General features: G+C 39.9%; 1 protein-coding gene across 4 annotated transcripts; it reads left to right on the top strand.

Annotated features, from left to right (window-relative positions):
- Positions 1-39,768: 39,768 nt before the first annotated feature.
- Positions 39,769-65,567, top strand: LOC148024481 (poor homologous synapsis 1). Of its 4 annotated transcripts, none has more exons than XM_087694125.1 (8): positions 39,769-40,166; positions 40,520-40,648; positions 63,595-63,660; positions 63,740-63,906; positions 64,017-64,192; positions 64,293-64,357; positions 64,449-64,526; positions 64,783-65,567. In XM_087694125.1, exons 1-7 carry the CDS (start codon positions 39,900-39,902, stop codon positions 64,518-64,520), a joined length of 942 nt encoding a protein of 313 aa, XP_087550251.1. In that variant the 5' UTR covers positions 39,769-39,899; the 3' UTR covers positions 64,521-64,526; positions 64,783-65,567. The 4 variants fall into 4 exon arrangements, with proteins under 4 accessions (XP_087550251.1, XP_087550250.1, XP_087550249.1 ...); XM_087694124.1 differs by having other exon boundaries at positions 64,449-64,511; positions 64,783-65,565; XM_087694123.1 differs by having other exon boundaries at positions 64,449-64,476; positions 64,783-65,558.
- The last annotated feature ends 6,522 nt before the right edge of the window (positions 65,568-72,089 follow it).

Raw genomic sequence — 72,089 nt, 5'->3', positions numbered from 1 at the left:
TGCATGAATGGACAGCATGTAGTCTTGGCAGTTTTAAGAATGTTTCAGCCATGTGCAAGGCTGAAAAGAAATATGTAGGATGGGCTAAGAAAGAGCTGAAGACATATGGTTTGATGGCTGCAAATGAAGGTATTTTAGGGCTGTTTTCAAGGCTAATTGATGTTGATACACTTGCTAAAATTTTTGCAACAATTAATGCTAAAAGCATGAAAGAAAAAGAGGTTATTTATGTTGACACTTTAGAAATGTATGAAGTCATTCAAGAGTTTGCTAAGCATGAATGTTATGGGCTGCAAAGATACAAAGTACAAAACAATTGCAAAGAAGGTTAAGCTAGTGGCTTTGCCTTTACCACCTGAAAGTGATGAGTTGGCTCATAAAGTGACTCAACAGTCTAGTTTACGGGATCCACATGGAGTGGGACATAAAATTACAGCTGAAACTTTACAAAAGCTGAAAATTGGTGATACAAGCTTTCTTTTACCTTCAGAATGAGCTTGTTTCTTGCAGATGTTGGCAAGGCATGGGAAAGCCTTTGCATTTCAATCAGATGAAATTGGATGTATTGATCCGACCATAGTTGCACCGATGGTGATCTTTACAGTACCTGATGTGCCATGGAATTTAAAGCCTATTCTAGTACCTCGGGCATATTTGCCTAAGTTGCTGAAGCTTTTGAATGAGAAAATCAGGATGTGGATTTTGGAGCCCTCTTCAACTCCATATTCGAATCGGTGGTTTACTATTCCAAAGAAGAATGGTTCTTTGAGGTTTACATAAGATTTGCAACCAATTAATAAAGTCACCATAAGGAATGTTGGATTAGGCTCGATAGTGGATGAATTTGCAGAAGCATTTGCAAGCAAGGCAATTTACTCTTTAGGAGATTTATATTTAGGATATGATCAATTCCAGCTTGCATTAGAAAGCTGGGATATCACTACCATGAAGACGCCACTTGGATTGGTTAGGATGTGTACGCTTCCATAGGGGGCAACCAATTCAGTGGCGCATATAATGAATGCTATGCATAAAGTTTTGAGGGAGTATATTCCTCAGTTGACCTTACCCTTTCTTGATGATGTGTCGATAAAAAGGTGCGATATCAATGAGAAGAATGAAGAGCTAAATTATTAGGGATGTAGAAGATTTGTGACTGATCATATTGATGATTGTGACAAGATTTTGAGCCGTCTTGAAGAAGTGCATTTGACTCTGTCAGGAGAAAAATCAGTTTTTGGAGTAGAGGAAGTATTGGTTGTTGGGCACATGTGTGGACCATATGGAAGAAAGCCCTCACTAGTAAAGATTGATGCCGTAATTAGGATGCAGGAGACATGTTCAAATGTATCTGAGGTAAGAAGATTTTTGGGTGCATGTGTCTTTTACTTGATATGGATTCCGCATTTTGCTCATGTGGCTGAAAGTTTATATCAGCTCTTGAGAAAAGGGCAAAAGTTTTGATGGGAAAAACAACATACGAAGGTAGTTTAGAAGTTAAAGAGCTTATTGATTTCAGCCCCAACACTAAAGAGAGCAAATTACGAGAATGGGCAACATATTATTCTCACTGTGGATACAAGCCCAATTGACATTGGTTGGACAGTGGGTCAGGATGATGCTGATGGGAATAGATATGCCATTCAGTTTGGAGCAAAGGTCCTCAATGAACGCCAACGATGGTATTCTCAAGTCAAAAGAGAGCTTTGGGATGTAGTGACAGCCCTTAAGTGTGATAGGGAGTATTTTATGGGAGCTCATGTAGTGGTAGAGACTGATTGTCTACCTCTATTGGGCATGATAGCAAATTGCTCAACTCCTGATATTGCCATGTTACGATGGATTGCATATATAAAGTCACTTAACCCTAATTTTCAGCATATTGCAGGTAGAGAAAACCCCGTGGCTGACATGCTTTCACGAGCGAGGTTTGAAGATGAAGAGGAGTTGATGGAAGATGAAGAGGATGATGTGATAGGTGCTGAAAATGACTTTATGACAATAGGGAATGAGTATACAGCTGTTGTTACTACAGGTACAACTATTGTAACAGGGATTTGAACAATAAGAAAAGAGCGTACAGCCATGGAGAAGAAATGGGCAGTAGAGAGAAAGCATCATCAGTGTTATGCTTCAGTGAGAACACAAATTTTGGAAGAGTTGTATGAGGATGATTGATTGAAAATAGGTCAATATCTCAGCCTCATGACAAAGAAGGTTGAATGGTCTGAAGCTCAATTCAAAAGGATTAAAAGAAAAGCTTATGGGTTTTTCTTAAAAGATGGATGTTTATGGAAGCATGCAAAGAAAAGAGAGGAGCTCCAGTACGTGTTTTGGGAGATAGGGCTTCTCAACAATAAGTGATGCAGAAGTTTCATGAAAGCTTATGGGCTGGATATAGAGGAGTTTGGGGCACATTTGCCAAGATCAAAGAGAAGTTTTGGTGGCAAAACATGTATAAAGATGTGGAGCATTTTGTGGAATCATGCAATGTCTGTCAGATGTATTCCATGGTAAAGCATAGAGATGGGTTGCAACCGACCTATCCATTGTCTATGCATTACAAATGGGTAGTTGATTTGGTTACCATGCCTACAGGTTTATGGAATATGAGATATCTTGTACTTGCACGAGAAGACTTGACAAATCAAGTGGAAGGTCGAGCTCTTAGTACAAAGACTACTCAAGCAGTTTGCAGGTTCTTATTGGAAGAAGTCTTTTGCATGTATGGTTGTGTTGGTAATGTGGTTGTTGATAGAGGAGAATTGGATGTGGATGAGGCTCGTGACTTCTTTTCACGATTGGGTATCAAGCTGGCTTTAACTTCAGCCTACAATCCTGAAGCAAATGGCAAAAGTGAAAGAGGTCATCAGCCTATCATTTAGGCATTAGCAAAGTCATGCAAGGGCAGGATGAAAGAATGGCCAAGAATGTTACGCTTTGCTTTGTGGGCCGATAGGACCACTCATAGTGCAGTTACAGGGTATATGCCTGTTGAATTAATGTATGGACAACAGCCAATTATGCCTATTGAGGAGACTATTGCTACTTGGAGTGTTCTACCATGGGAAGAGGGTTTGAATAGAAAAGAGTTGCTGAAGACTGCAAGGATCAAGAACAAGAAGAGGTTTGACAAGCAACACAGACTTCGACCACGAGCTATACAAGAAGGAGACTGGTTGCTAGTTTATGATAGTAGCTTAGAAAATCAACATAGTGCCAGCCGGAAGATGACAAAGCGGTGGTTTGGTTCATATGTGGTAAGGTTTGTTTTTGACAATGCTACCTATGCATTAAATGAGATGGATGTGACAACTCTAAGGATTCCAGTGGTGGCTGGAAAACGTATCAAACTCTTTAAACGTAGGGAGTCTTCGGCATATGAGTTGAAGGAGCTAGATACTCAGCATGAACATGAGAATATGGAAAAAGAAGAGGTAGAAAATGAATGCATTGACATGGCAGAGGATACTTCTTCTGACACTGCGGATCCATAAGTCTTTGGCACATGCTAGAGGATGTGCAGGTTAGGAGGGGGTGGATGTCATGCCGCTACGCACACACTATGTGAAAAACTCTAAAGTGCGGCTTTCTTATTGATCTCGCACATCATGTGAAAAACTCTAAAGTGAGGCTTTCTTATTGATCTAGAGAGCCAATGCCATTTTAGACATTAGTGTTAGTGTTCATGGTTCAAATATATTAGTTTTTTGGACAAGTGAAGCCAATTTATGATATTTTAGATATTATCTCTTGTAAAAATCCAAAAACTATACTCGTAAAAAAAGGAATTGAAAGACTCTCTCTCGCCGCCCCTCTTCATACCTCTCTTCCCCCTCTGCCATTCTCTTTCTATAATTTTATTCTCTCTAATTCTCTAGTTGTTTCCATTTTTCTCTCTTTCTCTCGCTCTCTATGTGTTGTTTTTCTATCTCTCTTTTTCTCCCTATTTTTGTCTCTTTTTCTCCAATTCTCTTTCTAGCTCTCTTTTTTTCTTTTCCCACTATCCTTCTTCTCTTTACTTCACCCTTTTATCCACCTCTCCCTTTACTCTTCATTTCGTGTTCTCTCCCCCCCTTTCTTTCTTTTTCTTTTTATCTTTCTTTGTTGCCCCTCTCTTTGTTTCTCTCCACCCCCTCCTTGTTTTCTCACTCATTCTCTTCTCTCCCTCCCTTTCTCTCTCTCTTTCTTTGTTATCTTTCATCTTCTCTCTCTCTCTCTCTCTCTCTCTCTCTCTCTCTCTCTCTCTCTCTCTCTCTCTCTCTCTCTCTCTCTCTCTCTCTCTCTCTCTCTCTCTCTCTCTCTCTCTCATTTCCTCTCTTTCTCTCTCAATGCATCTCATTCTCATAAAAAACCAACAAAAGAAAATAAGAAGCGCAAGAACAAACCAAGAGGAGGCATTGTACTTAACGCAAAGGCCCGAGGATGGATTCTTCGTCTCCTCTTCATGACGTCTCCTCTTTCTCCTTCGTGCACTTCTCCCGATGGCCGCGATGAGAAGCTTTTCTTCTCTCTCTTTCGCTCTTCCTCTCCCTCTCCCTCCCAAAGCCATGATCTCTTTCACTCTCTCTCAAACTATTTGCGGTAAAATGCCACGCTTGAGTTTTCACCGCTTTTTTTTTCTTAGTATTTTGCATCGAAAACCACCATCGCTATACCCCCATTCCCTTATAGTGAAGTAAAATTAGGAACACCATGGAATAAATAAACTCCTTACTGTCATAATTATTATAAAATGTAAGAAATTCTATAACATAATACAATAATTAAAGCCTCAAAATTTTTATAAAATTTATCTAATAGATACTTATATATTAAATGATAATAAATTAATATCAATTTTTTAAAGTCTAAATTACTTATTAGTAAATTATTATTTTTGGTAAAGTACTAATTAAAATTAAATTTATATTTTAATAAAATAATTTTAACTTAATAAATTGATATTATATTATTAAATTAAATTTACTTAATATTGTATTTTAAAATTTTTATTAAATAATTAAATAGAAATAAATTACTAAATTACTAAACCCTCGTTCACTTATCAAATTACTACTAAATTATTAAATTTTCAAATCACTAAATTATTAAACTACTTTTTAATTACTAAATTCTTAATATTTTTTATTTTTATATTGAAACACATACGTCCTAGAGTGTGAGAGACTATCTCACATAATAATTGGATATTGTAAATTTTTAATGAATTAATTGTGCAACTTGCTACCATAAGACAAATGTTCATGCTTTGGTATATCACCTCTAATTTTGCAAATATCGATGGAATTATGAATATTATAATCTAACTTTTCCATCAGAACATTCTCGATTGAAAAGCTTTCAATTGAAAAACTTTTTTATAAAAAATATTACATTCCAAATGTAAGCAATATTTGGTTGTTTCCTCAAATCTTAACATGTCACTAAATAATACACCCAAGCTTTTAGGGTTGATCTAAAATTTAGCCATTATTCATGTATTTTTTTTTCGAATAATGTAAAATGTAACCTAGGTCACATGTTGCTATTACATTATCAACATGGTCCAATCATATATAGATAAGGAGAGAAAGTACTTCATGACTAGCATGAACCCTGACTCTATGTAGCAATTGATGGTGACACTATAGAAGTCTTGTCAAGGTCTAGTTCATGTATAGAGTCAGAGCTGTCAACTCAAAATATCATATAGAGTTGATGCACTTATCATTAATGCTCCTTAGCCTCTCATATTATGCATGCATGTAATCCTTATGGAGGCAAAAATGTTGTCTCATCACCTTGGCAGTGTTTGGCCCATCACTTCCCCCTCCCCTTGACCACATAGGCCAAAAGGCATTTGAGTGACCATTTGTTGTAGGGGCATGGTTTTACAAGATTTAGTACTATTGAGTTGGTTCAAGGGTTTACCACCTACCACATTAGTATGAGATCTCCTTCTCCCATCCCTAATAACCAATCCCTTCACTAGACCCCAAATCACATCTATGTCTCCACCATGTCTAGCTTCTAGAGCAATCCTAATTTGGGGATCATTCTCCTTTTGTGAGCTAAAGTTGAGCTATTGATGGTGATTGCCACCTCCCCCCAATCAAATACTACCACACCTTGTAAGCTCAGCATCCCTAAGACCCCTCTCAGTATCTTATACATGGTTGTTGCACATACAAGTTAACTAGTCATGAATAATGAAGGAAACAAACTCATCACTAAGTTGCATGAGCTTGTCGTAGAAGTGTGCCACCATAGTGTCATTAACAACTAGAGAGATTGGCACCCATCTTACAAAGATTATATGATGTAGAAACTCCATGATAAGTTTTCACATAAGCTAACCACTAACCAGTTTTCAATGCTTACATATCCATGCATGTCTACCAACACCTAACCCATCTTGGCTCAAAGATACATTATGCCTATTGCAATGGATTAGAAAGGCTTTGATGGATTGATTGGGAAGAATGGAATAAGATAAAGGATGAGATAAAGGAAAGCATTGACAAGTAAAGATATCATACACTCTATAACAAACTCACATCTTGCGACGTTTTTGGCCCTCCTTCGAGGTGGACTTTGTAGGTTTTATGCTTCATATTATTTATATTATAGATTTGCATTCAATTTCAATCATTAGGGGAGATGTGGACTCAAGTTTGGGCCTTGTAAGAAATTCCACCTCGGCATAGAGAGAGGTAATTCAAAAATCAATAAAAATAGCTAAAATTTAAAAAAAAATAAAAAAAATAAAAAAATCTTTTTTCCAAAATACACAAATTAGCCCATAGCCTTTAAGTTATCAATTATTCTTAATTAAGAGTTTAGAGGTCAATTCTTGGAATTAAGTGCTAAGTGCTCAAAACTTGATGGCTTGTATTGGAATCGATTGGAATTTATGACATAGTCTCTTTTCATCAAAAGACAAGAAAAAAGACTATATGAAGCCCTGAGTTGTGCCCTCCATATTATGTTTGGAAGATTTCCATGTATTTTCTCTCATTTTTTTGAAATCAACTTCACAAACATCACAAATAAGGATGGATGAAGCTAAATCAACATCATAAACGAAGATGGCTAGGGTGGAATCAACATCACAAAGGGAGATGGCAATGTCTGAATCATCATCAAAGAGATACAAGAGATAGGCATATCACCTCCATGTCGAGCTTGATCACGAGTATGAGTCATTAAGTAAGAAAAACAAACCTTACCTCATATCTTCTACATCCAAATAACTTTATAGGTTGCAAGGAAAGAGATATATAGATCTATGGATTGATGGGAGATTGTATCCAAAAGATCCTTTGCATGGCTCCATGCCTCCATTTAGGGATATTATATCCTTGGTAAGCTTTGATGGAAACAGTTATAATGGCCTCTTAGGATACACTCAACATTTGGATGCCATTAGCAATGTATACATGTTAGAAAGAGATTTGTTAGAGAAGGAGAATGTCTCTTTAAGGCAAACATTAGAGCAATGTAAGCACAAATTATTGCAAAACAAGGAGATTATTTTAGAGCTGGAGAAATAGAGAGATCAATAGAGGTTTAAAGAAACAGTATTGGGGGTCCGCAAACGATGTAGGAAATTTCGAAATATTCAAGACATGAAGCTAGACATGAATCTATGAAGCAGTGGTATTAAGAAAAGAATACATGCAGTGAAGTAAGTAAGCTCTTTGTTACTTTTTTCACCATCTCATAAATTATTTGTAAAATAATTTTATGATAACGAAAAAAAAATTATGGTGAATACAAGGATATCCTACAACCCAATGAAGAAACAACCTCAAGCACGGAGGCATCGATTGAACATTTTAAAATGCTTCCAAATAAGGAAACTATCAAAGCAATCTTGAAGGATCCAAAGTATCAAAATCTTGCAAAAGAGGAGATTGAAATTTTCTTGAGAGGGAATCAACTTAGCTCAAGTGATATGAAAGCTTTGTTGGATGATATAGGTATATCTAGCAAGGGATACACAGTTATTTACAAATCTCTTTATAGGAAGATAAAGGAATCTAAGCTACAAGGATTGATATTTCCAAACTATAACTCCAAGGAGCTCCATTTCATATCGAAGCTACATATCATTTGGCACCAAGGGAGGTGATGGTTTACAACAAATACAACAATATATTTCACAACATGGAGGCCCTACATTCATACTTTGTTCAATTATTTGAGGTGACTCTAGATGAATGTAATGGTCTCCTGAAATTTGTACTCAAGCTCGATGAGTGCCAAATTGTGAAGGATCAAAAGCTAGAGTGGGTCACCATCACCCTAATAAATAGGGCGCTTGATCCAACAATTTCAAAGCACAATCCAAAATGGTTTAGTGTCCAATCTAAGAATAATATATTCTCTTTGGAGTCCTTTGAGGTAAGTAATATATTTTAAATTGGAAGTTTACTTATGCTAATACTATTGTTGTTTCACATGCTCATAATGTGTGTGTATTCCATGTTATATCCAAGAATTTTGAAACCTTGCATTGGATTTTCCATAAGAAAAATATACCCAAATCATTACTAAGAAAAGGAAAGGGAGAATCTTGGACATGGAAGGATTTGGGAGATTAAAAGTAGAGTGGCATATAGCAAGTGATTTGAAGACCCTAAAGTGCATGTACAATGTCTCAAAAGGGGCCAATTCAAAGAGCCCATGCATATATTGCATGCATGCTACAAAGGAACTTCACAAAAGAAATTGGAAAAAGGTACCCAATATAGGCACCTCAAAGATCCAAGTTTGAGAGCAGTTTTAGATATTCCCTTGTCTCGAGTCCATATCTGCACAATGCATGGTTTGTGCACGATCATTGAGAAATTACTTTTCTTGTATATATGTTTTATTTGGATAATGCGACCTAGGTCTACACAGGTCAAGGCAATTGTAGCACTTGAGAAGGCATTATCAGACATTGGTTTGCATGGTGGAAATCTGAAGATTGAAAGGGACGATAAAAGGTCATAGGATGGTCGAGACATGCCAAAGAAACTCTCCATTAGGGATGTGAAAGCATGGAGATTTTTATCTCTTCCACCCTTTGATAATCCTAATCAAGTAGAACATTCCACTCAAAGAATTCAAATCAACATGTGGAAGTGTATCCACAATGCAATTGTGGACCATGCTAATATTGGTGAAGCACAATCACACAAGGCCAACATTTGGAAGTTTTAGATACAATCTTTAAGTTTTGTGATATGGACGCATGGAACTCAGATGACTACTAGGCCTTTGAAATAGCATTGGATGAATTTAAAAAGTCAATGGTTAGTGCATGGATAGATCAACACATTACCCACTACATGGTACATGATTTTTATAATATCTAATAAAGTATAATTGCTTAATTGCAGGTTCATGAAGCACTAATCTAGCATCCTTTCTTATGATTTGATAGCACATTATATATAATAGCACCATATATATAGCCACACCCCTTGGTTTGCCAAGGAATATAGCAGTTTATCAGTGTGGTCAACTCAAGGTATGGAGAAAACCCATTATCAAACACATACTGGCTATTTCAACCATACAAGACATGGTGGAGGAGTAGAGAAAGCCAACAGTTTAGAAAAATTACACCAATGGATATACAGAAAGCTTGTCCATAGAGCTAATAGAAAAGAATCACTAAGAACATATGAAACCAATAAAGCAATGCAATAGTTGGAGAGACAAAGAAGAAAAGAATCATGGGACAATTTTGATGCATCAATCAAACATACTATGTGGTGAAAAACTAGACAAAGGCAAGGAAAAACTTGGATATCCATAACCAATAGTTCCTCATAAATACTTGAGATGTTTGTAGAAATTTTGACATAGCGGAACACTTATTAATTATCTATTTTTGGAAGAAACATTTTACATAGCAAATATACAACTCATTTTTTCCGAGAAAATGACTATTCTTGAGTATATAATAATGAAGCTCACTCCCCTACTCTTGGCCTCTTTGAAGATGGCCCAACTTCTTCTTGTAATTGTTGGTCTAGTTCATTTAAAGACTGTTGATCGATTTTTGGAGTTTGTCTACTTCTAAGCAAGTGCCATTTTCCATAATTTGCAAGCTTGTTGGGATTGTTGATCCCACTTATCACTCCGAATGATGCATGCACTAAGTGGTAATTGGCACCTAGTTTCTAGAAATTAGGGCCTTGACCAAAAATTCACATAGCTTCCTCTTTCTCCAAAAACATTATCTTGTATGCATTCCACCTAATCGGATACCCTCCAAGATATTTTGACAAGGTCTTTAATGCCAAAAGAGGGAACTCTACATTGTCCCTTGAGAACTTGTGGTGGAATGCAATGAACTTTTGAAAGGTGAGATCTTTGATGTAATGGCCCAAGGCAAAGTCCTTGCCTAAACCTCCCTTGCATTTGCCACTTGCTCAGCCAATGAAATCATCATTGTATACAAAAAGCTAAAAAATAGCAAACATACCTAGTGAGTCTTAGAAAAATTTTTATGGAAATCAACATGGTATCCAAATAAACATAGTTTGTGAAACAAACCTTCTGATTTTCATTTGAAACGAGTAACTCCTCACTCCATATTTGAATAGATGATTGGACAATTTTCAAGGACTTAGGAGTCAAGTCCTTGTTTGATCTACCCAAGTGAGAAACATTCCATTTTTTTTGTGTTGTCTCGAACTCTTTCTTTGAAGGAATGGATGACTCATATTGGAGTGCATCCTTATATATCATAGTCAAAGTCTTTGCTACAAAGATGCCATTTCCTTGACATTTGAATCCACAAGCAAAGACTTATCCCAATTTGGTACAATAAGATTATAATCTATTTCTAAATTCTATGCAACAATGGCTTAGGTAGTAGTCCTCCCTAATCTTAAAAAGGATTTGGATATCGCATAGGAGAATATACTACCTTTTGCCAATAAGGAAGGAGGGGAGCAGAGCTATGGGAACTTCACCAACATCCTCCTCAATCTCTTGCTCAGTAATAGAACCCACCACCTATGTGTTCTCCCTTCTCAAAGATTCAACATCAAGTTTAGCACTTTGCTCCCTCTCACTAGCCACATCTATTGGCTATGAAATCTCTTGCACTCCCTCTATCTCCACTTCACATGGTTGTTGTGTATTTTCTAGGTCTTGGACAACAAGCTCTTTCCCTTCATTCCCTAGCAATACATGCAGAAAGCATACAAACTTGTGAAAGTACTCGACGAAATGGCACTTGTGATGGTGTGTAGGGCACTATAGATCTGCCTTCTTCATGGACCTTAGCAACCCTTAGTACTACCCTATAAAACCTTTTCCTTTGGGGCATATCAACAAAGGCATCATTCATGTGAACATACTACAGGCCCTCAATAGGAACCTCTAAAGCAGATATCCACTCCAAAAAACTGAAAGGTGAGAAGGATCGAAGCTTGCACGCGAGCTATGGCAGGAGAGCAAGAGCAAGAAATAGAGAGACAAGAAATGGGAACTCCAGCAGTCACAATGTGTGACCGGGCCTTCCTTTATTTACTAGTCACTAAAATAAATGTAAAGAATAAAGTGACGTGACGGGCGCCCACCACCTGAAGTGTGCAATGGAGGGTACTGTCAGTGTAGTAATACACGGGGCGGCACGGCGGAAGCGCCTTTACCCCAACAACCTCCCACTTAAAGGCGAATCTGCCCCAATGAGAGAGAAAAGAAAAGAAAAAGACAGTACAACTGTACATAGGTACAAGGGATGAGGAAAGGTAACATCTCATCCAATGCCCATCAATCTCCTGAGGAAGGCAAAGGGCTCAGTAGTGAGGCTTTTCGTGAGCAGATCTGCAGGATTCTCGTCAATGGAGATCTTGACAAGGTCAACAGACTTGTCCTCCATGACACCACATATGAAGTGATACCTCACCTCAATGTGTTTTGTCTTCCCATGGAAGACCGGATTCTTAGCCAATTGAATGGCACTCATAGAATCCGAATGCAGTGTAGGTATAGCATCAATCCCAAGGTCAGCAACTAGATGGCCTAGCCATATGGCCTCCTTGCAAGCTTCAGTGGCTGCAACATACTCGGCCTCAATGGTAGACAAAGTCGTACACTTCTGAACCCTGGACATCTAAGAGACAGCACCTCCAGCATAGGTGAATACATAGCCAGAAGTGGACTTCCTACTATCTGCATGTCCTGCATAATCGGAGTCAGTGTACACCATGACCCCTGTATCCTGGCTGCCATAGCAAATACACATATCTGTTGTGCCCTTCAGGTACCTCATGATACCCTTCACGGCATCCCAATGTTTCCTGCCAGGTATAGCCATATAGCGTGCCACAACACCAACTACAAAGGCAATATCTGGATGAGTGGCTATCACGGCATATATCAAACTACCCACGACTGAAGCATAAGGGATCTGGGCCATCTCGGCCCTCTGTTCATCTATCTGCGGACAATTGGCCTGTGATACCTTCACATAAGAAGGCAATGGACAGCCAATAGGCTTTACGTCTTGCATGCGGAAGCGCTCAAGGACTTTATGAATATACTCCCTCTGTGACAAGTAGAGGAGTCCCTGATGCCTGTTACATCTAATGCGCATACTAAGTATGTGAGAGGCATGTCCCAAATCCTTCATCTCAAAGCTCTTCTTTAGCTGAGATTTAAGAGCATCTAGCTCATCATGAGCTTTCCATGCTCTCAGTATATCATCCACATAGAGTACCAAAATAAGCAATGAACCATCACGGGCTTTCTTTGTGTAAAGACACAGATCCATAGCACTCCTGTTGTAGCCCTATGACTGCATAAAGGCATCAAACTTATGATACCATTCCCTAGGTGCCTGCTTCAAGCCATAAAGACTTTTCTTCAACTTGCACACTAGGTGCTCCCTGCCAGGTTCTGCAAAGCCCTTAGGCTGCTCCATATAGATCTCATCATGCAAGTCCCCATGTAAGAAAGCCGTCGTGGCATCCATCTGATATAGATCTAAGTCAAGCTGAGCAACCAAAGCCAAGACCAAGCGCAGGTGATCATCTTAACCAAAGGAGAATAGACCTCATCAAAGTCTACACCATGCTCCTGCTTAAAACCCTTTGCTACCAATCTAGCCTTGTATGACGGCTTGGGATGTCCAGGGGTACTTTTCATCTTGTACACCCACTTGCATGGCAAAGCCTTCTTGCCCTTAGGCAAGGCAACCAAATCCCAAGTCTCATTTTTATGCAAGGAGACAATCTCAAACTGCATAGCCCTCTCCCAGGAGTGACTGTCACCCCTGCGCATAGCCTCATCATAAGTGAAAGGTTCTCCTGCATCTATAACCAAAACATAATGCATAGAGGGCTGAAATCTATCAGGTGGGCGTCTGTCTCTAGCAGACCGTCTCACTGCAGGCTCTGCTGCCTGCCCAGCTACCTGTCCAACACCCTGACCATGAGCATCTACTGCAGCTGTAGGCTGTCCAACTGGCTGTGCAGGAGCTAGCTCCTCCTAAAAGATCACTCTGCGGACCTCAACCACCTTCTCAGGCTGCCTGTGCATCTTGTCTTCATGGAAGACTACATCATGGCTGCATACTATTTTCCGCGCCTGCGGATCCCATAGGTGATAGCCCATCTCTCTTGAATCACCATAACCAAGAAAGATGCATTTAATGCTCTTTGGATCCAACTTACTCCTCTTGTCCTTGGGCACATGGTAGAATGCATCACATCCAAAGACACGAAGATGCGCATAAGAGGGTGGCTTACTAGCCCAAACTTCCTCTGCAACCTGGAAATCCAATCCACTAGAAGGCGATCGGTTTATGACATGCACTGCCGTACTAACTGCCTCAGCCCAAAAGCTCTGTGGTAGGCCTGCATGGCTAAGCATAGAGCGGACACGCTCCTGAATAGTCCTGTTCATGCGCTCAGCCAAACCATTCTGGGCGGGGGTGTAAGGGGCGGTCAACTGACGCTTAATATCCCTGTCATCACAAAACTGCTCAAAATCACGTGAGACATATTCTCCCCCATTATCAGTCCTAAGGCATTTCAACCTATACCCAGTTTGGTTCTCAACAAGAGCAAGCCAATGCTGAAAGATTGCCAAGACATCGGACTTTTGCTTTATGGGATAAGCCCACACTTTCCTAGAAAAATCATCAATGAAGGTAACAAAGTACTTCGCGCCACCCATAGACATACATGGCATGGGCCCACAAACATCTGAATGCACCAAAGCCAAGGGCTCACTCATGCATAGCCTACCCAATTTCTTATGCGTAGACCTATTCGGCTTACCATAAAGACAATGATCACACGAGTCAAAACGTGCATAGTCCAAAGGCGGAAGATACTGCAAACCAGATAACATTTTCATTCCCTTCAAAGACATATGCCCCAAACAGGCATGCCAAAGTGATACATGTGGGATAGAGCCCACTGCCAAAACATGGTCCAAATACAACAAGAGGATAGAGGCTGCTAGCCTTGGCGCCTCTAGCAAGCACAAGTCTACCTCTGGTAATCTTCCAGGCAGAATCCCCAAAACAGACATGAAACCCTGCATCATCCAACTGTCCTGCAGACATAAGACTACGCGTAAGCGCAGGTACATGACGTACATCCCTAAGAAAAAAGGAACTGTCAGTGGAAAACTGCAACTGAATATCTCCACAGCCCACAATATCAAGAGACCTGTCATCTCCAAGTCTGACTGATCCAGATACAGTACGGTAAGAGTGAAACCACTCACGGTAAGGCATCACATGGAAGGACGCACCTGAATCCAATAACCAGCACTGTGCATACATACTAGGTGTCTCAGTCAAGTGTGAGGCATCAGAAGAACTAGCTGCAAGTATGAACTCATCACTACCATCGGAATCCTCGGTCTGCGTGACATTAATTTCTTCAATCTTGATGCTGGAATTTGCAGGTACTATGCTACGATCAGAGGACTTCTCTTGCACTTTCTCTTTCCCCTTATCCTTGCGCTTCTCATTGCGCAACTCATGACACTGTGGTCTGATATGGCCCTTTTTCCCACAATGATGACAAGTGACATTAGCGTTGCGCCCACGCGACTTACTACGCGACTTTCCACGAGATTTAGACCGACCCTTCTGCGAGTCACGACCACGGCCATGACCACATTCATTCCTGTCATTCCTACCTCTAACTGTCAAAGCATGTGAAACACGAGAGGCATCCAAGTTTTTGCGATTAATCTCTTCGTGCAGAAGAGCACTCTCAACATCATTCAGTTTCAGAGTAGCACTAGAGGCACATAGGGCAGTGCGGAATACATCCCATGACTCATTCAGAGTCCCAAGCAAGAAAAGAGGAGTTACTTCCTCTCCAAAGGTGATATCCTGCGAAGTCAGGTTCTTCAGTATAGCATGGAAGTGGCTCAAGTGAGCAGACATAGTCGCATTATCCTTCATGCGCAGATCCATGAGCTGCTTCAACCAGTACATCTGACTCGCCGGACTTTTCTTATCATAAAGATTCTTGATCTTATTCTTTAGATCCCATGCACTCTGTGCTTCCTCAAATACATTATAATGTACCTGTTCAGTGAGAGACAATACAATCATGGACTTGCATAGCTCATCAAGTTCAAGCCAATCGTCATTGTCCATAGTTTCAGGCTGCTCCCCGCTCAACCGAAGTGGCTTAATCTGAGATTTCTACACCAAGACCTGCCAAATTTGACTCTTCCAATAAGAGTAGTTGGTACCATCCAACTTGGTGATGTTAAATATGGCATTATTAGTCGAAGAGGATGCCATAATGCAGGCTGGAAATGCACAGACAATGTAAAACTGCTGGCTGTTTTATTGCAGAAAATGCTCAAGATCTGCTGAAATTAGCTCCAAATGGTGAGAAAAGTGTGCCAAAAGATGCTGCCCACTTAGTACTAGGTGCGGTACACCAAATCAGGATATTTCAACATAAAAAATACTGGTCATTCCACCAATAAATGCTTGCTGTAATAAATTTCAGAATTGCAATAATGAGAGCAAACTGTCCCAAAACTGGATCTAATGTCAACTAAACAATGCTAGGTCCAAAGCCGGCATAAAAAGGACAAAGCAAAGCCAAATGACAGTGAAAATACATGAGCATAGCACCGAGAGATGTCAAATAGCATCTGCCAGTAAGAGGCACACCCCCAGACAATCCAGGCAAAATGTACCTACAACTGCCAAAACTTGACACAAATAGGTGTCTGCTCAAAGGAAAGCGGATCCAAAACTGAGACTCAGCTCATAAGCATCCTATGAACCAAGACTTATACTCAATGCAACATCCAATTGTCGGAGTATAATCCCAAAGTCTCAATACATCTGTAACTGCTCAATGACATAGACTGCTCCAATACATGTAACTGCTCCAATAGCATGTAATCCCTGCTCAAGGTCAAGTAAGCATGCAAGATGCTCCCACTAGCACAAAAGGCGTACAAACGAGCTCAAGGGCTCAAGCAACCCAAGACAAAGTACCAGTGACAAGTGACCAAGTCAATGCGTCATACGCATCCCAAGAGCATGACATACATGAAGCAACTGATGGAAGCAGCCAAGTAAATGATCAAACTGAGTCGGAAATGCTCAAATACATCCAAGGCAAAGCTCCCAATGTCGGTAGATCATAGACAAACCAAGCGGCATATATCACGAACCAAAGCATGTAATGTATGAAGCCTAACTGTCAAGCATAGACATGAGGCATAAGCAGTCCAAGAGCATGCCAAGTCGGTCCAAATGCCAGTGAATACCAACCAAGACGGAGCTTATGCATAGCTCAAATACATTCCATAGATTCAAACATGAGCTCAAAGTCGTCCCCAAATGTCAGATACATGATGGCAAATCCCAAAGCATACATCCAGTACCAATAGGTAACTGACAAAGCATCCAAAGTACCTTCAGCCCACTGTTATTACAGCCAAGTTTGATTGTCAAAACTGCAAAATTTCAGCCAATATTTCAGGCCAAAATCATGGCATAATCATGTGCATACATTCCCAAGGCACTAGGCATCATGTAGGCCGCATACGGGCATCAAACAAGGTAACCGGAGTAGAGTATAAGCATCAAATGCCAATGCCAAGTGTGGCTGCCCTATTTCCAACACTGTATAATAGTAAATGACAATCCCAAATCAGCCAATATTTCAAGCCAAAATCATGGCATAATCATGTGCATACATTCCCAAGGCATTCGGGCATCAAGTAGACCGCATATGGGCATCAAATAGCATAACCGGAATGAAGTGTAAGCAACAAATGCTAATGCCAATGGTGCTGCCCTGTTTTCAGCCTATTATGACAGTTTATGACAGTCCCAAATCTGAAGAAATCAGCCCCGAATGATCAAGACCAATGCCCAAAGCTTGAATGACATCAAACATGAAGTCTAATAGCCCTCTTGATGATCAAGGTAGAGAGCAAGAAGCAATGGCCAAGTGTGAAGCTGAAGTAGACGAGTGCTAACAGCCTGGAAAAAATGGTGCAATCTGCCCTGTTGGTGCTGAACTTGCTGCTGCTCCACATGGGCTGAAAGGGGGCAATGGGGGGCTCAAGAAGGGCCTATCAAAGGCCTATGACAAGCCTCTTTGAGCCTTGATAAGTGTAAGGTACAATATGATGGGAATAAGCTTCAAGGGTTTGAATCCATGACTACCCTTGCTGTTTGCAACCTATAGACTGAAATAAAACCCTTCAAACTCTGATGCAATACCTCAAGGGCAAGGCCCTGAAGAAGCCCAACAATGCCAGGAGGGAACTTGGGAAGCCGGGGAGTGTCGGAAGCTCGGGAGATCGGCTATGGCTGCCGGGATGGAGACCCAATGTGTGAAGGGAGTCGATGCGAAGGTAGAGAAGCACCGAGTCGAGCTCGAGCAAGAGGAAGCCAAGCTCTAATACCAGTTGAAAGGTGAGAAGGATCGAAGCTTGCACGCGAGCTATGACAGGAGAGCAAGAGCAAGAAAGAGAGAGACAAGAAATGGGAACTCCAACAATCATAATGTGTGACCGGGCCTTCCTTTATTTACTAGTCACTAAAATGAATGTAAAGAATAAAGTGACGTGACGGGCGCCCGCCACCTGCAGTGTGCAGTGGCAAGTACTGTCAGTGTAGTAATACACGGGGCGGCACGGCGGAGGCGCCTTTACCCCAACAAAAACTAGCCTCATGTTGCTTGAGGTAGACTCACGAGGGCCTTGATCGATTCCTCTGCAGAGGCAGCAATAGAAAATACCTTGGATACTTGTGGTAGCAAATGCTCTTGTGCCACTCCTCGACCAAGGAAATCTATAAGCATCTCCTCAAGAATGCATCCACTCCTCCTAGGATCTTGTGCCAAAGCGCTAGGAGTGCCTTCAATACTAGCAGACTCTTGTGCCAGAGCATTAGGACTAGCTTCACTCCTCGCATGCTCAGGAGTCCCCTCCATATGTTGCACATGTGTAGCATCCATAGCTGAAAACAAAACTATATGAGAAACACCAATCAGCAAAGCGGGACCCAGACAACATGCGAGGAGGGGCATTTCAAAACCTTGAAGTCCCCCCCTTGCATTCTAGAGGTCCTTAGTGGTTTGGGGCGTGGTGGACCCACACAATGCGAGGGGGATGGGGTCCAAAATCTCAAGTCCCCCCCTTGCATTGTGTGGGTCCTTGGTGGTTTGGGGTGGGGTGGACCAGCACAACATGGGGGGGGGGGGGGGGGGGGGGGGGCGGGGGGGGGGGGTTTCAAGATCTCAAGGCCCCCCCTTCATGTTGTGTGAGTCCTTAGTGGTTTGGGGTGGGCATAGGGAAAAACAACACAACGTGAGAGGAGGGATTCAAATCTGGAGGCCGTCCATCACATTATGTTGATCCTTGGTGGTTGTTTTAGAACGGGGGGACCACACAACATGGGGGGAGGGGGGTTCAAAATCTTGAGGCCCTCCTCTTGTGTTGTGTTGGTTCTTGGTGGTTGTTTTGGGAGGGAAAAGTGCACAACACGAGGGGGGGACTCAAGATTTTGAAATGCCCTCCTCATATTGTACGATTCTAACGCCCAGATGAGGGGGAGAGGGTGCAAGCTACTATACCAAAACAATAGAAGTCCAAAAAAGAGTGCAACGAGGTCGCAACTTAGGACAAAAAGCGAGAATGGACCGTTGATCAAGCAACACAAGCTAGGGGGAGGGTAGGAGAGAGAGAGAGAGTAGAGCGATAGAGAGGGAGTGAGTGAGTGAAAAAATAGGGGGAAAATCTACTCCTACCTCGGCTCTTTATTATAGCATTGGGTATTGCACACGTGGTGACTACGGGCACATTCACTATAGCATGCACGAGGAGCCTCACTAGTGGACACATGGCACCTCATTCATTTCTTCACATGAAAAGGGACCACTATGGTGGACATGTGGAATATGCTTTTAATTCTCACATGTGTGGGCACACGTTCTTGTTGACATGGCATCAAGTGATGTCAAAACATGTAAGCATCATATATAGCACAAAATTTGATACTTGATTGATTTTTCACTTTGCACATTGCAAGCCTCTTGAACCTCCATAGCTCTCAGCACTCATCTACGATGGTGAGTCTCTCCCTCTCTACAAAGCTGCACAACGCGATATAGCCATAACAAGTTGAAAGAGCACCCTCCCCTTGCATTGTGTTGGCCCAGGTCCTACACAACGCGAGGGGGGTGTGAAAAAATCTCAACCCACCCCCTTCGCATTGTGTCATTTTCCTCGGTGTGGGAGCTGCACAACGCAAGGGGGGACCTCCCAATCTTGCAATTCCCAGCCCTCACATTGTGCAATTCTTCCCCACCTCGTCAAGAGCTACACAATGTGAGGGGGATGCCTCCTATGTTGTGACCTTGCCCTCACGTTGTGTTGTTCTCATTAGGAAAATATGGACTCTCTTTTTTACCCCTTAAGGGGTTTCTCTCACCTCTCTCTCTCTAAAAAGAGATTCCAAAACAATATTAGAATTAGAGATCTTCTACAATCAAGCAAATCTCGTATTTGTATTTTCAATAGATTTCACATATTATTTTATTCTCAAACTGTAGGATAAGGTCACTTTTTCTCAAAATCCTCATAACTTTGAAAAAACAATTCTATTTTCTCAAAAAATGGAGCCAATCATTAATATACGACTCTTTAATGCCCTCATGACTTTTTAACATGAAAATATATTAGAACCATTCTCATTCTTGCTTCTTAAAAGGGTGGAGGTTAAAAAACAATATAAAATGATGTACACATCATATTTTAAGATTATTTTTTACCCAGAGACACCTTTTTGACTCAAGAGTTTCCTTGTAAATTTTTATCATTTTTGGACAAATATATGCTTATTTTTGGGCATTTTTTCATTCCCTCTCAAAGCTCTAGTTTTGTCCGAAATTTTGTATACTATTCTCCTTCCCTCCAAAATATGGTTTCTTGCTTACAAATGCTTCTGAAGTAACACTCGTTACTATCTATAACACTCTCTGCCCTGCTACAAGCGCATTTGCTGAAATCAAATAATCTCTACCTACAACACTCTCTACCTTGCTACAAGAAATCTCCCTCTTCAGTACTGTGCTATAAGATAACTTCCTCTTCAACACTCTATACTACAAGTAATCAAGTGATAATGGAGGTATCTTTATTTTTTAAATCTCTGTCATGTTATTATTCTTCATAGTTGTTGTTTAATCCTTAAGTGTCAATTCATAGAGAGAGAGAGAGAGGGGGGGGCGCGGGAAGAGAGAGGATTGTGTGAGATGAACTAAGAAAATAATTGATAGGGTGACATAGAGTAAATTTTTGCAACATCCTGACGCCTGACCTTGAAACTCCCTCGAGTACTTGGGTGCATCAAAATCCAATTCAACTTATAGTACTTATCACAAATCCAATTACCGTCACTATCTTTCTTCCATTGCAAGTATGTTACTGATTTTTTTCCTTTATGAAGACATCTATGATAACCAAATAGAAAAGTTACCTATCAACATGTGTACAATTTGCAAATTTTCTCTCCAAATGAAATGAAATTTAAATGGAGCAATTTTTAAAAAACAATGTACTTGTAATTCTTTTCAGAAAGAAGCCCAAAGATATTGAACAAGAAGTTGACTTATAACAAGACCATTGTTCCTTCACTTAGAAATTCCTAGAGTACAAAAACAAAAGAAATATGGAGTCAAAGCATACATATAACTTACATAGGCTTTGTCCAAATGAGTTGAAACTTAACCATGGAGCAACATAAAAAAGTGGCAATATACATGTGGCTCTCTTTGCAAAGAAGCCCAAAGAAGTTGAAGAACAAGACTCGGAGTAAAAAAAACAAAAGAAAACTTAGTATGCATATAGCTTGCATACATTTTGTCCAAACAATATAAAATTTAACTATGGAGCAACAAAAAAACAAGACAATATACCTGTAACTTTGTTTACAAAGAAACTGTAAGATGTTGAAGAAGAAGTTGAGTGTTCAAAAGATCATTGTTCTTGACTGTAAGAGACTCCTAGAGTACCAAAACAAAAGAAATTACATGTTAGAGAATGCACATAACTTGCACAGGTTTTGTCCAAATGAGATAAAACTTTACCAAAGAACATCCATGGAAGAGAATAATATATCTGTAAAGTTTTGTGAAGAAAATCTTAGGGCTTTGGTAGAACAAGCTCCACTCCTATAAAACATGTGAAACTCGCTCTGTGTTTGTGTAGAGGAAATGAAATTTCATAGGGTTACAGATAGGGCAAGCAACAATGAGGCTGTAAATTTTCATCGGGAAAGAAGAAGCGGGGAAAGAGATATGATAAATTTGAGTTCCACCTAAGAAAGAGGGGGAAATTTAAAAGGGGAGAAATGAAAAGTCAATCATAAAAAAATAAGAAAATTAAATTTCGAGTCACAAACTTCCAAGAAGTGACAGCATTGTATTCCCCACATTTCCCCTTATTTTATTGCTAAGGGAAGATTTGGGCCAAGATATGGCTAGAAGATTCATGTTACATGAATCTGGAATCCCAGCTCTCTCATTGGTTAGGCCTATATTTGTTTATTCACTCCTTAAGGGGGAAAAAAGACAGTCCACATTTCTCCTAATTCCCTGACTAGCTGGGAGAGCCACCCAATGTGAGGGTCAGGGCCTCCTAATGTAGTGGCCCCCCACCCTCACGTTGTGTGGTTTTCTCAAGCCCTACACAATGCAGAAGGGGGGAGGGGGCCTTCTAGTTTTGGGACCCCCCTTGCACTCTGTAGTCCTTGGGAGACTGCACAATGTGAGGGGGACCTCCTAATTTTGGGACCCCCCTCCCTCGCATTGTGTGGGTTCAGTCTCCTTTATCCCATTTCTCTAGTGTTTCACCCTTTCCTCATTGGGAGTTCTAATACTATGTTTGCACTCTTTCGTATAGACATGGCTAGAACAAAGCAGACCAAGAAGGTAATATCATCTCCAAAGATCCACACATTGCATAGCAAGAAGTATCCTCTAGGCACAATGTGCAGGATGATGTATCAGTCCCTGGCCCAAGCTCGCAAAGCAAGGATCTGATTCTGGGAAGATGATGACCCCCTTGCAAACCAAAGCTCAGCATAAGCAGTACCAGTAGCATGTCTCAATCCTTAAAGTGCTGAGGAGGATCATGAGCTTGCAATTGCAAAGATGCCATCTACCATGATTGGTAAAGATATATGTGAAACAAACAACCTCAACTTTCACTGGCATGCCTCAGCGCATTGGATTTCCTACATGAAGCCGCCAAGGAATTTATGGTAGAATTTTTTTTAGGACTCCTGCATTTTAGAAGTTCATGTCTATAGGGTGATAGTGATGCTTAGGGACTTCACATCCCTTAGGTTACTCAAGTTTAGATACAACAAGTTGTTGGTCTGACAAGGCATTATGGATAGGAAGATGAAAGGAATTTTAATGATTCCTCCCCTTAGAAAGAGCAAGGAGGTAAGGGTGACTGATGTCATGCCCTTGCATTCCCACAACACGAGGCTAAATGTCTAGAAGGTTACCTAGGAAGAAACAGAGGCTCATGAGATGGAGGCCGAGGAGACAGAGGCTAAGAGAGAGACCACGCAAAAAAGAGGGAGGCATCTTAGCATGCATGAGGACAATCATAAGGCACTTGAGATAGTGGGTCCATTTTTTGATGTTGTGCTCCCTCTAACAAGGCCACACTAACAACAGCTCAACGCCATCTGCTTTAGTGAGGATGGTATTCAGTCATCTCAAACCTTCAAAAGGAGGTCAACAATTGTGTAATGATCGCAATCTTAAGGCACTATGAAACTCTAAAAATTTTGTATATTTTCCTCGTATGCATATGTCCTAAACCTTATTATTTATTTTCTTCTTTTGTAGCTTAATTCTTGTAAACCTTCCCTTCGATGTTCAAGAGAAGGTTTTCATCATAGATTCTCTCCTATCAACAATTTTGACCCAGGACAGAACGTCATATCTGGACGTGTTCCCATATGGTACCGAGATTGCAATTTGGATCTCGTACAACATCAAGTTATGGCATACCATGAAGATAATGTCTTTTTTGTATTATTTTTTTTAACACCATATTAGAGAATTTGGAAATCTCCCAAGTCTCACTTTCAAAAAAGGGGTAAAGATTTGGCCATGTGGCTAAAGCTTAACCCATGCTTCAAAGTGGGACTTGGAAAGACAACCTATATAGTAATTAGGGTAGAATCCATTTTCAAGTAAGGGGGCAAGATTTGATGATGTGGCCAAATATTAACTATATTGGGAATTCCCAAATTCCCTAATATAGTGTTAAAAGTTATCTCACATTTTTTTTAATTGCCAAACTTTATTGTCCTCCTTGCCTTGTAGATCTCATTAGAGCTTGATTGTTTATGATATTCCCAAACGGAGATGCTTTCTAGCCAACTCAACTAAACGATACCATGATAATGTGAAGAAGTAAGTTTCATGAGAGGGAAAGGGAAAGGGAAAGAGAGAGGGAGAGGGAGAGAAAGAAAAGCACTAACTATGTTTTCCTTTACCAAAACAATTCTTTGGAAAAGCTAGCAAAGGTCTTTGAGTCAGTAGTTCAAGACCACGAAATGGTGGACAATAGAAGAATTATTATTTACAAAGTGCCAGAGCAAGGTGACAGCCATAGCTGCGAATAGAGAGTTTGCTAGAATGCAAAACTGCTCCTTGAATATCTACTTGGGCAACAAACCGGGCAACAGGTGAGCACTTAGCAACTTATACAGAAGATGACCTTCTTTGATTTAGAGAAAAGATTGTTGAAAATCTAATCAAACTAGGCAATAGGTGATGTAAGATTACTTTTTGCTAATTTAACCCTGCATAGCCTTAACAATTTTATACTTAGTCTCATTTCTATGATTTTATGTAGGGTGAGCACTTAGCAACTTATACAAAAGATGACCTTCTTCGATTTAGAGAAAAGATTGTTGAAAATCTAATCAACTGTGCTTCTCATCGAAATCTCTCAATACCACCTACATATGTCCCTCCAGCTCCATGCACAAAACCTCAAGTTGAAATGCCATATCCCCATTCCAATGCCATTGACTTAGATTATTTGCACTCAACTGATGACACCAATTATTTGGACACTTCTAATATAGAGAGGATGTAATGATTGTAAATATGCCAAAATTATAGTATTCAAATAAGAAATTTCCCTCTTGTATATAATCTAGAGCTTTTGTAATCAAATTACCATAATTGGAAATGGAATTCAAATAGTTTTTGTATCACTTTTCGTCCTTTTTACAATTTTGCATCTATATTTCCATTTGTACTATTGGATAGGTTTAGGCAAGAGGAAAAATTGTGTAGTATGAATGTTCTTACATAAAGTATTTCTCTCCTTTCTCTGGGACACTTGCACATAAGATTCACCATGATTCACATTATTTGCAAAACATGAAAAATGCATCTTAGACAATGTACTACACTTTTGGATTACATACTCTATTTACCTTGTAACCATTGCACTTGGACAAATAAGCATCAAGGATATTTAGGTCCTCATTTGTTAGGTCCATTCACACTTGACATAAAGAAACATTTGCCCCTATGATGAGCATTGTTATGAGCTCATCCTCTAACCAAACCTCCAACATGATCATAGGATTATCAACATCTTGTAAGTCTTGATCAATTGTTATGATCTTTCCATTCACATAATGCTATCTCGTGTAGTATAAAGTCAGAATAAAATTTTATGATGCAATCATATATTTGCAAACGATAGATTTCCTCTCCACTTTGGACATAATCCCACATACCTTTTTTATATTCCAGCTCTGACCTAGAAAGTCCATACATTTCTTCAATTTGCATATGAACATTGATGTTGTTTTTCAAACTTCCTCATCATTAAAAAATCCACAAAAACATGTAATGACATGAAGATTGTGATCTTCACTTTTCTACTAGCTATATTAGGTTGTAGATATCTTTGAATATCTACTTAGATATTTAATCTATAAGATTCACATGTTTTCGCTTTCAAGATTTGCCACTCTACACTACCCAAAGTTGGGAGTGGAAAAGGTCTAAGAGATCTAAATCCTATTACGCTTAATGGTGAATTGTAAAATTTATCATTTTAAAAAAATCCATCCTTGGACAATGACTTATGAGAGATCTCTTTGTACCACTACTCGCCAATAGAGCCGTGAATGGCATCAAAGATTCCAAGTATGCTTTTGATAGGTTGCTAATCTTCAAGGTTTGATGGATATATATCTACAACCCTAAACTGACTTCACTAAATTCCTAAAACATAAAAACTTGGTTTCAAGCCTATTGAAATTTTTTGAACTTACAGTTTGGTCTATGGCATGGCACGTCAGTAGACCAGTTCTGCAAATGTAGTTCTAAGTGTATATACGCATGTTGAATAAGCACCTCCTTGATTTTTTTCCATGATCCTTTGACCTTGAAATCCTTGACTCGCCCCTTGTAGGTGTCAATGAATTCATTTCCATCTCATCTTCTCTTCCTTGTCTCTGCAACATAACCCAACTACCAATAGAGATGATAGTAGTAGGAATCCACCTATTGTTGTCAAGATTAAGATTGTTATAGATTGCGATTGCTTTGATAGAAGAGGAAAGATGCTGAGGACGTGAGGCTTTCATTGACATAGAAGATGAAGTAGAAGAAGATATTGAGTGAAAAGAGAGAATAGAATAGAAAATATTATGCAAAAATGAAGGGATAACATAAAGTTTGCTAAAATGTTGGAGTTTTTTGAAAAAAACGGAGGGATACTATACTAGAGGGAAAACGTTTGAGTGTATTATTCAAGAATTTCAAGAAAATGACTAGGATAATGCAAGCTTGTGCAGGACTAACATGAAATGTCTCCATCTACTATCTTTAACTGCGCCAATACATCTTGTTTCTTGTGCCTCCATGAATTTATGCTCCAAAAATACCTAAAAATGCTTCTTTTTAAACATCTATAAAAACGAGATAAAAGACTTTAAAATGAGAAAAAACCTATTTTACTATAATGGTAACTCTCTAGCGCGCATAGAACGCTAGGCCGCTTCGTTGTCGCGAAGCGGCAAGCGAAGTTGCCGTGCTATCGCATGGCAACTTCACTCAACAATCCATTTCTCATCTCTCTCTCTCTCTCTCTCTCTCTCTCTCTCTCTCTCTCTCTCTCTCTCCCCCCCCTAAAATTCCCTATCTAATTCTCTCTCTCTCTCTCTCTCTCTCTCTCTCTCTCTCTCTCTTTGCCTTCTATTTTAGTTTATTTTTTCCTCTCCTGGTTCTCTCTCTCTCTCTCTCCTCGCTTTTCTTCTCTCTCTCTCTCTCCTTTTATTCTCCCCCCTCTCTCCTCTCTTTTCCTTCTCTCTCCCTCTCCTCTTTTTTCGTTTTTTTCTTCTTTTCTCCCTCTCCTCATTCTCTTTTTAATTTTTTTATTTTCTCTCTCTCTCTCTCTCTCTCCTTTTCTTCTCTCTCTCTCTCTCTCTCTCTCCTCTCTTTTTCTTCTCTCTTTCTCCTCTATTTTTTATTCTCTCTTTTTAAATTTTATCTTTTCTCTCTATAATTCTCTCTACATGTTCTCTCTCTCTTCTTCTTCTTCTTTCACTTTCTTCCCCCCTCTCAGTCTCTCTTAAAGTATGCAAATTTTATCTTTTCCTTATATATAATTCTCTCTTTATGTTTATATTCTCTCTCTTCTCCTCTCTCTCTCTCTCTCTCTCTCTCTCTCTCTCTCTCTCTCCCCCCTTTTCTTCTTCTTCCCTTTCTCCTAATTTTCCTTTTTTTCTTCTCTCCCTCTCTCTCTTTTAAATTTTATATTTTTCTTCTCTTCTCTCTTTTAAATTTTATATTCTCTCTCTCTCTCTCTCTTCCCTCCCTCTCCTTCTCTCTCCCTTTCTCTCTCACTCAAAAAATATTTAAAATTTAAAAATACTTTTCTCTTTTTTCTTTTTTCCCATCTCTCTTCCTCTTTTCCTCTCTCTTCTTCTTCTTCTTCTTCTTCTCTCTCTCTCTCTCTCCCCCTCTCCTCTCCTTTCCTTCTCTCTCTCTCTCTCTCCTCTTTTTTCTTTTTTTTCTTCTCTCTTTAATTTTTTTTCTTTTCTTTTTCTTTTAAATTTTATCTTCGTGTTCAAATTCTCTCTCTTCTTCTTCTTATTTTCTCTCTCATTTTCTTCTCTCTGTCTCTATCCCTCCTCTCTCCTCTTTTTTCATTTTTTCTTTTCCTCTCTCTCTCTCTCTCTCTTAAATTTTATATTTTCTCTCTCTATAATTCTCTTTCTCTCTGTTCTCTCCCTCTCCTTTTCTTTCTTTTTTTCTTTTTGTATCTCTCTCTCTCTCTCTCACTCTCTCTCTCTCTCTCTCCTTATTTTAATTAAACAAAAAGTTTACATTAAAAAGTTTAATTAGAGAGAGAGAGAGAGAGAGAGAGAGAAAGAAAACCTAGGCCCTACGCATGAGAGAGAGGGGGGAAGAAAAATGTTTAATTTAAAAAAGACTATTCTCTTTCCTCTTTCTCCCCCTTCTCTCTCCAGCTTCTTCTTATCATTTTTCTTCTTCTTCTCTCTCTCTCTTTTATTCTATTTCCTTCTCAAAGTGTGTGAAAAACTATATTCGAAAAATTTTAAATTAATTTTTTAAATATTTAATTAAAAAAGTTTAATCTAACTGAGAGAGAGAGAGAGAGAGAGAGAGGAAACCTAGGCCCTACACATGAGAGAGAGGGAGGGGAGGGGGGAGGAATTTAATTAAAAAGGAAAGGGGGTTTTAATTTTAAAAAGGGAGGTGAGGAAAGGAGGCTTTAATGAAAAAAGGGAAGAGGAAGAGAAAATGAGATATTACACGTGAGAAAGAGAGGAGGGGAGGGAGTTTTGATTAAAGAAAAGAGGTTTGGAAAAGGAGTAGATTCGGGAAGCCCTCTGGAGGTTCGAGGCTTTCCGAACCTATAGCTAAAATAATATAGTAGTTATTCTTCTTCTTCTCTCTCTCTCTCTCCCCCTCTCCTCTCCTTTCCTTCTCTCTCCTTTTTTTTCTTTTTTTCCTTCTCTCTTTAAATTCTTTTCTTTTCTTTTTCTTTTAAATTTTCTTTATGTTCAAATTCTCTCTCTTCTTCTTCTTCATATTTTCTCTCTCTCATTTTCTTCTCTCTGTCTTTGTCCCCCCTCTCTCCTCTTTTTTCCTTTTTTCTTTTCCTCTCTCTCTCTCTCTTAAATTTTATATTTTCTCTCTCTATAATTCTCTTTCTCTCTGTTCCCTCCCTCTCCTTTTCTTTCTTTTTTGCTTTTTGTATCTCTCTCTCTCTCTCTCTCCTTATTTTAATTAAACAAAAAGTTTATATTAAAAAGTTTAATCACAAAGAGAGAGAGAGAGAGAGAGAGAGAGAGAGAGAGAGAGCTCAATGCTCTTATTATCAAGTATATCCCTAATAAAATGATACTTCATCAGTATGTGTTTTTTCTTTGCATAAAATACAAGATTTTCTGCTAACATAATAGCACTCTAACTATCATAATGGAGGATAAGAACCTCTGTAATGCCAAGCTCTTCCACCAAATGTGAAAGCTTGGAGCTTGAGGATCAAACTTGCTTGAACTTGCACCTTGGATCGTGGAGCTTCTGGAGTACTTGAGGGAGGAGGCAACTTGATTGAGCATAAGGCAAGCTCGCTACACTTGTAGGTATGAGGGTGCGCACAACTATGTGAGAGGTAGCCATTACACTTGGCTTGAAACACTTGAAACAATAAGAAGTCCATGGGTCTTGGTAGTTGAGCATGAGCTCCCACATTTTGGTTCCATTGCCACCAAGATAATGGATTCAAGCTTTGAGTTCTTGCACACTCCAAATCAAGCATTGAAGTAGGGTTTGCCCCAAAAGTGGTGCTTGAGATAGGTAAGAAGCGAGGGAATTGAAGAGGTATTCGATCTCCTTTGCAAGTAAGTTTTTGGCTTTTTTTATTTAGGTAAGTAGGTTGAATTAGTATAAGTGGTTGCTTGTGATTTGGATGCATTTAGATAAGGAAAAAATAGAAATGCACAGTAGGGTTTAGGTTGTAATAACATGCCCAAAAAATGAAAAAAAGAGGGAAAAGAGAGCTTGATAATTTGCTTCACAATGCGCTCTTCTTTAGTGGACAAAACCCAAGGAGCATGAGGTAGCTGCAAGCGACCATCAGTACTCGACTGCAGCCAAAGCTCCTCCATCTTGCCTACCTCCTTCGAATCCATTCATGCCCCTGCAGTGTCTCTTTCATGTGATGTGGTCCCATAGTAAGCTGCCTACGTTCTTGAAAATATGAATGGTGATCCAACAAGTGGTTGATCTGTAAGTGGGTCCAATACATCAACTCGTAGAAAACTGAGAACCATCGCATTCCATTTGGATGTGACTCCGTGTGGACCATTTTCAGCTCGTACCAACTTTGGGCGTTCATACGTGCTGGAGGTCGTCTAAGAAAACCTTCCCTAAGTTCATGACCCTCTGGCAAGAAAGCAGCGTGTCCTTGATATACCATCTTCTTCATGGTTCGTGACCAATTTTGGCCCACACAATGGACATGCATGATAACCTGAGATAACCAGACATGTCCCAACACATCTATCCAGTGAATACAAACTTGAACGAGCTATGATAGATATTACCAACAAGAACGAAAGCCTACTTACCTAAGTACTCCCCAAATCCCAGAAAGTCATTCATGGTTCACATGAGAATGGCTCGAATATTGGCGGACCACCGACCATCGCGCTTGCTCATATCTTCCACGATGACCCCCTCCTCCCACAAAATCTTAAGCTCATCGACTAATGAACAAAGATACACGTCCATATTTTTGACTTTGTAGCGACCGGGAATGAGCAAGCTAAGGATGAGATGTTCTTTCTTCGTAGAAAGCCATGGAGGGATGTTGTAGTTGACAAGGACTATAAGCCACATACTGTAAGAAGTTGAGTGTAGTTCGAATGGATTCACGCCATCCATAGAAAGACAGAGCCGAAGATTCCTTGGCTCTCGGGCAAAGCCTGGAAAGGTAGAGTCAATGTGGCTCCATGTGCGTGAATCCGCTGATATTCGTTGAACTCCATCTGTGGATCTATTCTACTCATGCCACATTGTCAAGCTCGCTACACCGGACGTATGAAACATGTGGTTTATGTGGAGGATAAGCGAAAAGTGTCTAAGAACTTTTTGAGGGATGGTTTGCCCTTGCAAGTCTTGTCGATACATGTGAGCACCACACTTTGGATATGTCTCCATAGTCTTATATTCTCCTCGAAATAGTATGCAATCGTTGATACATGCATGGATATTGTTGTAGTCCATGCCAAGCTTTCGTAAAACATGTCGTGCATCATCACGAGACTCAAACATGGTATTTGCAAGTGGTAATATATGATACTTCAGTAACCTGAAAAAAAAAATCATAAAGCACCTTGAAAAAGCACAAATGTTTTTTATGATAGTGCCAAAAAGAAATCAACGAAGCATACGTACAAGGTACCTGAACAACTAGGTCACACTCACATCGCTCCATCCGTATTTTGCTTACACACTTAGGAGTGCAAGCCGTGTCTTCAGGCGAGATACTCGGCACCCATCATATAATGGTATGGATGCTTCCTCTCTAAGCGGATCAGATGTCTCAACATCCATGGGCATCAATGTATCGATCATTACCTCCATCTCAGGCTCCAAGATTGTAAGAAAGTCAGGAAGGCTGTCTGTCTCCTCTGGTATTGATGATATAGATTGGGTAGTACCTTCCAAGTGGTGGATTGGCTCAGGCACTCCATCCATCGCACGCCCACGAACTCTTCTAGCTAGCCGCAAAGGGTGCACTCCTCCTTGGGACGAGACGTCACCTTCCTGGATAGAAAATTTGTCGGCCACACCCAATGTTTTTGTATATGATACTCAATTAGTTTGCGAATACAACGCATGATTGATATACGCTTTTCTTACTGTTTGCTCAAAATCTAGGATCGCATGATCAATGATCTCTGATTGAAACTCGCCGAAGCGTCGTAGTATTCTATAGACAATTGACGTTTTCGTCTAATTTTCAGCTTACATTGAGAGCAAGGACATGGGACACGTTGATTAAGATACACCTCGCGATCTTGAACATCGCGACCTTCATCGTTTTTCATTTGGTCTAGGTTACGATAAATAATTTATTTTTGTTATCTTTTTTTTTTCTTTCTTAAATTGTTTGATAAGGGAATTCTTCTCTTGTAACTCAACAAAATTAATGTATGTAAAGTCTCCACCCACCCACAAATTAACGTATGTCGAAGTGTTTCCCGTCTCATGGTATTGCATCGGACCTCACCACCACCACCACCACTACTACTGCTACTACTACAAACAAGAAAAGAATAAGTTAAAGAATAATATCTTACCCTCTCTTTGTTTTTTATCCATTCATTCTTTTCTCTCCGTCCCTCCCTCTCTCTTTCTCTCTTTCTTTATTATGTTGTATGTTTATTTCCTCTCTCTCTCTCTCTCTCTCGTTCATTCTTTCTTTTTCTCTCTTCCTCTACCTCTCTCATTTCCTTTAACAAAACATCTCTCTCTCTCTCTCTCTCTCTCTTCTTCTTCTTCTTCTTATTCGTCTACCACTACCACTACCACTACCACTACCACTACCACTACCACTACCACTACCACTACCACTACCACTACTACTATTACTACTACAATAAACAAGAAAAGAATAAGAAGAATAAGAAGAAAAAAAAAAACAACTACTACTACTACAAACAAGAAAATAAGAAAAAACTACTACTACTACTACTACTACTACAAACAAGAAAACTAAACAACAACAAACAAGAAAGGAAAAAAAAACTACTACTACAACAATAACAACAAACAAGAAAAGAAAAGAAAAAAAACTGCTACTACTACAACAACAACAACAAAAAACAATAAAACTACTACTACTATGACTATAACGACGACTACAACCATGACCATGACCACGACTACGACTACGACTATGACTACGACTACGACTACCACAACAATAATAAACAAGAAAAAAGGAAATTAAAACAATGACTACCACAACAACAATAAACAAGAAAAGAAGAAATTAAACAACAACTACCACTACCACTACTACCACAACAACAACAAATAAGAAAAGAAAAAATTAAACAACTACTACCAAAAAAATAAATTAATAAATTAATAAATTAAAGAACTACTACTACTACCACTACTACTACTACAAACAAGAAAATAAGAAATTAAAGAACTACTACTATTACTACCACTACAAACAAGAAAAGAAGAAATTAAAGAACTACTACTACTACTACAAACAAGAAAATAGGAAATTAAAGAACGTGATCTTACCCTCTCTTTGTTTTTTATCCATTCATTCTCCTCTCTCTCTCTTTTTCTCTCTTTCTCTATTACGTTTAATGTTTTTTCCCCCTCTCTCTCTCTCGTTCCTTCTTTCTTTTTCTCTCTTCCTCTCCCTCTCTCATTTCCTCTATTTCTCTCTCAGTACACAGATTTTTAACAAAAACAAGCAAAAGAAAAGGAGAAAAAACAAAAACAAAGCAAGAGGGAACAATGCACTCACCGCAAAGGCCCGAGGATGGATTCGGTGACTCCTCTTCGCCCTCTATACACTTCCTCCTATTCTTTGCAAACAGCGGCGGTGGCGGTGAGAAGCTATCCTTCTCCCTCTTTCTCTCTTTCTCTCCCTCTCCCTTTCAAACGCAAGATGCAGTTCGCTCTCCCTTTCGCTCCCTCTTTCGTTCGTTCGCGCAAAATGCCATGCTCAGGTTTCGGCCTACTTTTTTTCACCTGAGTACCGCCGCTAGCGACGCCGCTAATTTGCATTGGAAATGGCCATTGCTACACTCCTGTATCCTTGTAGTACTAATCTAGACTACATATACAAATACAAAAATCCTTGCACACAAACTTAAAGGATGCCTAGTCCAAGCTTAAAGGCTTAGGCTAACATGCATGGGTTAATGTAACCTTAAGCTTAAAGGCTTCATGAACTCAAGGGCTTGGGCTAGCAATATTAAGATAGACTAAGCATTTCAACTCTCACTTAGATATGTTGATGCCTAGTTTGGATGGGGATCAAGCCAATATTTGGGACAAGATATTTAATAATTAAATAATATTTTGCCCATATAATTATTTTTGGTAGTTGTTAGATGATGATATTGCATCATCTTAGAGTATGCATGATGTTATGGGAGGTTTTATGCCTCCCATTTAGATCAACTTGTATCAAAATGAAACTTGTACTCCACTGTGTGACTCTAAAGTCTATCCATTGTACAAGTCTTTATTGAATGATTATAACTATATATATATATATATTCAAATGTGAGAAGGTGTAGCAATGGAGGTGGTGAGCCATTCGTAAATGCTCAAATATAGGAGGCACTATCTAATGAAGGGACTAAGCATTAGTCAATCGAGCCAATCTAGCTAGAGATGATTAAATGATAAAGAATCTCCTTAATTAGAATGACCTTTGTAATGATGCCAAGGCCTAGCTAAGACACTGCTCTATGAGGGGGAAATGATCTAAGCTAAAGGCATCTTTAACATTGTTGAACTTGCAATCTCTTTATGGATGGAGCAATATTAGTGTAATAGCCTTATTCACGTAGATAGTTCAAAATTCGTAGCATATGCCATAATGGTACATGGCTAAGGGCCATAACATTATTCCATTTATAGATTGTAAGTTAGTTTAAAAGCATATAATACCAACAACAAATGTATTTCTTGACAGTCATGATGAGGAAAAAAGAACCTTAAGAATGTTGGCTATTGGCTACAATACCATCTATATGTGTTCTAATGACTACATTCTCTTCAAAAATGAACATGTAGAGCTAAATGTGTGTCCAAAGATTGGTATTGATTTTGGTATCACATTTACATGCAATGTCAGACAATACTATTCAAAGTGTGTCACTTTCCCTTTATATCACAAGTCCAACACATGGCTATGTAGAAAAACTAAGTGCACCTTATGTCTTGGCACTCCAAAAATTGACCCTCTAACAATGTGGTGCATTTCCCCATGGATTTCCTACACCTTATGTCTTAACACTCCAAAACTTGATCTTCCAACAATGTGGTGCATTTCCCCACAGATTACATGGTATGGAAAAATATCAAGATCAGTGGCCTAACTTTAGGAAGGAGGCTTGACACTTGAGACTCATTTTTATTGTTGGGGTAAAGGGCAATGTGGCTAGCCACCTATCTTACTTACTAACCCTAAATATATATCTACACACTCATTCTTTATTCTTTGAGTGGTAAGACAATAAGATGCTCCTCATAGGAGAGCTATTATAGGCACCAAAAATATTACATTTTTTGTGTGTGTGCGTGCACGCATGCATGTGTGCACGAGTGCACATGCACAATCTCCATTCTCCTTGCACCTCCATCATTTGGTATCAGAGTGGGTGGGAGTCTCTAGCTAGCATTGTCGATAGAAATCCTCATGGTCTTCATTTTGGACAAGATTTGACACACACTTAGAGGTTGGCAAATTCTCAGAGGAGGCCTATAAGGCCTTAATTTTGTCCATTTCTCAATTGGAGGTTGTTTGGGCTCCATTATTGACATGTAAGTGTTGTATAGGTTGTTTTGTCTTCTATATAGGTTGATTAGAACGTGCAAAACATATTAAAGCTAACAATGACACTATTTATAGGTTACTAGCAATTGGTAATCAATTGATGGACTATTAGAAAAAAGTAGTTTCAAGTTGCAAGTTGTTTGACACCAAGTTGTAGATTATGGATTTTGAGAAAATTTCACAATTTTGGAGTTTACTATTGGTTGTTATTGTATGTAGCAAGTGTTACTAGAGTAGAAACTTTGATGTTGTAGCAATTCTTGAGCTACATATATTGTCATCCTTTCCATGCATGTTTACTTGTGAATGAGCAAAAACATTGTTCTTTGATGCACTATAATGGTTGCAGGGAGATCAACCTTTTGATGTGCTTCTAACAGTTGAATACTATTATAGTGCTATATCTATGAGAAAGTATTGGTACTGTAAGACAATATTTTAATTAATACAATGATTTTCACAATATTTTGATAATGGTATATGCATTATTCATAAGCAATGGTTCATTTTCTATCTTCTCTCAGTTTTGGTTATATTAAGTAGGTGTTACAAAATTTTATACAAGTTTTGTGGTATAGCTTGTTGATTTTCTAATTGTTGATACTTGATAGTTGTTTTGCACAAATCCCTTCATTGCTTGCAATGGGCAAGGAACTATATAACATTAGGAAGTTTGATGGTGCTAACTTTAGTTTGTGGAAGGAGTAGATCCAAGATGCCCTTATTGAGAAGAAGTAGTCGGGGCACATAAAAGGCATACATGGAAAACCAACAAACATGTCCAAAGAGGATTGGTTGGAGCTTGATGCATTGACTAAATCTACTATTAGGTTGCAATTGGTAGAACATGCATATTTTATAGTTGTGAATGGGACCAATACGCATGAATGAAGGAAGAAGCTATGTGACATTTATGAGAATAGTCTTTCTCTCACAAATCTTATGTTAACACGTTCGTACTTACCCACAATGTGTAATGAAAAGAGATTGTCAACATGTGCTTTAGTGTGGGTAGATGTCACAAGTTACATGCAATTAGGGTTTCTATGAGTAGTTATAACCTTGTGATTAGGGCTTCAATGAGTAGTTACAACCTTGCAATTAGGGTTTTCAATGAGTAGTTACTACCTTGCAACTATATTGTGTCTCTATTAAGAAACAAAAAGAGATATTGCATAGTTGTTCGTGACATTATCTCAAACTAACACACATTTCAATTTGCAATGTAATGGTACCATAGACATAGATTTTTAAGCTCCAATAGGTACCATAGACATAGATTTTTAAGCTCCAATAGTTAAAGATATTGAATGTCTTTAATAAATGGGCATGTATATCTCCACACGAGTGCTAAGAAGAATGCATTTCATTGAACCAGGGTAATCAATTTACATTCACATTGTTCTTAAAGTTAACAATCTTTCATTGTTGACTACACATGCTAAAGGTTGAAAGCAAATGTGCATTATACGACTAATTCAATTTACAGTTTGCAAAATGCATTGTGGTATCCATCTTTACTAACAATTGCACACAATCCATGTTTTTGATGCTCTTGGACACGCTACATCTTGTTTATCATAACACAACTACTCATTAACAATCTTTGAAACTATCAAAGACCGACACACTTGTCATACACATGCTTAAAGGCTCTATGTTCTCAATTTAAAGAATGTTTGGTTTAAAGTGTACTTACATTTGTTATACAAATGGTAGTACAAGGTGGACATTATTAGCACATCTAGAAACAATGGCAATCAAGCATGTGTCTCACCATCAATGTGACAACACACAACACAATTGCATTGTTCTAACCATTGCTTAGCTAGTGCTTACTTTTATTGGATAGACACAGAAAGGTGAAATACTAGTGTTGCATTATAGTTTACCTGCTATTGAGCTCCAACACCATGTTGGGATGGGACAAGATGGATGATGGTGCTCCATGCAATGATCCACCTCGTTTCTCTACATTGTGTTTGCCTCACAATGCTTATGTTGAACTTTGTGATACCACATGTATTTACAACTGAGAAAATTGCCTTGTGGTTTGCAGAATGGCCTTATTGTTTTGTTTAAATGAGAGTCAACTTTTTGATAAGGAGATGAATTGGTCATAGGTGTTATCTTCCCAAAACCCTATTGATGGATCCATGTCATTTCAACCACCACTTGTCTCTTGTGCTATTTCCCATCCACCACAAATATCTTGCCCATTTTGAGATCCATTCATTTCCCTACCACCCATTCCTCGTGCTGTTCAACAACACCCAACTTTTCCATCCAACTTACAGTTCCCTTAGAAGGCCTCCAAAATCCTTTGTCCTTAAGACCACCTACCTATCATCTTAAAGAGATTATGTGCATATGCCCTTGCAAACTCCGTCTGCAATTGACAATAAAGCTCACTCAAAATTGCAAACTCCATCTCATGGTTCATCCACTATGTCAAGGTTTCTTGCTCAAAACTCCCCTCCGATTGAGGTGGAGACAATCTCAAACAAACTAATGGAGACATAAGACATGCCCTTGAATGACAAGGATGAGGGTGATAGCCCAATTCATGAAGAAGAAAACCAATGATGATCATGCACCAAAATCACCTCTATTAAAGAGCCACCACTTCACAAAACAAACATGCAAATAGCTTTGAGAAGTTGAAGAAACAAAGCACTGCTAAATTGCAAAGGAAAAAGCTTGCAGATGGTGAATCCTCCACTTTTAGAGATCATTGGTTGATCGAGGATTTTAGAGTCGTTGCAAATGCGAAGCTTCAATCAACAAGGAAATGACTGAGGTGAGGGGGAAAAACACTTTCCTCGCCTTGGATGAGAGATGGCACAAGGTGTCCACATGGTGCAAAGCAACACAGGTGAAGAAAAGTCCCCTTCAATGTTGAGACGAGTGGGGGAGCACCTTCCCAAAGTACAAGACGATTTGGGATCAAGATAGTGTTGTTCCATCCAACAAGAACATGTATGCTTTGATGGACAAAGGGGAGTGTGTTGAGGGGGCATTTCCAAAAACATTCAACAGAAGACTATATTACATACTAGGTAGTAGGATTGAGGTTGTTCTACTTGTTAACAAAATGCTAGTGGCAATGATGCCGTGTAGGTGCTGCAATTAGGATGGATGGAGGTACCAACATATCAAATACTATGGCCATAGGGAATGCCACTACAACTCCTGTTGGTGAAAGCAGCCCCTATTTTGAGAACAAGGGCAAGTCTTTAAAAAAAGGCCATGATCATAAAGCAAGAGTTTCGAGACACACAAGTAAAAACTTACTTGAGTGTATAGAGTGAATCCAAAAGGAAAGAGTCAAGCAACATCAAAAGCATGAGGAGCAACAACAAAGCTAAGTGGAGTAAATGCTTACTTTCTAGGATGGTCAAGTTGAGAAGAACTAGGCCCAAGTGCAAGCTCTTCAAGACTCCTACTATTTAAGTATAGAAGTACCTTGACAAAGAAGCACACAAATGGAATGCTCAACACAAATGCAATTTTAACAACTTCAACTATGTTAACACTTATCTCACCAAGGGCACTACTTAAGGATACAAGTACCCCAACAAAGAAGTACACAAATGGAATGCTTAAGAACTTGAGGTATATTAACACTTAGTAAGGGCACCACTTAAGTATATCAAGTATGTATGTGAAGACAACTTAACAAAGAACATACCATTTTGCAAAGATTTACACGAATAGAATGTTCATATCTCAAGAAAACATCATACAACATACTTGTTGAGTCGGCCTAGTGTGACTCCATTTTTGTCAATTAGTTTTCTCATGTTTGCTACATCCCATTTTTCTTTAAGTCTCTTAACAACTTAATGCATCTCAACACTTAAGTATAAACTAACTTCAACAAAGAAGTTATTGAACAACTTGATGTACCTTAACCATATATCTCATCAAGGGCCCTATTATGTTCACTTGCCTTAGCAAAGAGGTACACAAACGGAATGCTCATATCTCAAGACAACATTGTATAACATACTTGTTGAGTCAGCCTAGTGCGACTAATCCATTTTTTAGAACTACTTGTCTCATGTTTGGTACATTCCATTGTGCTTGAAGTTGCTCAAGAACTTGATGTATCTTGATACTTAACAATGGCACTACTTAGGTATACAAGGACCTTAACAAAGAAGTTATCTAAGAACTTGATGTTAAGGAGAAGCTTGATGCAGTTCTTCAACTCACTCCCTTGCTAGGTATTTGAAATGCATCTTATGAAGGGCCTTCACTCGTGCATTGTGGTTGGAGGGACCTAGTACAACAGGTTAGTGGGGTGGAAGGTGACCTATGAAAATATACTATGATAAGGTATAACTCCCAACCATGCATGCACTTGCACAATATAGCAATCATAGTTGGCACCAAATGTTCACCAAAAACATTTTTGGTAACCTTTAACTAAAAATTTTAAAGGAAATTTTGAGTCAAATTATATGTATTTTTTCAATAAAAATATTCTAAAGTTGAAAGTTTTAAACTTTATACTTTAATTTTTAAAAACAGATTTTAAAATTTTATAATTCGTCTTGCATTAAACCTTGATTTTTTGTGAACAATGATAGGCACCTTCACGAAACGCGCAGTGTGAAGGTGCTCTAATTCACATTTGATGGTAGAGGGGAGCAAACTGATCGTGCAAACGGGGAACATGTTATGTCCCAGACTCTGTCGTGAAATAAATTTGCGATGACATTGGCAATCTTTAGACGGAAATCCTCAAGGACATTATGCCATCCTTAACTCATGCTTCCATGGACGCCACTGCGTCTTCACCCTTGTGCACGTCGTACTGGTGGTCCGTGACGATGGCTCAGTACGTTCCTCCTCCTTCTCCGGCGGCTCTCTCCCGCGCCTCCCCTTTCTTCCATAAGTACAGGCGGACACCAGGCACATGGCTTTACTCAGCCGAGCAGGCAGCTACTCTCACCATCGCATGTTCTGCTGCAGCTAACCATCACCACACCTTGGCGCTCACCCTGCGAGGCCGTGTCCACGTAAGTACCACTCTATTCTCCATCTTCGCCGGTTTCCCTTACTTCAACGGGCGCTTGAAGTTATACCAATTTCCCTTATGAATGCAAGTATCGTTCTGTTTTCCGTCCCGACGGATTTCTGTTACTAAACACCTGTCGCTGGCTTGCTTGGTCGCAAGTAGCTGATGAAGCTTTTACCGTAATGTGGATGCCTTAAGTGCCGTTTCCCTTCATAAACGACTGTCTTTAGCTAATTGGTTGCAAGTACCTTATAAGCCTTTACTGTAAGGACGCTTTCATTCGTCTGTTTTGATTGCACGATATTCCTCCATGATTTCCTTCCTTAACAAGGACGCATTTTCGTGTTAATTCAGGAGGAGCACCTTGTTAGGAACTTGGCGTTTACCAGGCCTAGTGTCCGACCCGCTAAAGATGGAGATCAGCCATGTGCAGCTCCTGGCCGAGTCGTTTTTGCAAGCTACATCAGGATTGCGACCAACACTGTACGTTTGAAATCCCATTGTCTTTATTCAGGAAGGATGCGAGTTCTTTTTACTCACAAGAGATGCTCAACTAATAGACTTGCCTTTAGACACAAGTTTGCAAAATCTTACGTATTGCGCAAAGGAAGTCATGTGCATGCATAGAAGTGCAGCTTTCTGAGAATAGCTGCGGACCACATCAGACAAACCGCTTCCTCCTCTGAACTCCTCCCCTCTTCTTATTTTTTATCCTTTGCCACAGTAGCGTCTGAATCTGACCTCAAACCGAATGTATTTGACCTGTGCTCATATTGCATCTACATCTTGTACGGAACCTTCAGCTCAATTTCAGCCGAAAAAATTAGCTAATTAAATCTGCTGAAATTGGCCTAACGCATGCACCCTTTTGTATTAATCTCACAAACCTGGCTGTAATCATTCTAAGCTGCTGAATTGCCTATTATGCTTCAAGTCATGATTTCTAAACGCTGTCACCTAAGCACTTTTTGCTTGGGACGATCAGGCGTTGCTATGACCTCGTCTTTTCCCCGTGATTAAAATCATTATACTCCTTGTCTGCGTGCATCTGAGCATATCCTGTTTTGAAGAGGTTCTCTAAATTATTGACACCTTCTTTGGAAATAATTATCTGATACCTTTTTCTCTATGTTGCAAACTCGAGGTGGTGCTCTTTCATCATTCAATGTTGTTCGCTCATGCACGATTTATATTCCATTGTTCATGTGCAGAAAACTTAGAAATGAGTTCTACCACTAGACTTTCTTGAGTAGCAAGATATCCTAGCTGATATATGTGACCACTTTATGCTAGATGATTATAGAAGAAGTAGGACTACTGCTTTTCTTTTTAAATACATGAACCATGAGAGCTCACCGAAGTAGATCCAACGGAATGGCCTGATGGTGTCTGAGACAGCTCTTGGTATGCCGTATCTCTAAATCGAGCCATCTGATCTGGAGACATACATATTAATATCTCTTGCAACTCCTCATCGCTTATCCCTCGGCTCATCGTGCTTTTCAAATATTGTCAAAGGTCACTTGCACAGACAGAAAGTGATGTTAGCATAATCAATATAAAGATTAAAGCAAAGTACGGTAATATAACTCTGAAAGAAAATGATATTACTTAAAATGCATATTCTAGAGTACCCTTATAAGCGATTAATCAACGGATTGAGTAGGCGGATGCTGCAAGTATGACGTAGCCTATGGTCCCATGTCAATCTCTTGGCACAACTCCGTATATACTGGAAGGTCAATAGATAGGTCACCACAAAAGGATGAGTCCACCTTTCTCTCAAAGAATTCATGGCCTCCTGTCTTTCTGTCATCATTATTTGATTCTCTCTCCTCTATATGCTCCAAGCCATCTTCGACCTCCACCCTTTGCAATATTAATCCCTTCATGTGCATACTGTCCTCATCTATATTGGGAACATTGCTTTCATCATATACTCGCACTTCGGGGAGCTAAAGGCATAACATACCACTATCGAGGTTGTTGGGATTTTAGATAGAAAATTACATGTTCAAAATCACATATAAGAGAATTTCAATATTTGTGATATATCTGTATCGTTATAAAATTTAAAAAACAATTTATGTACCTGTTTACAATGGGCCGGCAAGACAAACGTGTCGCGCAGATCCGTCCATCCTTTTTCAAAATCTATTTCGAGAAATCCAGATGGATCTCGTCGAATGGTTGTCCCAGCTCCTTCCAAAACCACTTTGAACCACTGCACATCAAATATGATCATGGAGAAGCTACGGTAATCCACTGAGATAACACTTTGCAAGTTCCCAAAATACTCAATGTCATCTATAATGGTTTTTGGATCTGTGGCTCACCGTCAGCTTTCTTACTCAAACTTTGCCATGACACCATAATTCGTTGTGGAGTGCATTTTGTTGATGTGCTCGACGTGAAAATGTCACCTGTGCGACTACGCCACACTATATATTTTGTACTGTACATTGAAACAGTTAGATTAGTTGTCACATATAAAATCTAGATACAACAGCTTATAAAACATGTGGTCACCTTTGGACTACATCCCCTCCAGAATCTTCACTTCTGTAATATTTCCCCCGTCCACTGTGCATGGAAAGCCCCTCTAACTTTCATTAAAATTAAATGTTTTTTTTAAAATATTCCTCTTATTGTCGCTGGACAGGTGGCGGGGAAAGGAAGAAATCGTTGATGACAAGAGAGGAGGGAGAAGGCAATGACGTCGAAAAGAAAAAGATGACGATGATGATAATTCCGAGAGGGAGGCCACGAGTCTACCACCCCCCTTGGCTCCCTCAACCAATCGTGGCTAAATAGGAGGCTACGAGCCCTCTCTGTGATGCAAAACAGGTGGTGATCACCGCCACCACCACTCCACCTTCTCTCTCCCCCGTAAGCGGAAGAGAGGGACAAAATGTTGGGAATAAAGGCCCTCGTGCCTTTTAATATGGTCAGGTGTGAACACACCCTTAGCACTTGTACTTACACATATATATCTATCTAAAAATCTAAAGTGGTACACTATCATTGTATCCAAAACCCGAAGAAATCACGGGATGTCAAAGGCAAAAGTTGCTATAAGTTATGCTGCACAGGTACTTGGTGGTATCTGGTGCCAGTTGTTGGCCGAGGTTATCCATTTGGCCATAAGTGTCAGTTGGTGATACTAGAGAAGTGGCGTTTAATGGTACCTAGCACCAATCTGATGGTCAAAGATGGCGCAGAGACACTCGGGAATGGAAGTTGCCTAGCCAATTTAATTATTGGCCAGTTAGATTATTTTTCAGGGCACCGAAATAATTATTAGATTAATTTTCAGTATTTAAAGATTGAAAATTAATATTTAATTATGAAAAATGCTAGAAAAACCATTTGGGAAGACTGCCACTTGTCAAAAATGCCCATGCAAGACTGAAAAACGTCTTTAGAGGTTGGAGAGAAGCATTTCTATAAATTCAGCCTGCAAGAGAGAGGGAGGGGAGGCTGGTGGTCTGATTTTGCAGCCATTGGAGGACCTTTTGAGGCTGCCAAGGGCAGGAGAAGACCAATCAACAGAAGGAGACAGCATCTACAGGCTGTTGAGACAGGGCAGCAGCTATAAATGACTGACTTTCTTCAGTTCTTTGGATCTACAAGTTGTTGTGGCAAGGCAGCAACTGCATTTGACTGATTTTCAGTCATTCTTCGCGACACAACTCTGAATTTTCTCTCTACAGCTTTCCCTCTCATCTCCCAGCCATTTCACAGCCTTGCTCTGAAGATCTCAGCTTTTGGACCCTTGGAGGCTGAGAAATTTCAGATTTCTCTGCTGTAAACTCTAATATGTAGCAGAAATTAGGGTTTAGCAGCAGCCTCGAGAATTGTGCCAGAAATTGGAAGCTCCAAGACTTGGATTGAACAGGGCTGAAGCTGTTTTTAGCCTATTCAAGTGGAGGGACCAGCAAATAATTGAATTTCGGGCATTTTCCATTTCCATCAAAGCGGGTAAAGGCCAATTGATTGCCCGAATCAAGGGCAAATCGGATTAAAGACTTGCTGGTGATTCATCACAGCAAGGGGAGTTGGAATACCGAAAGGGATTGGGAGAGTCCCATTGTAAATCAACTTATTCTTCAATAAAGCTAAAGAAATATTGAAAGAGGCGCCAATTTTGGGGCCAATCGGGTGTGCATTGTCCAAGATCAATAGGTAAATTTGTATTTTCAGATTTGCATTAATTGTTTGCTACTGTAATTTAGTTGTAATCAGGGATTTACCACCCATCCACGGAAGGAAGGCTGGTTACAACAACAATCAACAATGTTGGGATATAAAGGCCCGGTAACCTCCGTGTATAGTATACGCACATTGTACATGTGAACACACCCTTTACGTGCCCTAAGTATAAATACATTTTATTCTTTGTGTACCAACACATTTTTGATACACTCTAATCGACTCGTACTTTCACTCTGCTCACACCCTCTCCAGCCATCACACTCTCACGCTCACTCCTTTTCGACCATCTCTTTGAGCTGTTCCCCTCTTGGTCCAACAACTGGTATCATAGCTAACTTTTGTGCATGCTTCCCGTGAAGAAGACCAGCAGCTGAGCAGCCATGCAAAAGACAGGCAGAATATTGCTTGAGGTGACCAGGCAGGCGTGTGGAGAGACCACGCTGCAGACTAGCGACAACAAGACACTTAGGCGGCTGCTGTTCGTGATTAGGTGACTGCAGGTCGACAGAACGTGGACCAGATAGCAGTCGCAGGCGAGTGACAGGCGGGCGACTGGGTGACAGGCGGCGTGACGGACCTGCGACTAGTGTCGTGTCCAGCGGCGACCAGCGCGAGCAGGCGGCGTCAGTGTCAACCTCTATTTTCTTTCAAATCTTTTTTTTGAATATCCTCTTCCTTGACGGGAGTTCACACGCCAGAAGCATAGATCACAAAGTTGTGAGGATTCGAGCCAGAAATTTGGGGCTTTTCCCAGACTGGACATAGTTCATGCTTGTCAGTGACTATCGAGTTAGAAATTGCAGACATTGCGAGCAGTGACCCAAATTAATTTGGGGATTTTGCCAAATAAGTGAAAATTTTGCCCCTTTGAGCAAAATTTCCTAACATTGGATCCTAGAAACTTGGGGCTTTTCATGTATTGGCAAAGTTTTGCTCAGCTTAGTTAGATTGGCTAACATCTATGCAATTTTGGACTTGAAATTTTGGGGATTTGCGCAGAATTTGGTAAATTTCTGCATCTTTTACTTATTTGTTGGCTGGTTCATGTACAAATAGCAGAATTTTACTTCTGGTTGAGAAAGAACAGCAGTGCATTTTGCTGGTACAGCTTGTGTTTTTGCAGATTAGTGCATTTACTTTTGTGTTCGTGATAAAATGGCTGCAACTTCTTCCAATTCAGACATCAAGAGTACGATGGAGATCAAACGGTTTGATGGTCATGGCTTTGACCTTTGGGAAGACCGTATGCAGGGTATTTTGTTCCTAAAGGATTGTGAGGATGCCTTACAAGAAGATAAACCTGCACTAATGTCCGATGCAGATTGGGCGAGAGTGAATAAAAAGGCTGTGGCTTACATAAAGATGGGTGTCACTGATGACATTCTGACAGACATTAAGGGTTTAGATACAGGTCATGCAATATGGGAAAAGCTGAAAACTACTTATGAGATCACCACACCTGTTAATCAGGTGCATTTAATGTGCAAGTTGGTGAATATGTGACTCGATGAGTTAATGCTTGCAGCTGAGCACTTGAGTCCATTTACAGGGATTCTAAATTAGCTCAAAGATGCAAATTTGGGCTTTGATGATAAGTTGAGGGTGATCTTTTTGATCATGACACTACGTGACTCTTGGGAGACCTTGGTGGTTTTACTCAGCAATAACCCCAATCTCTTATATGATGGGGTGAGGGGTTCTATCTTGAATGAAGAAATTAGACGTATGTCTAGTGGAGAAGGCAACAACTCAACTTATAATGTAAGAGGTAGGGCTGAAAAGAAAAATGCAAATGCAGGGCAGAGAAACAGGAGCAAGAGCAAAGGAAAGGAAAGAGTGACATTACTTGCTATTACTGTGGTCGGGAGGGAACGGAAACGCCCAAGAAACAACGTTTCTGCAGATTGCGATTTGGGGCAAAACTTTGGCTCGAACGTGAGCGCCTCCAGACTGTTAGCCATCAGATCTTGTCCATACAGTCGGACTGCACAGTCAGACTGCCACGTGGCAGTCCGACCTGTACCAGGACAGTCGGCTGCATTTAATGCAGCCGACCTGTCTTTTCTGGCGCCTGTTTTGTGGCTATTTATAGCCGATATTCCAGCAGTCTTCTAACACTTCTGTTCGCAGATTCAGGCTGGAGGCTCGTGCAGATTTCATCTTTGTCTGCAAATTTCAGGTTGGAGATCGTGCAAACTGCAGCAGACTTCGAGGTGAACAGCAGGTTGCATCGTCGAGGTGGAGACATGCAGTCCCGCGCACTGCCCCCGTGTACATATTTGCATATCTTTGTATACAGCACACTTTATACAGCAGATCTTCATCTTCCACTGTCTCTTTCTCTCTCTTCTCTCTGCGTTCTCTCTCTCTTAGTCTTGGTCCCACGCTTCTGCATCGCTGCACTCTGACATGGTATCAGAGTAGTGTAGAAGGGCTGGCTGAGTGAAGAACCAACCTGAAGAGGAGATTCCATCGCGACACAAGGTTGCGTTTCCAGCGTTTGAGGGCGAGCGGGAGGGCTGCGCCTCGGAACAAGGCTGAAGCGAGCGTGGGTGTGCGGGAAAGGAGTCCAGTTGGTGGATTTGCTGCTGTTTGAAGAGGAGGAAGGCTGAGTTTTCAGTCTTCAAGTGCAGGTTTTGCTTTTTCATCGCCTCTGGCGGGTGAAGAAGGTTCAGGACGTGGAAGAAAGAGCCCTAGCAGGCTGCGTTTTCACAGTCAGAGGGGGTTGCTTTTGCGTTTGTGAAGGCATTACAGGTGAAGATGTCTACAGAGATTGACTTGGAGTTCTAGACAATCATGGACCGGAAGGTGCCTGTCTTACCGGCTCTTCCCGCAGATCAAAAGCTCGATGGCGACAATTACCGCATTTGGCGTGTGATGATGTTGGCCATCCTTGAGTCCTATGATTTGGCGGAGCTTGTACAGGAGATCGACCGGCCCTCGGTAAGAGATGAGTCCAAACTCTCTTCCGATGCTCGTGCGGAGTTGGCCAAGGCACAGTCTCACTGGGACAAATTGAATGCCCGGATTCGTTCTTTTCTTTTTCTGTCTTGTACTACAGCCGTGATAGCCCACATCGAGCACTTGACGGTGGCTCGGGAGATATGGCTGGAGCTTGATCAGATGTATAATCGGATGACCCTTATGAAGCGGGTTTCTTTGGAGGTGCAGATGCGGACCTTGTCCGTGAACAAGTCTTCCTCGTTGCAGGAGTACATCAACAAGCTAAGACAGCTTCAGATGCAGGTTCAGAATGTGGGGAAGCCGATTTCCTCCGAAGACATGGCGATTACACTTTTGTCCCAGTTGCCGCCACGATTCGGTGTTTTCTACTCCGCCCTTATTGCTTCCGGGCGTGAGTCTACTCTTCGGTGGGAAGAGGTGGTTCCTATGGTCTTGGACCAAGAGGAACAACTGAAGGGACAACATGCTTCCAAGTCGGAAGCCTTGACAGGTCAAGCCTCTCAGAAGAAGGGGAAGGACCAAAAGAAGAAGAAGGAGGACAACAAGTCAAAGAAGGACAAGGACAAAGAATCCACATGTCATATTTGCGGAAAGACTGGCCATTGGAAGAAGGATTGCCCTGACTGTTGGGTATTTGACTTACGCCTCACTTACGCCTACGCTTATATGGGAGTGTCGGTGATCAGTAGGATACTGGGGCACTTTTTACTCTCGGTAGGAGAGGTTTTTTCCCCTAGACTTATGGTCTTATTGTCGTATGTACTTATGTGCTTATGTTACACACATTTGGGCACTTAGTGTGTGTCGGGTATGAACACCTCCTACAACCCTAAGGTTTAAGGGTTGTACTTTATACTTTCTGGTTACACTCATTCAGTCTATTCTCTTGGGTGTCGTGCTTCAACTCTGTCTCTCACTCTCACACTGTCTACTGAATCCTGGCTGCACCTCGATCCTTCCATCTCACATTTGGTATCAGAGCAATCTTCTGTCTGCTGTCTGCTGTCTGCAGCCCCTGCTAGCTCTGCCCAGTCGACCAGTTCAGTAGCTCGACCTGCAGCCCGGTCTGCCCGCCAACACCGCCTGATCCCGCTCGCCAGTCCTCGTTAGGTTCTCCCTAAACTGCCTGGGCAGTCGCCAGCTGGCCTGGGCGCCCCTTGCCTCCAGCACGCCTGCCTCCAGCAAGTCTATCTCCAGCACGTTCGCCAGTCGCCACCAGTCTAAAGGGCGACGCCAGCTCCAGCGCCACCAGCGTTAGTCCGCAACGTCAGTCTCGTCGTCAGTCTGCCAGCGTTACAGCCCGCTAGCGCGCTATTCGTTGTTGCAGTCCACGAGTCACTGCTGCCCGCCCGACAACCTGCCACACAACACGCGCCGCCCGCCCGACGACCCGCCTGCAGCTCGCGACTGTCCTCCTGCCGTCTGACGAGTCCACGTTAGCAACCTGCGTTTCGTTCGCACGTCTGACCAGCGACCTGCCTCTGCTCGTGGCCTGCTCCACGTTAGGTACATTTTTAAACAAAATTTTTTTAATTTCAGCCCAGAACACAGCTCTGGAAGAGGAGGTTCATACGCGGCAAGCACAGAACAGGTGGGGGATAAATTTCATGCAAATTTCTGGACTGGATCATCAGAAATTTTGGGGCTTTTGTGTATTTTGTGGACAGTTGCATTTGAACTGCTGGTACAGTCACAGAAAGACTGTTTTGATAGAAATTTTGGCAAAAATTTTGGGGATTTTGATATAATAGTGTTGCAGTGCACTGTTTGCACCTTGGGAAGCGTGCATTAAAAGACAGTTTTCTGACAGAGTACGCCTTTGCACATTAATTGCAGAAACGTGTTTGCTGCAATTTCTGGAAATTTGCAGGTTTCCAGTTCATACTGCTTTGACATTGCTCATTTTGTCTTTGGAAATTTGTCATAATGGCAAATCAAGGAGGTAATGTCTTTACGTATGTATCCAAGGAAGACAGATTGGACAGAAACAACTATTCGCTTTGGTCATTCATGATGAATAATGTATTAGTGGCCAAGAATTTATGGGATTATGTCAGTGGAGAGGAAACTCGACCGGGAGTTGTAGCTCCTGTTACTCCTCCTTCCCATGGCGCACGTGGACAACGGGGACCTCAGCCCGCTCCACCTCAGCCACTTCCTCCAAGAACTGCAGCTCAAAAAGCTTCGGATACACGTGATGCACAGGCCTTGTCGTTGATTACTCTGGCAGTTCAGCGGTCCATCATACCTCATATCCGTTCGGCATCTTCTTCACGAGATGCATGGCTGACTTTGGAGCATATGTTTGTAGGAAAGAATGAGACTCGGATCTCTTTCTTAAAGAAAGAGTTGGAAACTCTGAAGATGCATGAAGGTGATTCTATGCAGGATCACTTAAATAAGATTCAGGACTTGAGGGAGCAGCTCATGAATGTAGATGAGTATTTTTCGGATGCACAGTTGATATCCACCACCTTGAATTCCTTACCTCCTTCATACTTGTCTTTTCATACTGCATTGAACCTCACCACGAGGATTGCTGAGTACCCACTCACTTTTATTCAGCTAGTTAGTTTGCTTCTAGAGGAGGAGCTAACACGGAAAAATAGTGGTGTGGATGCTATAGTCTCTGAGCAGGCTTTTGTGGCAAGACAGAAAGGCAAAAACAGCAAGGTGAAAAATGCTCCACAGAGTTCTGGCACTTCGGGCACATCGCAGAATCAGACACAAGGGGGGACGCAAGCAAAAAAAGAAAAATGTCATTATTGTAAGAAGCCCGGCCACTATATCACTGAGTGCAGGAAGTGCATTGCCAAAGAGAAGAAGAAGGAGTCAGGAATGTCTGTTTATATTACTCCTTCCACTGCTAGTGAGTCCGCGTCCTTTGTTGTGGACAGGGACTATTGTTTTACACTTGCAGTTATGAAATCTCTTGGGCCGATAGAGCACTTAGCTCTACAGAGGATGCTGACACTTGGTTCTTTGACAGTGGTGCTTCTAGACATATTACATCTCGCAGAGATTTGTTTGCTTCAGTTAGTGCACCTCCCGTTGGGAAATCGGTGCAGTGTGCCAATAATGCATCATACCCTGTTCGTGGTATTGGGGAGATTCAGCTCACAGCCATTGATGGCTCTATTCTCCGCCTGCAGGATGCTTTGTTTGTGCCTAGAATCAAGAAAAATTTGCTTTCTATTTCTTCTTTGGCACGTAGTGGTTTGCAGGTCACCTTTGATGATGACCGCTGCATGGTTAGAGAAAAAGAATGCATGACTTTGGTCTTGACAGGATCTTTTTGTCATGGTTTATATGAGTTGGATGCTCTTTCAGTAGATCAGTCAGCATACTTGACATCCACTCTTACTCCTGCTATGATACAGGCGGAGTTATGGCATGCTCGTTTGGGGCATGTAAACTTTGGCAGCTTGATGCTTTTGTAGCGTACTCAGATGCTGGATGGCTTACCTCCCTTGGAGAGACCTCCTGAGCACTTATTCAAGGGATGCATTTTGGGGAAAATGCATCGGTTCTCATTTCCTCGTGATGTTGCTTTCAGAGCAACAACCAAATTGCAGTTGGTGCATTCAGATGTTTGTGGGCCTATGCAGACCATGTCATTGGGCGGTTGTTATTATTTTGTGACATTCATTGATGACTTTACACGTTTTGGTTGGGTCTACTGTTTGAAAAAGAAGTCAGAAGTGTATGATGCATTTTTGGCTTTCAGTGCACTTGTTGAAAACCAATCTGGACGCAAGATTAAGACTCTCCATTCGGACCGAGGGGGGGAATACATGTCCTCTATGCTGAATTCTTTTTTGCAGCAGAAGGGCATAGTCCATTAGTATACTACAGCTTATACTCCACAGGAGAATGGGGTAGTAGAGAGGAAAAATCGGTCACTCATGGAGATGGCCAGATGTATGTTGAAGGCAAAGAGCTTGCCTCATAGTTTTTGGATGGAAGCAGTCATGTGTGCTTGCCATATTTTGAACAGATGCCCTACCAAAGCCTTGAAGACCATCACACCATTTGAGGCTTGGAACAGCCATAAACCTTCTGGTGGTCACTTTCGTACCTTTGGGTGTCTTGCCTATGCCCATATTCCACAGGTACTAGAAAAAAATTGGACAACAAGGCTGTTAAGTGCATTTTTATGGGATGTAGCAATGAGAACAAAGGCTACAGACTCTATGATCCCGTTACAAAGAAGGTTTTTGTCAGCAGGGATGTTGTTTTTGATGAAAAATCAGAATTATCCTTGGCTGGTTTGGACACATATCAGGCTGCCCGTGATGTTTTTGAAGGGCTGCTGCCCATTACTTTTGGTGATTCAGCTGGAGGTTCAGAAAATGAACGTAATGTTCAGCCAGCTGCTCCTATGGAAAGTGCAGAAATTCAGCCATTGGCTGATCGAAATATTCAGCATCATGCTGAAACTGAAATTCAGCAAGAGCTTGCACACAGTCAGGATGCTAGACAGTTACCTAGATGGTATTTACAGACTATGCAAGATAGTCCTTTGGATGCACCCATGGCTGGTCGTACTAGAAGGCAAACTCGTTTGCATGATTCAACACATACCATGGAGTTTATTATGGCAGCAAGTACTTTTGATAATGAAGAGCCTGAATGTTATGAGGATGCACAACACGGTGTGCATTGGATGGCAGCTATGCAAGCTGAATTAGATTCTATTACTAAGAATCAAACTTGGGATTTGGTGTCCTTGCCTTTTGGGAAGAAAGCCATTGGAACGAAATGGGTCTACAAATTGAAAAGAAAAGCAGATGGATCCATTGATAAATACAAGGCACGGCTGGTAGCTAAAGGCTACGCACAGAAAAAGGGCATTGATTATGAGGAGACATTTGCTCCTACTTCTCGTATGACGACCATCAGGTCTATGATTGCTTTGGTTGCACATTATGGTTGGACAGTGCATCAACTAGATATCAAGACTGCATTTTTACATGGGGAACTTCAGGAGGAAGTTTATGTACAGCAGCCCATTGGTTTTGCAGTTGAAGGCTCAGAACATTTGGTATGCAAGCTCAAAAAGGCACTATATGGTTTGAAACAAGCTCCTAGAGCTTGGTATGAAAAAATAGATGCTTTCTTGCTTGGTCAGGGGTTTCTAAACAGCCCATCTGAGTCTACCCTTTACGTATGTAAAGAAGGGGGATCTATGTTGATTTTATGTCTTTATGTTGATGACCTTTTGCTCACTGGAACATATGCTGATCAGATTTCAGCATTCAAACAAAATTTGCAGCAAACTTTTGACATGTCTGACTTGGGAGTTTTGCATTACTACTTGGGCATCCGGCTCATACATAATGCTCGAGGTATTGGGCTATCACAGTCAAGGTATATTGGGCAGCTTCTTGAGAAGTTTGGCTTACAGGATTGCAAGCCAGTTTGTACTGCCATGGAACCTGGACTGAAACTGTCATTACATGATGACAGTGATTTGTTTGATATGCATACATATGCTCCTGCAGTTGGATGTCTTATCTATCTATGCAATACTAGGCCGGACATATAGTTTGCAGTTTCAGCTTTGAGCAAGTATATACATCAGCCACGTATGTCACATTGGCAAGCTGTCAAGCGTGTTTTTCGCTACTTGCAGGGTACTTGTTCTCTTGGGTTGCTTTATGCCAAGGGGGGACCACTACAGTTACATGCTTACAGTGATTCTGATTGGGCTGGGGATTATGATACACGTCACTCCACTAGTGGCAATTGTTTCTTTCTTGGCTCTTCTTGTATTTCTTGGCTTAGCAAGAAACAATCCACTGTTGCCACATCGTCATGTGAAGCTGAATACAAGGTAGCTTTCACTACCACAGTTGAATGCGTATGGCTTAGACGCTTGCTAGCTGATTTGGATGTATCTGTTACTGAGCCTACTCCTTTGTTCACTGACAGTCAGAGTGCCATTGCAGTGGCACGGAACCCAGTGTTTCATGCTCGCACGAACCACATTGAGATTCACTATCACTTTGTCAGAGAGAGGCTACATGCAGGTGATATCAGCCTTGTCTATTGTCCTACCACCAGTAATGTGGCAGACATCTTCACCAAAGCTCTTCCTCGTGACAAATTTGAAGCATTTCGCGATGCTTTAAATTTGATATCCTTTGGTGGCGGATGATCCTTGTACTCTTGATTACTCTTCACTCCAGGGGGGTTTGTTGGGTATTTGACTCACGCCTCACTTACGCCTACGCTTATATGGGAGTGTCGGTGATCAGTAGGACATTGGGGCACTTTTTACTCTCGGTAGGAGTGGTTTTTTCTCCTAGACTTATGGTCTTATTGTCGTATGTACTTATGTGCTTATGTTACACACATTTGGGCACTTACTGTGTGTCGGGTGTGAACACCCCCTACAACCCTAAGGTTTAAGGGTTGTACTTTGTACTTTCTGGTTACACTCATTTAGTCTATTCTCTTGGGTGTTGTGCTTCAACTCTGTCTCTCACTCTCACACTGTCTACTGAATCTTGGCTGCACCTCGATCCTTCCATCTCACACTGACAAAGACAAGAAGGACACCAACAAGAAGGACACGAAGGATTCTGGAGCGGTGGCTGCACCCTCATCAGCTGCGTTTCTTCATCTAGCTGTCATTGAGGACTCTACACCGTATGCTTCTGATGCTGCGATGACAGCTCCCCAGGCTCGAGAGTGGATCATTGACAGCGGTGCCTCCCAGCACATGACTCCTTCATCAGTTGGTGTTGCCCAGTTGCGACCTTCGCGTGGGCAGATTCTCATTGGAGATAGCTCTTCGATGTCTATTGCAGGACGGGGTGAGATGCAGCTTATTCCAGATGGACGTGGTGGTACCCATACCTCAGAGGTCTTGCATGTGCCAGGCTTAGGGTATCATCTACTTTCGGTTCATAAGATTTGTTCCCTTGGACTTTTGGTGGAGTTTGACAGTGATTCGGTGCGAGTCCTTGATCGTGCGTCAAGGAAGGTTCTCTCATCACGATATGAGGAGAACAGCATCTACAAATTGACGTCTTCTACCACCCTCCCTACTCTTCCTCTTACCTCTTAGACACAGTCAGAGCTATCCCATGCTCCGTTTGGTCACCTCAACTATGATTATCTTCGGAAGGCGTCACGTGGATAGCTTGTTGGAGGGTTGCCGGACATAGTGGTGAGCTAGCAGCCATGCGTCTCCTGCATTCGTGGGAAACAACGTAGGGATGCGATTCCCAACAAAGCTTCGCGGCGGTCTACTTCACCGATGGAGCTTGTATCTACGGATCTTTGTGGCCCTATGAGGAACGAGTCCTTGAGAGGAAGCTCGTACTTCATGTTGATCGTAGATGACTACAACAGGATGACTTGGGCCTATTTCTTGGCGTTGAAGTCAGAAGCTTTCTCCCACTTCAAGGATTGGCTTCTCTTTGAGGAGAACCGATCGGGCCGGCAATTGAAGACCTTGCGATCCAACAAGGGTGGTGAATTTGTTTCTAATGAGTTTGCTCGTTTTTGTGCAGATAAAGGTATTCACCAGGGGTTTGCTAACACCAACACTCCTCAAGAAAATGGCATTCTTGAACGGAAGAACCGAAGTGTGATCGAGATGGTGCGCATGTCACAACTCTATAGAAACAGAATTTGTATCCTTTTTCATTAATTTGTCTATATAATGAATTATTAAATTTATTTCCTTTGCACTAATTAGATATAAAGAAAAGTGCATTGGAGCTGGCCACTGATGAGTGGTCACAGATTATGGTGGACCCACGTGGTGGGTTAGAGAAAAGATAGTTCATACTTCCACCTATATGGCCCGATTGGGCGCCTGTGACCAGAACTCACACATATGAGGGTTAGACTCGCACACAAAAAAGATTGATGCCTTAAAGAAGTGTGGGCTAGATTCACCAGAACAGATAGTTACAATCAACAAGATGGCATGATCATGAAATGCTTGTATAATGTGCATGTGTGGGCTGAAAGCTTGAAATGCACATTTCTTTGCATAGGAAAGTCACATGAAGATTCTGATACCGTTTTTGCGATGTATACGGAAAAAGCTTTCATATGACATCCATATTGGGGAGGGGGGGAGGAGGAGTCTCTAAATTTTAGGAGATCCCTAAATTTTAGGAGGTCCCTAAATTTTAGGAGCCTCGAATTAGCCTAAAAATGCTAGTCCTAAAAAAATAGGGATGTCATTCTAAAAATAGTAAGTTCTGTACTCTGACTGTGTTTACTAAATTTGGTTATTTCTATTCTTGACAGTATTTAGCCCAAAAAGGAAGGCCATAGAGAAGAGACAAGTGTCAAGACACTTGTCACGTAAGTTTCCAAGTGTCCCACCACTTGTCACATCTCATGACATGTGGCTGGACACTTGTCTTGTGTTACTCCACTTTCCCCTTTTGTACTAGCTCTTCTCTCTCCTATAAATAAGAGCTCGTTTTTCTTCATTCAGCATCATTTTTCTTTGCTGTAAACTCATGTACAGCACCCACAGATAGCCAGAAACTGGCCCATCCATCCCCATCATCATCCCCTACTTCTGCATTATCAAATTCCTCCATATTCCCTCTTCTATCACTGCTGTTTTACAGGACAACAAGCCTGTAAATTCATTACAGCACCTTCTTCTCAAGCTCATTCTTCCATTTAAGCAACAAGAAGCAAGCCCTATCCATGTTTTACTGTTCAACGATGGAGAAAGGCCGATTTTCCCTCTTTCTTCTCCCATACTGTAAAGAAATTAGTTCTTATCATTGCATAATAGATAATGCATGTGTGTTTGTATATCTTTGCATGATCTTGTGAGAGTGAGAATTACTTCTCCTCACTCTTAGGTTGATTGTAACTGAGCTCTTCCCTAAGGGACTTGGGTTGAGCAGAAATACATTCCTTCGGGGGGGGTTGCCCATCTTCAACCCTCAATCTTGTCTCCATTACTTTTACATTTTCATGGCTGTAATTTTGTAAGTAATTTTCATTTTCAGCTTTAAGTGTTCATTCTCTTTTATGTTAAATCTCGAAAACAAGCGAATATCATAATTGTTAAGCATACTACGTTGTTCGGGGCGTTTACAGCGCACCATGATGGAGTACCAACAGACACCTCAGTTTCTGTGGGCCGAGGCTGTGGCTACTGCAGTTCACATCGTTAACCAATCCCCCACTTCGGCCGTTGATGGGATGACACCTTTTGAGGCTTACTTTGGGACTAAGCCCGATGTTTCTTATTTTATTGTTTTTGGGTGTGATGCCTATGTTCACATTCCCAAGGCTCATCGTGATAAATTTGAAGCAGCTTCCCGAAGACAGGTGTTTGTTGGCTACAGCTCTCAATCCCAAGGCTATCGTTTGTATGATCCCGTCAAGTGGGATGTGTACACCAATCGAGATGTGCGGTTCGTGGAGGTTTCGGCCATAGCAGCGGGTGAGGAGCATCCCGTTCTTGGAGATCTAGGGGAGAGTTGGGCTCTCGAGACAGTTCCTTTGGAGCCCGCGCCTTTTGATTCCGATTCTGTTTCCGGTACAGAGTCTACCGTTCCACCGGTCCCCCCCCCCCGAGGAGTTACCATCGGTGAATATCCCAGAGTCTTCAGCTGATGGAGAGCGACGAGGAGAGATCCGGCCTTCTCCTTCGCTGGGCCCGTGACACACTCCGTGATTCAGGGATCGAGGGGGTCCTTGAGGAGTGGGGACCGCAGGATGGTCCGCGGCGGTCACGAGGCACCAGGCACATTCTACGGAGCTTGTATGCTCTAACTATTGTTTGATGACCCGTGTTATGCAGGATCGAGAGCCCACCTCCGTGAAGGAGGCTTTACAGTCCGCACCATGGAAGAAAGCTATGGAAGCCGAGTTGAAGGCTATTGAGAGGAATGGCACTTAGTATCTCGTGCCTCGCTCCCCGAATAAGAAGGTGATTGGCGTCAAATGGGTCTTCAAGACCAAGTACCTTAGTGATGGTTCTTTGGACAAGCAGAAGGCTCGCCTTGTTGCTAAAGATTTTGCACAGCGCCCAGGGATTGATTGTCATGACGCTTTTGCCCCCACTGCTCGTATGGCGACTATTCGAGCTGTTCTTGCCTTGGCTGGCCATAGGAGATGGCCTGTCTACCAGTTGGATGTGAAGTCGGCCTTCCTCAATGGTGATTTGAAAGAGGAGATCTATGTAGAGCAGCCTCTGGCTTTGGATCTTCAGATGGGACAGTCTACAGGTTGAAGAAGGCCTTGTATGGCCTCAAGTAGGCTCCGCGTGCATGGAACGAGAAGATTGATTCGTTCCTTCAGTCACAGTTGGGATATCGGCGCTCCAAGGCCGATCCGCAGCTTTATCTACACACTTCCGAGGCTGGTTGTGTGCTTTTTATGTTGTATGTTGATGATTTGATTGTCACAGGTGATCATGCACAAAAGGTCAAAGAGACGAAGGCAGCTTTACATCAGACGTTCGAGATCACGGATTTGGGTCTACTCCATTTCTTCTTGGGCCATGAGATTTATTAGTCTCAAGGGGGATTTTCATCTCTCAGCAGAGGTATGTACAGGAGCTCTTGGTTTCTTTTGCGATGGAGGATTGTCGGACCATTTCTATTCCTATGGATCCGAACTGGAAGGTCACTTCACATTCAGCTTCTCCCATGGCGGATGCTTTCCGCTACCGTCAGTTGATTGGATCATTGATTTGGCTTCTCAACACTCGTGTTGATCTTTGTTTTGCTGTTGGGCTCTTGGCAGGGTTCATGAGTGAACCTCAGACGGTGCATTGGCAGGCTGCCCAGAGGATACTTCGGTATTTGAGGGGGACATCTGATTTAGGGATTCATTATCCAACAGGCACAGGCGGTTCAGATCTTGTACTTGCAGGTTGGAGCGACTCGGATTGGGTTGGTGATGTGGACCACAAGCGGTCTACAACAAGTTACTGTTTTACCTTGGGTGCAGGTGTTATCTCATGGAGTAGCAAGAAGCAGCCCACGGTAGCCCTTTCGTCTACTGAGGCGGAGTATCGGGCCACGTCTTCCACCACATGTGAGGCTGTGTGGATTGTTGGAGGAGCTTGGCTGCCCCCAGACTCGTCCTACTTTGCTGCAATGCGACAATGAGAGTTGCATTGCCTTGGTACGAAATCCTGTTTTCCATGCCCGGACGAAACACATAGAGATCCAGTACCACTTCATTAGAGAGAAGCTTCTGGATGAGACCATCGCTGTGGAGTACTGCAAGACGGAGGACAATCTTGCAGATTTGTTTATGAAGGCGCTTTCCCAGGCTCTACTTCGGAGACATGCCAGATCCCTCAGGCTTCTGCCTCGTCCAAGCTCTGAGAGGGGGTGTTAGCCATCAGATCCTGTCCGTACAGTCGGACTGCCATGTGGCAGTCCGACCTGTACCAGGACAGTCGGCTCCATTTAATGCAGCCGACCTGTCTTTTCTGGCGCCTGTTTTGTGGCTATTTATAGCCGATATTCCAGCAGTCTTCTAACACTTCTGTTTGCAGATTCAGGCTGGAGGCTCGTGCAAATTTCATCTCTGTTTGTAGATTTCAGGTTGGAGATCGTGCAGACTGCAGCGGACTTCGAGGTGAACAGCAGGTTGCATCGTCGAGGTGGAGACATGCAGTCCCGCGCACTGCGCCCGTGTACATATCTGCATATCTTTGTATACAGCACACTTTATACAGCAGATCTTCATCTTCCATTGTCTCTTTCTCTCTTCTCTTTGCGTTCTCTCTCTCTCAGTCTTGGTTCCATGCTTCCGCATCGCTGCACTCTGACACAGACTCCCACATTCCAGTCGACTTTTCACCTGCCTACGTTTCTTCTCTCCACTCTGTCGGGCCTGCTCCTTTGTCGACTGAGAACTCCAAAGCCATGTACACACACACACACATTCTCTCTCTCTCTCTCTCTCTCTCTCTCAAATTTTTGTGTGGTTGTAGGTTGTAGCCTGTGAATCGTGATTCTAATTCGTGAAGCTATGACCATCTCACGCTGCAGCCTGATGCTCTCTTGTGTGACTGTGTCTTATCATTTATGTTTATGGTCATTGACTGAGGACTTAGTGGACCATCACCCGTGGTGTTTTATGGATCATTAGTTATCAACTTATCTTTTATACTCTTGTATCTTTTTTTCATGATTCATGAATATGATCCAACCTCGAGGTGTTTTTGTGATTCATATATATCTATTATCATGTTACATGTAAATTGTAATGATCTAATCTTTAAAGTGTGATCTATGAATATCTTTAGAGTGTGCTTGGCACTTGCCAATTTAAAGTTTAAGTATATTGTATGAATCCTGATGTATCTTTCGATTTTGGAAATTGGTGCAGGCTATAGGTAACAGGTTATAGAAGTTAGGATTTAGGATCTCCGACCTAGTATGATAGTATCAAATTTCAATGTCAATAATCAATTGTATGTTAATCATGTATGTCAAGTATTTCTTGATCAAGTGACAAGTGTGGCTTATTGTCATCTATTATCTATATTATATATTAAATCGGGGTTACATATTTCCTTGTATCCCTGTTTTCTCGTTTCCCCGTTTCTTCCTGGAGACGAAACTCCGTTTCTACCATTTTCCCACTATTTCCATTTCGCTGTTTTCAAAACTCCAAGTAACTAGGATTACAAGAAGGAACAAGAGAGAAAGAAGAATGCAGGAGATAAAAAGAAGGAAGAAAAGATAGATACATTGGAGACAACCAAAGGCAAAGAGAAGGCCAACGTGGCCTCTAGCGTGGTCATAGAAGAGCTTTCAGATACAGAGGCTGATGTATTATGTGCAGTTGACTATGATGCCCTTGTATGTCACATGCAGGATATGTAGATTACCAAGGCTGATGTGATTGATGCACTCTTTTCAGTTGATGATGGTGTCACTCAGACTTGGATTGTAGACTCTGGTACCTCTTTCCATGTAACTCCTTACTTGGAGTATTTTGCTATGTTCAATGCAGGCAGTTATGGAAAGGTGTATCTTGGAAATAACCATGCTTGCAACATTGATGGGATTGGCACTGTACACTTGTCTTTAGACAATGGTCAAGAGCTTGTGTTGAAAGATGTCAGATATGTGCATGGCATTAAAAAGAGTTTACTATCTGTTGGTCAGCTTGACTTGCATGGCTACACCATGCTGTTTGGTGGTGGTTTGTTGAAAGTAAAAAAGGGTTCCATGCTGATTGCAAAAGTAAACCAAGAAGGGCACTTTGTATTGCTTGCACTATAAAGCCTCGAATGGCAAGTTTCTTGCAATTGCTGAAATTCGCAGCCACTTGGAGTTATGGCATAAGAGATTAGGCCATATGAGCCAAAAATGACTTGATGTCCTTACCTCTCTGAAGAGGGTTGATGGAAAAGGCGCTAAACTTGATTTTTGTAATGAGCGTCAGTTTGGAAAGCAAATAAAAAATCCTTTTCCTTTTACTCTGGTGTCTCACGTAAGTCCAATATCTTGGACTTAGTGCATTCTGATGTATGTAGTATGCCCGTGAAATCATTGGGTGGTGCTGCATATTTTGTCTCCTTTATTGATGATTGTTCCAAGAAGATTTGGGTATATTTGCTGAAAAATAAAAGTGAAATGTTTACTGTTTTTAAAACTTTTCATGCATTTGTGACCACTCAGACAGGTAGAAAGCTGAAATGCTTGAGAACTGATAATAGGGGTGAGTTCACATAGATTGAATTCAAGTCCTTTTGTGCATGGTATTAAGAGGGAGCTTACAGCCCCTTACGGCCCTTCTTCAAATGGGGTGGCTGAAAGATATAACAGGACTTTATGTGAAAGAGTGCGGTGAATGTTGTCCATTGCTAATCTCCCTCATGCATTTTGGGGAGAGGCACTGAAAACCACGGTTCACATTTGCAACCGCTTTCCAAACAGGTCCTTAAGTAATGGCATCCCTGAGGAGGTTTGGTCTGGCAAATCGGCCTCATATGACCATTTACGCATATTTGGCTGTGATGCTTTTGTGCATGTTAGGGATGAGCTGAGGAACAAACTTGACCCAAAATCTACCAAAGTCATCTTTATGGGCTATGGTGATGAGGGTGAATTTGACTACAGAGCGTGGTTACCTCAGTCCAATAAAATTATTTGTAGCCGTAATGTTGTGTTTAATGAGGCAAAATTGCTGAAAGCCACTTTAGCCTCTAATGAAGATCTGAAAAAGGTGAAGTTTCAGAGTTTCATGAAAATGCAGGTGCTGAAAATGAAAATGAAGGTGTTGTATAGCGTGAACAGCATGCTGAAAATGGTTTACAGCAGCCAATAAATGCTGAAAATAATATACCTCCAGATATAGACCCAATTCTTGAAAATGTCGATCATTGGGTACGCAGGTCTACACGCGTAAGAAGGCAACCACATAGGTTTGACCCCTCCTTGCATTATGTGATGCTTACAGATGAGGGTGAGCCTCTTACATACAAAGATGCCAAGTCATGTGAGTTCAGCAATAAGTGGGAGCTAGCTATGTAGGAAGAGATTAAATCTCTATATGCAAATGATACTTGGGATCTTGTGTCATTGCCCAAGGGAAGGAAGCGACTTCCAAACAAATGGGTGTACAAAGTCAAGATAGTTGATGGGAGACCTTTGAAGTGAATGAATCAATGCTATAAATGAATGTGAAAATGTACAAAGTGCTCAAAGGTAGAGCAATGGGAGTAGTCGGAGTGTGATGTCCATTAGAGATGGATCTTGAGGTTTGTAACTACTAGTCGGAGTTGAGATGATGTTGAATGTGGAAGGGCACCAGACGGGTAATGAAAAAGCAGTAGCTTAGAGGTTGAATCTGATAAATGCAGCAGTGTACCACCCATTTGAGGTGAGAAAAACTGAGCAACAACATAGCAAGAGAGTGCTGATGTAGGGTAGCCTGCACAGCCTGAAAATGCAGGTACTAGGGGTGTGATGATGACATAGTAGCTGGTGAGCAGGCTGGAAAACAAAAAGCAGCAATCTAGAGGCTGAATCTGGTAGATGCAGCAGTGTACCACCTGTGGGAGGCTGAGAAAAACTGATCGACAACAAAGCAAAAGAGAGTGCTGATATAGGGCAGCCTGCGCAGCCTGAAAACGCAGGTGGTAGGGTGATGATGATGACTCAGGAGCTGGTGATGGCCTGCAGGCTGCAAACACAGTTGTCTGACACCTCTTGGTAGCGCGACATCAGTTGGAAACTGGGCGCCAGGGGTTGTGAGTGAATGTGGCTGTAGTTGGCAAGGGCTGGACAGCTAATGGAGACGCGGCAGCAGTTGTGAAGGCTGGACAGCCATTGGAGAGGAAATCTAATGGCTGAAATTAGCAAGGAGTGTGATGACCTCCAAGACAAGGGATGGGCTGAATGGTGGGCAGCTTGCCTATTTATAGACGAGTGGATCCTCCTTAATTAGGGTTTGGCTTATGAAATACAGATACTCTCGAAGACTGTGCACTGTTTAATGAAACTTTAGGTAATTTATGTGTGTTGGGGCTGTTTTAAAAAGCTAATCAGTTTATAATGCACTTTTTAGCTCAATACACCCCTAGGAGTTGGCTATTTTATTAGCCTATGAACCTGGTCTTCGAAACCAATTTAAAGGGTAGTGATCGTTAAAGTGTGAGATTGTGCTATGGAATAGAAGCACAAACAAGGAGAGAGAATGGAAGAGGAAGATTGCAAAAAGAGAGGAGAATGAAGTGATAAATTTGCGCTGAATCTGAATGGAAAGCTGAATTAAATGATGGACTAGTTCAAAGCCTAATTTAAACAATAAACTATTTCGTTAGAAGGTGGCAAAATAAATGGTATGTTAATAAAACCAGGTCATATGCAGCATACAGAACTCACTCTACAATGCATCACTTCCTAAACTGTTCTTTTTTGTCATAATCCAAGGAGAAAATACTTCTACTCATTTGAAAAAAAAAACAACTGCATTAATCTATGAAGAATTGACTGAAGTAATCTTCTGTAATACATTAAATCAGGAAGCAGCAAGGAATCAAGACGATCTTGGTATCTGAATTTGTTCAAAAGATGGCCACATTCTTCACAAATATCCCTAATCAATCCTCATACAAAACACTTACTCGAGGATAGGGTGGCAAAACTAAAAATGTATTTAGTGCTTATTATGGCAGCCAACTACTCCATGAAATTTGTGTTGCATCCTATGTGCCATCTGCATCTGGGTTTGCTGTCATCATCTGTCGTTGGCTACAGTTTGCTTATTTTTGGCAGAAACATAAAGTTGCAATGCAGTTCAAGACTCCTCTTCAAGCAGACAAATTTTGCCAAGTTGTGAAGGTTGGAAAGCAAAGTAACTCCAATAACAGTCGGAGTATTTTTCGTGGTCTTAAAGATGTGCCAATAATACTAGCTACAGCATGTGTTAGCTGACGATGGAAACAAGGCAGAAAGCTTGCAGAGCCAATGGACAGAACTGCCTCCGTCCTCATTGCAACTGAGCAATTTAGAGGGATGCTCCGAAGGAATAGGCCTCAGACCTGTGGGTCATGAATTTAGTGAAGAGTCCCTTATTCAAGGCGTGAGGTGATAATGTCTACACCTTCATTTTGGCAGATAGAAGAGGATTGCACTGTCAGTTAAAAACAGCATTCATTCCACTCTGAATTTGTTGTTGATTTAATGTTTTGCTACAGGAATAGAATCCCAAGATTAGATACAGAGCTATCAGTATGCTCTCAGGAGTCGACGGACGCACTAAATGGGTCAGTCAATAGCCAAAACAAATTCTTTGTATTACCACCTCGTTTTCCTCGGACAGAGTTACAGAACCATCTATTTGAGGAAAGTAATTCTACCCTCAAAGAAAAAGGTATCTCAGAGGAATTCATCAGAATTGTTAAAGCACTTGATTGTTTTTCCTTGCGAGGACCATATTTCAAAGCAAAATATTTTTGGTCTGTTTGATTCAGAAGCAAGTCTTCCTGCGAGTGCTGAAATCTTGCATAGTGAACAGCGTTTGAAGGAAGAAATTATGGTGACGTTTATTCTTATAGTTTGAGGGGAGAGGGTTTTGATTGCCTAGTCTTATACCTGACGTTACTTATGCAACCAATGAATGTGTGCAGGCTTGCTTTCTTGATCCTGAATTTCTGGGTAATGTCCCATTCATCTTCATATGTTGGCACGTGGCAAGTTGATACAACGTGACTACCTTTTGTTGTCTGCATTGATTTTGACTGGAAACATGTTTTAAGTGTATGGTTTTGTCAGAAAGCAGAGTATTCACCTGAGAGTCTGAATATTGCATGTTTGAGAGTGATAAGGATAAACGTGGAATTAAGCTTCTGCTTGTCTCTTTATCCGGTCAAGGTTTTAAGGGGTGTTAAGGGAGTGAACATTTCCTCTGTGTTCCATCTGCCTTCGGGTCTTGTTCTCACTTGCAGTTTATGTTCCATGCAGAATTTGTGGATAAGGTAGAGCGAATTTGCGAGAGCATGGAGAAAGAGCTGAATGAGATGTCAGCCTTCCAGACATGAAGGTGATTGGTAGAGAGAATTTGTGCGAGCGCGGAACGAGACGTCGAGTCTTCCAGATATGCACACTCGGAAAATTTACGGAAACTAGTGTGTCTAACTCATCATGAAGTTTCCAACCTCTGATTTTCACACTTGTGCTGGATGTACCATGAGTGTAAAATCCTTGATCTCTTGTGGCTGAAGTGTCAAAAATGGCTCTCTACAGAAGTATATGGAAGCAAGTTTTACTGTGTGTTACATGCAAGATGAATCCAAGATTTGACTAGGTGTTAGAAGGTAAGATGAATCCTGCTATTGTCCCTTTTTGGAATGTAAGCAGAGATGGTTGGTTATGTTTCCTATACAGGAGGCTAGGAATGGAGTTGCATTTGAATGCCTTTGCTGGATTAGTCTGTCCTGGATTACGCTTTTGGGCTTGCCATGTGGCACATTCAAAGTGCTTGAATGGTGGCCATATGGCAGCCCCCCTAAAGCTTTCATTAGTATATTAAAGATAAAGATAAAGATTAAAGATGATAGATGTACACATAGACAAACATGGCACATTCACCATAGGTTCAATAGCCTTGAAGGTTGAACCTTTATGTAGTGAGAAGGAGAAAAGGATGCTTTCATGTTTTTCACATTGATGGTATGCTCTTATTATACCAAGGGCTACTTGTGGCTTTACTCTTGGCACGTTTTGTTTGCTGCTAGTGTTACTTGTAAATTATATGTGGTAATACATGTTTGGATAGTGGTTGAATCAATCATACTAGGTGCTGTGCTTCTAGATTCTTCCGATGCTTTGCGTCGGTATTCTCCTGGTACTTCGTATTGAGGTTGGAAAGCACACTTCATGTGGCAAGAGGGTCCATGGGAGGTTGATATAAGAGATAGAATCAAAACCTTCAAAAGCTTTGGCTACTTAAGACTGCAAGAATGTTGAATGTACGAAAATGCAATATATGGGGATGTGGCACTCACTAATATATATGGAGCAAAAGGATAAGATTAACGAGATTAAAGATCAAATTATATATTCAACGAAACATTATGACCATTTCTCAAGGTTTTTCAGAAGAGATTTCTATTCACATTGAGCTTATCACAACATGTCCTGCATCCACTTCATAGACGATGGAAATGCCCCAAATTCAATGGTTGGTTAGGCCTTCACTTGAATTTAGCTGAAATTCACTTTCAATCCTAAAAAATTCAAGTCTTGGAGCTTCTAATTTTTGGCATGCTTTTTGAAGTTATTGCTAAATCCTAATTTTTGTTGTAAATTAGGGTTTACAACAAAGAAATTTACAATTTCTCGGTCTGAGGGTCCAAATGTTGAGATCTTCGGAGCAAGGTTGTGAAATGGTTGGGAGATGAGAGGGAACTAAATATCACATAAATTTGATAAATTTTTTTTATAAATAATAATTAGTAATGTGTTTATATATATATATATATATATATATATATATATATATATATATATAGCTAATTAATTAATGTATTGATAATTAATGATTAATTAATGTATTGATAATTAATATTTAATCAATTACATAAGATAATTAATAATTATAGTATGAATTTTACAATGATTATTAATACAAATAATATTTGAAAGATAAATATATATAATAATTATTAGTTAAAATAATAAAATGTTACTTAATATCATAGATTTTAGTGTTTTATATATATATATATATATATATATATATATATATATATATATATATATATATATATATATATATATATAATACACATATTATATATTTTAAGTATTAAATTATATATGCATATTACTTTTTAATTATTATTTTTGTATAAAATAATTTAAATATATAATAATAATAAGTAACTATTATTATAAATATATATTAATTATTATGATATATATTATAAGTATAATTATTTTAAATAATAAATTAAATATAATTATAGATAATAATTAAGTGTTAATATATAATGTAAATATGACTTATACATATATATATATATATATATATATTGATTATATATTAAATATAATTTATATTATAATAATCGATACTTAATGATTAATATATAAACAATGTGTATATTGGTGGGGATATGAGTGTATATGAATGATATTTATGTATATATTTTTTTAATTTTTAATTTTTAAAATGTTTCATGAAAGTACATGTATATATATGTATACATGTGCGCATATGATATATGTATTTATATTTGTGGCCCTGTAAATGTGTTTTTTTTTCTCTTATCAATTTTAATTTTTTTTAAATATTTTATCATACTTTATCTCATATGTATGTATGCATATATATATGTTTATATATATTGTATGTATATGTATATGTATATGTATGTGTATGGATGCGTTTGTATGTGTATGTATATTTGTAAGTGTGTTTTATAATTGTGTTTATTTTTTATTTTTTATTTTTAATATATATTTATGTGTGTATGAGTATGTTTGTATATGTAAATGTATATATATGTATATATATATGTATGCATTTACATACTTATATGTGCTGTGTGTATATATTACGTCTTTTTATAGTTTATGTATTTGTGTGTGGCTTTAAAGTATGTATATATTACACGAACATGTTTAACCATTTAAAATATTTTTTTATTTCATAATGTTTAATAAAATTTTTTTAACTTTTTAATTGTGTATGTATTTGTGGATGCTTTTATAGTATCTAGACATTATATGTATTAGAGGAGTTTTAAGGTTTTGAAAATAGCTTTTAAGAGATAGAGAGTGCTCTAGATCAATAAGAGTAAAGTCTTTGTAACGAAATTTTTATTTCAAAAAGGTAAAAATATATTTTATAAAAAGATATATAATTAAATTATGAATTTGTATGATCAATATCTATTTTTAGTCTCTTATATTTATGATTATGATATTTTTTACTTTAAGGATATATAATATTGGTCTCTTTTATTTAATGATATGTTTAAATTAATGATAATGATATGTTTACTCTAAATTCAAATTAGTATAAAGTTTGACACATTTTTTAATTTTTTAATTTTTTGGTATTTTTTTCTCATTTTTTTGTCTCTCTTGTGGTAGCCATCTTTTGTGTGTGTATGTGTGTATGTGTGTGCTATGGATACAAAAATTTGGCTAAGCATCAAAGCTCTTTAATCACATCCATATCAATGCTTAACTCATTCCAAAAAGATGGAAGATGGATTTTTACAATCATTAACAAAGGCAGTTGGATCACCATATACAACATGCAAAACATGAAAAAAAGTGAAGATATGAGAGCTTATTCATCTTTGCTTGAAAGGGTAGGATCCGAGATTTTAAGCTTGGAGTAAATAAGAATAGCATAAAAGACGTGCTGGTGCAACATATGTTTATGCATAGAGTTATATTTGAAACTTGAAAGTTCAAATCTTCTAATGCATAAACCAATTTGTAATGATTTGATTCTTAAAGTATTTTTTTGGAGCTTGGTTGTAGAGAATGAAATATTTTTTAATAATTATTTTTATATTATTTTCATGCAACGTAGCTAATGGAGATTAATATATCCCCTTTCTTTGTTAGATTTTCAAGCTTTGAGTGATCTTTGCCAAGTCAAGCTACTAGTGAGAGTTATAGATGTAAAATATTTTCTGAGATATAGAGAGCATTAAAACCTAGTATCTCAAGTAGGCTAAGTAAAGTTACTTTATTCATGTTTATTAATATATTTTTTGACCTCTTTTTTAATGCTAAGATAAGAAAATCAAAGGCTATACTTTCAGTGAAGAGATTAATATATGATCATGTTATACAATTTGTTGATGAGGGATATGATACTAGGATAGAAAGAAAAATTACATGTAAGATAGATCAAGACTCTTTAGCTTGTAAATATATAATTGCTACTTAAAATTTTATACTTAGTTTTTATTATAGTAGATGACATTATGTTGATAGCAGTTTGGTCGTTTTAGATTAAAATCTTGATAATTATTTTAGCAAAGATCTTATAGTGGATCTTGATGTTTGGTACAATGAGGATATTATTATAACCCTAAAGGTTAGATCATCATGTACGCTACATCAAGTGAGGATGAATTTACAGAATGAAGATATTGAACTACCATATTCATTTGTGTTTCAACTTAATAATAAACGAGTAAGTTTTTATTTCGTATTATATCTACTTAGATGTATATCTAATTTCACTTTTTGATTAATAAACATTTGTAATATATATTTTTAACAGATATCAATGGGGAGAGAGAAGAATATACAATGCAAGGATATTAGAGAAAAGATATCTTTATTATCAATATAAAATACATGTATAAATTTCAATCAGTTATCTTTATGACTTATATACAAGGGCTTACAAATTGAGGCAAAGTTACTTTTTTTGAGAACTTTTTTTAGGAGAAGGAACATTCTTTTTAGGAGTCATTTTGCTTATCTTTGATGCTTTGGTTGTCGAAGGTATAGCTTTACTTGCTATAGTTACATGTATCTTTTCTCCTTCAATGTTCAAGCTTCCACTATTGTCAATTCTTATCGGTTGTATACAATTGGTTATTATGTATTTTAAGAGCTTTGTTATTATATATCAAATGTGTTAATTTGTATAGTAATCTCTTGTAAATGATCATACATTTGTAAAGTAATATTTTTAGTTCATTGTTATATTTTACAATGGACTATTTTGCAATAAAACTCTATCTTAAAGTTTAGTATGTTTCACATTACCTTTATAAGTTTATCATCATTGAGATAAATAAATTGAACAAATCTTTTGGCATTTACAATTACTCTCCAGCCACAAGAGTAACTATCATCCTAATGAGGATGCTGCAATCAACAATATAAAATAAAACTATGAAACTTGTTTATGGTAGTTTTTAGAATAAATATTTTTAGTATGTTTCAATCATATTAATAAAAAATTACCACAACTTGTTTATATTGCATTGTTGCAAGTAGGTTAGAAGACATGGGAGCTTTTTTGTAGCACTTCAATCAATCCTTTGCAAACTCCGTACAAAAAATGTAATAAAATTTAGAGTTATTACAAAAGAAAGATCAAAATATCAAGGAAACTTTAGATTATATAACTTACAACTTGATATTTTTATGCATTCCTTTTATAGAATTGATGAGGAAACATTGCCTCTCCATACAGTCTATTCCAATTAGGCTCCAATGAGAACTAAAAACAAAAATATTTCAATAATCTAGCAAAACAAGATCTCATGAAATTTTAAAAAATATAAAATTACTTACTTTTCATTGTATGGAATAAGAAGAAGCTCTAAAGATTCAAAATCAATTGAATTGAACTAATAGTCAAAAGCACTTGCATTAAGATCACTCCTCATATATTATGAGATAGATGGATCAAGAATCTCTATCTTTTGTTGTATATCGAAGGGGGGCTCATGCATTACACACCTAGCAAAGGAATGAAGATAGTAAGTATCAACATAAAAGTCTATTGCTAGAAAAATATGGCGAGTAAAAATAATTTTTGGTAAACTATACCTCATCCCAACAAGAAGAATCAAGTCATTTACTTATTTCACTTTATTCTTGAGAATTTGAACACAATCAGAGTCCAAAAATACCATATCAGATCTCTTATTAATATCATAAGGTAAAAAGCAATAAACATTGAAGCCCTTAGAGTGAGCTCTTTCAAGAAGTGTAGATAACTCCTCTTTAAAAGATGGGAGTTGTTCTGTTTTCTTTTCTTTTTTCTTATTTTTTTAATACTTCCTCTATTTATCTTCCCGCTCTACTGTGACCTTTTGCTCTTTCTCATGCTGTCTTGTATCCTTTTCATGTGTAACATCTTCAACCTTGAGACCATTATAATTTTTTTTCTATATGGAGGCACATTTAAAATATTGAAAGTCTTCACATCAGAAAGAGGGATTGGTTCAAGAACCTTTGAAAACCTGTATCTCAATCTCTTGAGAATTATCATGTCTTTATCTATAAGTATAAGCCTATGTGTATGAGTAGCACATATATAAGAATCTTGGAAAAACTCATAAAAAAATCCTCTATAGCCTCGTGAATACAATTGAGACCTGTCCTAGTCTATCTAAAACTATGTAGACTATGCTTGTTACAGATTTCTTTGACAAGCCTTTGAAAAGACAACTTTGGAATTGCATTATTCAGAGCCTTCATTGCACTTCTAATCTCCTTAAGATATCTCACATGCTGTGAGAACCTTCTTCTTGGCTTTGATTTCCTTGAAAGTTTGGAATGCTTGGAGGATTGATGGATCTTTGAAGCAAGACTCTAAGATCAACATTTTGCTTCCTTGCAGTGGACTTAGTTCTAGCCATCTAAAATATCCAAAAAAACAAATAATACAAACAAATTAGGAAAGATATTCTAATCTCCCATATCGAAGCAGCAATCAAACACTAATCATATAGTCGAAATCCAATTTTAATAAAATAATGCACAAGACGTATGAAACACGAAGAGGCCTTTAAGACCAAGGAACTTAACACCATATCGCGTTTCATACGACACCAGGGAAACAATGTAGGCTTAAGTCGTATGAAACATAAGAAGGTGTCTAACTCGACAAAAAGAACATAATACCCATCACGTTTCATACGTTATATTAGAAATGTGGCAAGCCTTAATCGTATGAAACAAGAGGAGGTCTCACATGGACAAAAGAAACCTAATGTCCATCGCGTTTTATACGTGCATATTCTTGCTATAACATTCAAAGAACAATATGTTGTATCCAATTACTTAAAGGATCCAGATTTGATGTTAATACAAATATTCAACACATCTATTCTATGAGGTATCTTCACCTAGTACCTTTTAGCAACATTTTCTATCTCACTATTAAGAAGCAAAATTTATATTTGAAGTTTTAATTATTCAACTCAGCTTCTATACTACTTTTTGGGAAACATTATTTACCCTTAACATCTTTATCCTTCTTCATTGATAATTTCTTTAAATTTTAACTTTGTAATATATATTTTTTCAACATACACACATGCATTTGAAAGGTTTGAAGTTAAACTGATGAAACATGAGGATGGCTTAAATGGACAAGAGAAAGCTTATACCCACATCACACTAGAAACAATGCAGGTCTTAGTCGTATGAAACGTGAGGAGGCCTCATATGGACAAGAGAAGCCTAGCACCCATCGCGTTTCATATGTTGTTGGAGGGGTTTTTGTCGAAAGGTTGAATCCACCGGGGATCAGAGGTAGAATGAAGTAGAGA

Source organism: Lygodium microphyllum, chromosome 15, assembly GCF_053477565.2.
Source record: "Lygodium microphyllum isolate KBCC chromosome 15, Lygodium_microphyllum_v1.1.10, whole genome shotgun sequence".
Taxonomy (NCBI): domain Eukaryota; kingdom Viridiplantae; phylum Streptophyta; class Polypodiopsida; order Schizaeales; family Lygodiaceae; genus Lygodium; species Lygodium microphyllum.
Note: the sequence above shows the minus strand (reverse complement) of the source record. Positions and strands in the feature narration are given on the sequence as shown.

Excerpts from the sequence above, each read along its gene's own strand:
- LOC148024481 (XM_087694123.1), top strand. The coding sequence starts at position 39,900 with ATGCCATCCTTAACTCATGCTTCCATGGACGCCACTGCGTCTTCACCC. Across the intron at positions 63,661-63,739 it reads AATTTTGCCAAGTTGTGAAG|CATGTGTTAGCTGACGATGG; the intron begins GTTGGAAAGCAA and ends TACTAGCTACAG. Across the intron at positions 63,907-64,016 it reads TCCCTTATTCAAGGCGTGAG|GAATAGAATCCCAAGATTAG; the intron begins GTGATAATGTCT and ends GTTTTGCTACAG.